Consider the following 72,089-nt stretch of genomic DNA (forward strand, 5'->3'; position numbering starts at 1 on the left):
CACACCCTCCCATGGGGACCAGGGGCCACGCCACTGACTTGTCATTACAAAGCATTTATCCCACAGCCCCAATGGTTCAGTCTGCTCCTGAGAGCAACCCCTCTGTGGCCCTGCATGGTTTCTTCCTCCCCTGAGCTGTGAGTTAGGTAACTAGCAAGCTGCTGCCCATTGTGTTAGTTTAGAGACGACTATGTGTTTGGCCATCTCCTACAATTTAGGACATAGGAACTCTCCTTCCTAACTGGGTGGAAAGGAGGTGGTCAAAACATTGCCCCTTACATGTTTCAATAGAATAATTCTGGATCCTGAAGAAATGAACCCTCTCTTTAAGAGCAAACTAAAAATAAAGTCATCTGTCCCACTAGGAAGCAAAATAAAGTAAATGTCTAAAAACTTAATGCTGAATTTAAAGAGAAAAACGTGTCTGTGTGGAAATTATAACCCACATGTACCCCCATGTTGATTTTAAGCATCAATGGTTTGAAACAGTTAACTTTAACCAACAAAAATTGGGTAAAAAAATTAACGCAATGTTTGAATAAATTTTAAAGGATCACAATGAAAAATGGCTTTTTCTTTCATTTGATGACATCTACTTGTTATACAATTTCATTGTAGATGGAATTATGCATGTATATATTTTTTAAGATAATTTTTTCAAGTAAAACATTCTTGGAATCTTACTGTATGGAAGATATCTGTTGGCTTTTTTTTTTTTTTTTTTTTTTTTTGGCATGGCAGACTCCAGGAATCGAACTAGGGTCTCCAGCATGGCAGGTGAGAATTCTGCCACTGAGCCACCGTTACAACGAAAGCCACCTGCTTTCTTTTATTAGAAACCATTTCCCTACTTCAAAGATTGAGATTTTCATTTACTACTACGATTTTGGTTTCCTTTTGCATTTATTTATTTATTTTTTTACACGGACAGGCACCAGGAAATGAATCCAGGTCTCCTGCATGGCAGGCGAGAACTCTGCCTGCTGAGCCACCATGGCCTGCTTATTGGTTATTATAAATGAATTTTAGGCTATGAAGCTCTCTTTGTATTTATTTGTTTTTAAATTTAATGATGGACTTTTGGCATATATCATTTTATGACTGCTCTCTTGTCACTTGCAAGAAAAAATAGAATTCTTTCCCTGTATAATTTTTCTATTTTTAATTATCCTTTCCCTGGGGATATTTGTGATGATACTTGCTTTTTTGTTGTTGTTCTGCGGAGTAGGGAGAAGGAGAGGTCTATATCATTGTTTATCATTTTAATTCTTTTTATATATACATGGTCATTTGCTTTACCTTACTGTGAGCATTTTGTAGATAGATTGTAGTTGTTTTCTTTAAATTCAATCTGTAGATCTTTGTCACTCAAATTTTAATCCACTGTTAATCTTATCGAATAAACTTCATTTTACATGGTAAGCTTGCTTCATGGCATTTCTCCTTTAAATATTTCATTGCCATTTCCTTTAGCTTTTATATCTCAAAATAAGCAAAAAATGTTACATATAAAAAATAAATAACTCTTTCCCCTTCTGGTCTGGCGGCACTCCATCCGCCATCTAATCCTTCCCTTTCTCCTCCTACTCCAGCGGCTCTCCAACCACCACCGTGCCCTCTTCCACCTTCACTGGCTCCTCCGCCACTGTCCTCGACAGCCTTGCCATCCTCACCTTTCCTGATACAGAACAGCTCCCGGAGCCACGAAAGAGATAAAAAAGACAGCGTACCCCATTCTGGAACGGCTGACTGGCTGGGAGAACCCGCTCTGGTGAGATCACTGTGGGGCGCGGGCATCCCCGGGCAGGTCAGCAAGCAGCTGGAGTCCCTCCCCTCCATCTTCCCGGGCAAGCTGGCAGAATTGGGAGGCGGTACCCTCAAGCCGCGGCGGCTGGTGCCCCCACCACGCGTGGCTGCCCGGACCAACCGAGAGTTGGATCAGAAATCCCCAGGCCACGGAGAACGGTGACCGGGGGGGTCCCTTCCAAACATGTGACTCCCCGGTCTGGCTGGGAACGGTGCAATCTCCCGGGCCGCGGCGGCTGGCACCCTCCACCACGCTTGGTGCCCCGGGACGACTAGGAAATTCAGACGGGCGCTCACCTGGGCTGCGGCGGCCTGCGACCCTCCCCGCGTTCGGACCCCCGGGCCAGCTGGCACTCTTCCAAGGTGCTTCGGCTGGCGAACCTCCCCCACGGTGAGAGTTTACCAAAGTTAAAGGACCCACAGCACCTTTTACTGGTGGGACCCGCAGACAAATGTGTGCCACGAGTGCCACCTACTTGGCAGGATAAGAAAAACAGAACCCAGAGATTTCACAGAAAAATCTCTCAACCTGTTTCGTCCAACACCCAGGGAAATCTGACTAAATGCCCAGACGCCAGCAGAAGATAACGGATCACACTCAGAAAATTGAAAATATGGCCCAGTCAAAGGAACAAACCAATAGTTCAAATGAGATACAGGAGCTGAGACAACTAATGCTGAATATACAAACAGAAATAGAAAACCTATTCAAAAACGAAATTGATAAATTGAGGGAGGACATGAAGAAGACATGGGCTGAACAAAAAGAAGAAATAGAAAAACTGAAAAAACAAATCACAGAACTTATGGAAGTGAAGGATAAAGTAGAAAAGATGGAAAAAACAATGGATACCTACAATGATAGATTTAAAGAGACAGAAGATAGAATTAATGATTTGGAGGATGGAACTTCTGAATTCCAAAAAGAAACAGAAACTATCAGGAAAAGAATGGAAAAATTTGAACAGGGTATCAGGGAACTCAAGGACGATATGAACCGCACAAATATATGTGTTGTGGGTGTCCCAGAAGGAGAAGAGAAGGGAAAAGGAGGAGAAAAACTAATGGAAGAAATTATCACTGAAAATTTCCCAACTCTTATGAAAGACCTAAAATTACAGATCCAAGAAGTGCAGCACACCCCAAAGAGATTAGACCCAAATAGGCGTTCTCCAAGACACTTACTAGATAGAATGTCAGAGGTCAAAGAGAAAGAGAGGATCTTGAAAGCAGCAAGAGAAAAACAATCCATCACATACAAGGGAAACCCAATAAGACTATGTGTAGATTTCTCAGCAGAAACCATGGAAGCTAGAAGACAGTGGGATGGTATATTTAAATTACTAAAAGAGAAAAACTGCCAACCAAGACTCCTATATCCAGCAAAATTGTCCTTCAAAAATGAGGGAGAAATTAAAACATTCTCAGACAAAAAGTCACTGAGAGAATTTGTGACCAAGAGACCAGCTCTGCAAGAAATACTAAAGGGAGCACTAGAGTCAGATATGAAAAGACAGAAGAGAGAGGTATGGAGAAGAGTGTAGACAGAAGGAAAGTCAGATATGATATATATAATACAAAAGGCAAAATGGTAGAGGAAAATATTATCTAAACATTAATAACACTAAATGTTAATGGACTGAATTCCCCAATCAAAAGACATAGACTGGCAGAATGGATTAAAAAACAGGATCCTTCCATATGCTGTCTACAGGAAACACATCTTAGACCCAAAGATAAACATAGGTTGAAAGTGAAAGGTTGGGAAAAGATATTTCATGCAAATAACAACCAGAAAAAAGCAGGAATGGCTATACTAATATCCAACAAATTAGACTTCAAATGTAAAACAGTTAAAAGAGACAAAGAAGGACACTATATACTAATAAAAGGAACAATTAAACAAGAAGACATAACAATCATAAATATTTATGCACTGAACCAGAATGCCCAAAATACGTGAGGAATACACTACAAACACTGAAAAGGGAAATAGACACATCTACCATAATAGTTGGAGACTTCAATTCCCCACTCTCATCAATGGACAGAACATCTAGACAGAGGATCAATAAAGAAATAGAGAATCTGAATATTACTATAAATGAGCTAGACTTAACAGACATTTATAGGACATTACATCCCACAACAGCAGGATACACCTTTTTCTCAAGTGCTTATGGATCATTCTCAAAGATAGACCATATGCTGGGTCACAAAGCAAGTCTTAACAAATTTAAAAAGACTGAAATCATACACAACACTTTCTCGGATCATAAAGGGATGAAGTTGGAAATCAATAATAGGCAGAGTGCCAGAAAATTCACAAATACGTGGAGGCTCAACAACACACTCTTAAACAACAAGTGGGTTGAAGAAGAAATTGCAAGAGAAATTAACAAATACTTTAAGGTGAATGAAAATGAAAACACAACATATCAAAACTTATGGGACGCAGTAAAGGCAGTGCTAAGAGGGAAATTTATTGCCCTAAATACCTATATCAGAAAAGAAGAAAAGGCAAAAATGCAGGAATTAACTATCCACTTGGAAGAACTGGAGTAAGAACAGCAAACTAATCCCAAAGCAAGCAAAAGGAAAGTAATAACAAAGATTAGAGCACAAATAAATGAAATTGAAAACATGAAAACAATAGAGAAAATCAATAAGACCAGAAGTTGGTTCTATGAGAAAATCAATAAGATTGATGGGCACTTATCAAGATTGACAAAAAGAAGAAGAGAGAGGATGCAAATAAATAAGATCAGAAATGGAAGAGGAGACATAACTATTGACCTCACAGAAATAAAGGAGGTAATAACAGGATATTATGAACAACTTTACGCTAATAAATACAACAATTTAGATGAAATGGACGGGTTCCTGGAAAGGCATGAACAACCAACTTTGACTCAAGAAGAAATAGATGACCTCAACAAACCAATCACAAGTAAAGAAATTGAATCAGTCATTCAAAAGCTTCCTAAAAAGAAAAGTCCAGGACCAGATGCCTTCACATGTGAATTCTATCAAACATTCCAGAAAGAATTAGTACCAACTCTCCTCAAACTCTTCAAAAAAATCGAAGCAGAGGGAAAACTACTTAATTCCTTCTATGAAACCAACATCACCCTCATACCAAAACCAGGCAAAGACATTACAAAAAAAGAAAACTACAGGCCAATCTCTCTAATGAATATAGATGCAAAAATCCTCAATAAAATTCTAGCAAATCGTATCCAACAACACATTAAAAGAATTATACATCATGACCAAGTAGGATTCATCCCAGGTATGCAAGGATGGTTTAACATAAGAAAATCAATTAATGTAATACACCATATCAACAAATCAAAGCAGAAAAATCACATGATCATCTCAATTGATGCAGAGAAGGCATTTGACAAGATTCAACATCCTTTCCTGTTGAAAACACTTCAAAAGATAGGAATACAAGGGAACTTCCTTAAAATGATAGAGGGAATATATGAAAAACCCACAGCTAATATCATCCTCAATGGGGAAAAATTGAAACCTTTCCCCCTAAGATCAGGAACAAGACAAGGGTGTCCACTATCACCGCTATTATTCAACATTGTGTTGGAGGTTCTAGCCAGAGCAATTAGACAAGAAAAAGAAATACAAGGCATCAAAATTGGAAAGGAAGAAGTAAAACTATCACTGTTTGCAGACAATATGATACTATACGTCAAAAACCCGGAAAAATCCACAACAAAACTACTAGAGCTAATAAATGAGTACAGCAAAGTAGTAGGTTACAAGATCAACATTCAATAATCTGTAGCATTTCTATACACTAGTAATGAACAAGCTGAGGGGGAAATCAAGAAATGAATCCCATTTACAATTGCAACTAAAAGAATAAAATACCTAGGAATAAATTTAACTAAAGAGACAAAAAACCTATATAAAGAAAACTACAAAAAACTGTTAAAAGAAATCACAGAAGACCTAAATAGATGGAAGGGCATACCGTGTTCATGGATTGGAAGACTAAATATAGTCAAGATGTCAATCCTACCTAAATTGATTTACAGATTCAATGCAATACCAATCAAAATCCCAACAACTTATTTTTCAGAAATAGAAAAACCAATAAGCAAATTTATCTGGAAGGGCAGGGTGCCCCGAATTGCTAAAAACATCTTGAGGAAAAAAAAATGAAGCTGGAGGTCTTGCGCTGCCTGACTTTAAGGCATATTATGAAGCCACAGTGGTCAAAACAGCATGGTATTGGCATAAAGATAGATATATCGACCAATGGAATCTAATAGAGTGCTCAGATATAGACCCTCTCATCTATGGACATTTGATCTTTGATAAGGCAGTCAAGCCAACTCACCTGGGACAGAACAGTCTCTTCAATAAATGGTGCCTAGAGAACTGGATATCCATATGCAAAAGAATGAAAGAAGACCCATATCTCACACCCTATACAAAAGTTAACTCAAAATGGATCAAAGATCTAAACATTAGGTCTAAGACCATAAAACAGTTAGAGGAAAATGTAGGGAAATATCTTATGAAACTTACAATTGGAGGCAGTTTTATGGACCTTAAACCTAAAGCAAGAGCACTGAAGAAGGAAATAAATAAATGGGAGCTCCTCAAAATTAAACACTTTTGTGCATCAAAGAACTTCATCAAGAAAGTAGTAAGACAGCCTACACAATGGCAGACAATATTTGGAAATGACATATCAGATAAAGGTCTAGTATCCAGAATTTATAAAGAGATTGTTCAACTCAACAACAAAAAGACAGTCAACCCAATTACAAAATGGGAAAAAAGACTTGAATAGACACCTACCAGAAGAGGAAATAAAAATGGCCAAAAGGCACATGAAGAAATGCTCAATGTCCCTGGCCATTAGAGAAATGCAAATCAAAACCACAATGAGATATCATCTCACACCCACCAGAATGGCCATTATCAACAAAACAGAAAATGACAAGTGCTGGAGAGGATGCGGAGAAAGAGGCACATTTATCCACTGTTGGTGGGAATGTCAAATGGTGCAACCACTGTGGAAGGCAGTCTGGCGGTTCCTCAAAAAGCTGAATATAGAATTGCCATACGACCCAGCAATACCATTTCTGGATATCTACTCAAAGGACTTAAGGGCAAAGACACAAACGGATATTTGCACACCAATGTTTATAGCAGCGTTATTTACAATTGCAAAGAGATGGAAACAGCCAAAATGTCCATCAACAGAGGAGTGGCTAAACAAGCTGTGGTATATACATACGATGGAATGTTATGCAGCTTTAAGACAGAATAAACTTATGAAGCATGTAATAACATGGATGGACCTAGAGAACATTATGCTGAGTGAGTCTAGCCAAAAACTAAAGGGCAAATACTGTATGGTCCCACTGATGTGAACCGACATTCGAGAATAAACTTGGAATATGTCATTGGTAACAGAGTCCAGCAGGAGTTAGAAACAGAGTAAGATAATGGGTAATTGGAGCTGAAGGGATACAGACTGTGCAACAGGACTAGATACAAAAACTCAAAAATGGACAGCACAATAATACCTAATTTTAAAGTAATCATGTTAAAACACTGAATGAAGCTGCATCTGAGCTACAGGTTTTTTATTTTTTATTTTTTTATTTTTCACTATTATTATTACTTTTATTTTTTTTCTCTATATTAACATTCTATATCTTTTTCTGTTGTGTTGCTAGTTCTTCTAAACCGATGCAAACATACTAAGAAACGATGATCATGCATCTATGTGATGATGTTAAGAATTACTTATTGCATATGTAGAATGGTATGATTTCTAAATGTTGGGTTAATTTCTTTTTTTCCATTAATTAATAAAAAAAAAATTAAGGAGGATATTCTGGAGCAGCAAGAAGGAAAAATATGAGAGGATTTTATAGTAGCCCATGACAAACTCTGGGATCTGCCCTGTAACTACTTGTTGAATAGTGCTTTGAAAACTATTGATTTTTTATTTCTTTGGTTTGTATATATGTTATACTACACAGTACAAAAGTTAAAAATTTAAAAAAAAAATAGGTAATCTAGTTCAGGATATAAGATCAAAGAGAATGTGACACGCAGGCACTTAAAGGAAATTGAGGCATAAATACCTTAAAATAAATGCCATAGTTACTTTTAGTAATTATTGTTCGAATATTGTAGTTTCCTTAGATACATTCTAAATTCTTCCATTTTAACAAATTTCAACTAGCTAATTTAATCAAAACATTAAATATCTCTGTTAATCATATTTATATGTAAAATGTTTCTTACTATTTTCTGGTAATCAATTACTGGCCGTTACTGGTCAGTAATAATACAAATACATGGCATTTGTATTTTTTCAATGGCTAGATGTGAATGTCAGTCAATTGAAGATTTGTTCAACACTCAAAAATTAGTTTTCATATTGTACACAGCACTAATCCTGATACAGAGGGATTTAAAACAAATAGATTATATTGTTAAATGCATTATAATAATACTGTAGGAAAAATCCTTAACTTGCATAAGACAATTAATGTTTAAAACTAAACTCTAAATAATTTGAAGGCTTTTTTAGGAGAGATGGGTACAGACTAGAAATGCCATTGCATCACAAGGAAGTAAGAACATAACCAAGCTCACAATATGAGGAAAGATTTAGCCAGGTCAGGTTCATGAAGTATTTCAATTCAGATGACTGGTTCCTGGTAGGTGCTTCTTTTATACCATCATTATATTTCCCTCTTAGTAGTCAGGGTTCTCTAGAGAAACAGAACCAACAGAAGATATCTGTAAATAGTATGAGATTTTATAAAAGTGTCTCTTGCAACTGAGGGGAGGCAAGTGTTGAAATTTTAGAGGGAAGGCTGCATGCTGGCAACTCCAATGAAGGTTTTCTGTGAATTTTCTAGGAGATACTGGCTGGCTGAAGTAGAGAAGTTCTCTTCTGACTGCTGAATTTATCATCTCTCCCTTAAAATATTCAAATGGGTAGTGCCCCTGTGGATCAGTGACAGAATTCTTGCCTGCTATGCCAGAGACCCCATGTTTGATTCCTGGATCCTGCCCATGCCAAAAAAAAAAGTATTCAACTGAGTAGATTAAATGTTACCCATTGTGGAAAACATTCCCCTTAGCCACCTGCAGCTGTAATTAGCCATCAACGTGCTGATGATTTAAGTCCACGAAATGTCCTCACATAGAAAGGCCAGTGCTTTCTTGACCAGACAACCAGGCACCATCACTTGGACAATTGACACATGAACCTAACTATCCTATCCTCCATCACAGTACTTAGCATCCATGTATAACCACCTTTTGCATGTTTCCCAGCTTGTTTGAGGGAGAAAGGACAACCCATTACCATGCTATAAAAACAACAATATTGTTGAAAAGATAATCACATCAGTATTAAGTATAAAATTTAGGAACAAAATGAAAAATCATATAAGAATTCTAATATACTTTAACATAATTATTTACCACCAACAATAATGCACTCTGAAACCTGTATCAAAATAGCTGTGAGTAACATAATTTGAATTTATTTATACTAATGTTTTTTTCCTTCAGAAAAACTGTACACATCTTGATAAAATGGTTTCTTGGCATTCTAATAAAATTTCATATGTAGCAAAGCCTAAAGCATCAACAGTAACACACTCTTTTTATTAAGAACAGCATGCCTAATTTATTCTAAAATGATTGGCATTGGTAATTGACACAAATGAAAATTGTTTTTTCTTTAAATATCTTTGGTCGGATGGTTGAAGGGAAGTTTAGAAGTGCAAGATCATCTGCTGCCTTTAAAAAATAGCAGAAGGGCAAGAGTACATCTGATGTTGAAGGAAAAAATTGCATTTTCAATCAGTGTCTTGTTAAAGTAATTAGAAGTTCTGTCAGTGAAAGCAAATCAATGAGTGCTATATGTAATATCCTGTTTACAGCACCTGCTTCTCTGAGAGTTCGCCTTTTTTTTACATTGGCAGGAAATTGAGAATAATAAATACTATATAAAGAGGAAAAGAACTGCCTTTTTTCTGTTTTAAATTACCTCAAAGTAAATTTTACATAGCACAAAAAACAAGAGGTATAATCTAGGTTCTATCTACGAAGTTTATCTTTGTATCTACAATGTCTTTCAAAATACCTGGTAGAAAGTTGTTGTTCAGTAGCTGTCTTTATATTGATAAAGAACTGAGAATAAAGGAAATTTAGGCATAATCTATTAAAATACAGACATTATCTGTCTTTGGTAGGCATGTGATCAGAATACTTTTAAAACTGCTATGATTAAATGATAAGAACATGGAGTTATTACAGAAACAGAAACTAGTGAAACCTGAGAATTTAACAGATTTATTTATTTACTGTTTTGTTCATAATCTGTCTAATCCATATGTCATTTGGGTAAATTACAGGATTACCCACAACAAAATAATATAGTGTATCACCTGCATATTGATACACTAGAATAGGGCTAAATGAAATATTATTACATCATGGAAGATATAAATAAGAATAAATATAGCTTTGAAGACATAAGCGCATCATTTCCAATATCGATCTTCTAATAATAGCAATGAAATTCACTTTTTAAAATATAACTGAAATTCTTTCACAATTAACTGACTGATGAAAAAATGTAGATGTTTTATCTGTATCTATTTTATGGACTCCCCTAATCAATAATTGTTTTCATATATGACTATGTTCAAATCCCTTTTTTTGTACTGTTCTACGCACACAAAAGATGAGAATTCACATTTAATTTGACCAATTCACTAGATACAGGAAAGCTTAATAGCCAATCTACTGTTCATTTTCTTTAAATTTTGTCAACCTCTCAAACAATGCAGAAAATAGGTGATACTTTAAAAAAGAAAAATGAAAACATGATCAGAAAAAGTTCAGATATAATAGCCAGATTGATTTCAACATGTGGAAAACCCCAGTTAGAGTTTAAAAGCCTATAATTTTACAATTACTAATTTGTTTCATAAGATTGTAAAGTCAGTATTTTCCTCCTGCAAATGATTTATATAAATTCCTCCTGCAAATTGTATGCCATTAAATTTATCATGTTTGTAAGGTTAAATTTTGGTGATATTAAAATACTTTTTAATAAGAGAGGAGGATCTGATACAATTTGAAACTCTGAATTCTATTTATATTTTCAAAACTGTGTTTTAACTCCTTGGTTCACCTATATGATTGTTTTCTGTGTGTGCACATGTGGGGGAGGATTGGGTATATATTTTTTAAAGATTATAGTGTATCACCTTCACGCTACTTCCTTTATGCATACTATTCAAAATTTATATATACATAAACTATGCACATATCTACTATTGAATAAGGAAAAAAATATAAGGATGAATCATACAATATGTGATCTGAAGAAATGAAAGTCTAGGGTAACCTCATATTAAGGATATTTAATGATTATGTATGAATCATATATAAAATGCATTTTGCTGTTTTGAAATATCTTCTGTATTTATATTTCAAATGAATATATAATACTATAAAACATAACATATGATAAATGATATGTAGAAAACATAAACAATATCCATAAAATATATGTTACATATTGTGATTGTAATAAATATAAGTAAAAAATAAATGATATCGCATGAATTCATATAAATGCATTGATATAAAATAAATATACAAATAAATATATCATATCAATATGATGAAACATAATGAGCATTATAAGTATTTTAATGTAATATAATAATTAGATACAATATTTAACAGTGATTCCAAGCAATTATAATGTAGACAGTTCTTATAGAGGGAATATCTTGAGGACATATTTGCTAGTCATCATTTAGTATCTGAAGCTTAGATTCTAGGCGATAAGGAAAGGGGAATAAGAGGATGCATTATATAAGAATAAAATATAGTCAAAAAATAAATATCTTTCTATAATGATGGTTGGATTCCAGACAGAATAAAATGAGAGGAACAGATTTTAAAGCATTTTGTCCCTTCAGGAAGTACACTTTGACTCCAACACATCTTCAATTATGTAGCAATAATTAAAATTATTTCCTTTCTGATGATCACAAAACATGTTCCATGTTCTTTATGGAAAAACTTATTTTTAGACATTCCAAAAACTGACTTCATTTTATTTATTATCACTTTTGGGGGACTGTTTTCCTTTTGCTCAATTTTTACTTTTAATTTCTGTAATTTAAAAACATTGCGTTGTCATATTACTTTTTATAGTTACTTTCAATTTATGACAAGTAACAATGACATTCCATTAAAAACATTGATAAAAGGAAGTAATAACATAGCTGATATTTAGCAAAGGCAATAGTAATAATAGTTAATTGCGCGAAGTAACTGACGGGTGGAAAACAGTGGGCCACAGAATTATTCCTAAATTCCAAATGAGGCATTCATGATTTTTCACAATCCATATTCATTCTTTTTAATCCCTAGTCAATAATGTAGGTTGGAATCTTTTAATTACATTATCTCTGTGGAGGTGTGGCGTACCCAACTGTGGGTATTAATAGCTGGAGATGTGACTCCACTCATTCCAGGTGGGTCTTGGTTAGTTTACTGGAATCCTTTAAAAGAGGAAATGTTTTGGAGAGAGTCCCCTTTTAGAGCTACCAGAGCCCATACAACCAGAAAGAGACCTTTGGAGATGAAGAAGTAAAACATCCCTGGAGGAGTTTCATGAAGCAAGAAACTTGGAGAGAAAGCTAGCAGACATCCCATGATTGTCATGTGCCATTCCAGTTGAGAGAGAGACCCTGAGTTTCATCAGCTTTTCTTGAGTGAAACTAACCTCCTGTTGGGGCCTTAATTTGGACATTTTTATAGACTTGCATTAATTGGGGCATTTTCATGGCCTTAGAACCATAAAGTTGCAACTTATTAAATTCTCCTGTTTAAAAGACATTTCATTTCTGGTAAATCACATTCTGGCAGCTACCAAACAAGAACACATGCCTATATCTCTACCTCTATCATTTTATTCAGTTTTATTGGCAGTAGATTCTTTAGTTTGTCCAAAGCTAATACCTCCGTATTTGCTCTGAACAACATCTCATTGTTTTTTCGTCAAATTCTTTTTCCTCTCAGTTTTTGCTTCTCTCTTCATTGTCTTCTACCTCCTGCTCTCTATTATCTTTTTGTTTTCAGTATAGTCTTTGTCTTTTCCAAATAATCCTTAGTAAGTAAAAACTTGTTCTTTCCCCGTTAGCTACAATACTTCCTCTTTATGAAAGATTAGTCCACATTCATGGCTTACACAACACCCAAACTGTTCACAGACATCTGCAACCTCGTTTCTATCCCAAATAATCTAATGAAGCTACTCTACCTGAGGTTTAAAAGAACCTAAGATTTGTCAAATTAAATAACGTTTTTTAGACCATACATTACATAGTTTCTCTTGCTTCTTGGAGCTCCTTTATCTTTGTCTCTTTTACTATGTCCACTATTTGTCTTTTTTATACTTCTAGTTGATTCTTCTCAGCTCCTCTCTTTCTCTACATGTCATTTAAAATTTTTGTTTTCCTCAATTTTCAACCTCAAGGTATTTCCTTTTTTACAGTGCTTTTATTCATTCCCATGGTTTCATTGGTTTTATTTATGCTAATTACATTTCAGTTTATAAATAAACTCTCTTAGTTTGTATTTCTCTCTAAAAGCAGAACTAGAGGCAAGGATCTAAGGGAAGTAGCTTATTTGGGACATTATCCTGGGATGCAGGTATGAAGAACTGGTAAGTTTCAGAGTTGAAAGTAGGAAGAGTCTGATAAGTGGCACGTCAGTGAACTGGTTATCACTCTGAGTAACTGGGACTCATTCATATTGGTAATCCTTTGAAAAACTGAAAAAGTCATCAAAGAATTGTCCCACTCTGAAGAATTTTTCCTGCATATTTCAGAGTTTCTCCAGTGATTGAAAACCATCAATTCCATGGACTGAGAGGGCTTCTGCCTCAAGCAGAAACAGACATGGGGCAGGTGGTTTGACTCAGCACCCCATGACAGTGTAACAAAATGTTCACAACAGCAGCGCTGAGATCAGAGGTCTCTGAGGGGATGTGACTTGATAAAAATGGGCCTGACAATAGCCCAAAACTTTCTGTTAAGTGCCAAAAGCATATACCATTGGGTAGATGGAAATACTAGTGGTCAATGAGAGCAAGAGGTGAGGGGTATGGTATGTATGAGTTTTGATTTTTTTTTTCTTTTTTCTTTTTGTTTCTTTTTCTGGAGTGAAGCAAATATTCTAAAAAATGATCATGGTGATGAACATATAACTGTATGTAGTGCTATTGTGAGCCATTGTACACCATGTATGGAATGTTTGTATGTTAAGAACGCATGTACTTATATGTTGTTTTATCAGTAAAAATTAAATATATATATATAATATATAAATATATATATATATATATATATATATATATATATATATACACACACAAAAGAGTCAGAATCTCAAAATGTAGAAATTTTATCTCACCATTTTCCAAGTGGCTCCTCCTTTCAGTATCCTTTCACTTAATTTATGACTCCACAATCTATGCAATGTTCCAAGATAAAACCTAAGCATTATTCTATAGTCCTCTCTCACCTTGTCACCCACATTTAGAATCCTCTAAATTTCTGTCCTGAATATTTTTTTCAACTTACATTTAATTATATTTGATTTTCATAACTTCTTAATTGATTATATCAGAGTACCCTCTTAATAGATCATCTACCACAATTCTTACCTCTTTTCAGTCAATCTTGAACACTGAAATTTAAAAAGTCTAAAACATTGGATTTGATCAAAATCTTCAATGACCGATTTTCATTGGTATTAAACCAAAGATACTAAATATTTTGTGAAATGCCTTGAAGATCTGGTCTCTGTGTGCCTGTACTGATGTACTGAACTGTTGCTGGCCAGTCCCATTAAAACTCTAAGTGCCAGTTTTCACAATTTTCTCTTTGTCCCTTAGACATAATAATTTCTTAGTGGATGATGCACTATTGTTTGGTACAGTACATTTGTTAATATTGATTTGGCATTTTAACACCATGATAAGCATGGCTTCTTTCATCAATATTGAAATATAATATTTTTAGCATTGGATTTATGGCATGTCTAAAGAAATATGTTTTTGCTTAATTATAAAGTAAATTTTCATCCATTTCATGACTCTAACACCTCAAAATTATACATAGGGATTAAAGGTTTAGTGTGACAATTTTGGCTTCCTAAGAAATAAACAACTCAAAAGTAATTACATACCTTGCTAATTTCTTACCTGAAAGAACCTCAACACAATTGCAACTATAAAAATATATTCCCTGCATCATTTTTACCTTTCAAACTGAACATATACTATTGCAATTGTTTAATATAGAATATCTTTTGCAATCATATTCTAATAGGATACATCAAAGAATGTATTAAAGGAGGAAAACTTGGAATGAAATCTGGAAGAATTCCTAAAGTCAGCTTTACATATTAGTAATGACTATCATCAATACTTGTTATATTTAATATTGTTATAAATGTTGATGAAGAATCAATAGTAAATTTGAATTCTTGCAATAGGGGACTTATAAGCACAGAATTTAATACTTCTCAATATTTTAAATGATCTAGCTATTAGAAATGGATTGCAAAAATTTTATGATTCAGAATTACATGGTGAACTGATTTTATTCAAAGTATGTAATTTTTCTTCTTTTTTGTGATGCATACTCTAATATTATCTCAGTTTTCCTTTGAGAAGTCGAATATAACAATTTTATATTCGTAGGGCATTCAAAACATTTATTGACATTTAAATATGTTAGGTATTCAAAAATATTGGCAGACTTGATTCCAAAAGCCTAGAACTTTATAAAGCTCTCAAGAAACTTATGACAGTTTCACTTAAAAAAAAAAAGTAGCCTTTTAAGAAAAAGAGGAAGAAATCTATATATAAGGAGTTACATTTGGATGTTGATTTACTTTTCCCAAACTGAAAACGTCTTACAGAGAAATGCTGCTGTTTTGCAAATGCTTAGGGTTAACAGAAATACATGAGAACGGTTTGAATTCATAAGCATTTTTTGATGTAGTACAAATCACTGTGATTCATTGTGCCACCTATAAACATTTTGATTTTCCAATCTCATAGAGAAGTAAAGGGATTTATAAAGGCCTATAACATTTCAAATGTTCTATAGGCACAGAAGTATTACTACTCAACTTCACCAAGAACTGTATGTAGTAGGCATTGAATTGAAACAGAAATTTTGAAGGCATAGTAATTCTTGGCTAATTCTTCTGTTTTAGGAAAACTGTTAAACATTTTTGTGCTTACCTTTCCTGATCAACAAAATAAGAATAAAATAGTGATATCTGGGACTTCTTGACGGTTTCATAAAAATGTTATGAAAAATAATAAAGCTAATTTGAGCTTTGGGACTACAAGGATTTGCATTCTGTCCTAGTGAAAAAATGTTTGAAAACATCATGAGAAAAAAAATCCACATTTTGATATTTTCAATGTACATGCAGCAATTTTTTTCTTTTAATATATCTTAAATTTCTCCCCTTTGTGGCATAGAAGGTTAAGTACTTTCTTTAGAAATTTTCAACCATAGATAGTAAAATGCTAATAGATCTGTGAAATTCATCAAACTGTGTAAAAGGAAGATTGTTTTCTTTCAATTAAAAGGTTGCATTTTTTTCCAAGTGATGAAGGATCTTAAGTAACAGAATGAGTATCATAAGTGCTTTCTTTGTATTTCAGATTGGCATAAAATAAAATTATTCTGAAATGAATCCTTGAATGAAAAACCAGAATGAGTGAGATAAAGGAAGAGAGAGAGTAAGCTAGCTATTAGTATTTAACAAATCACCCCAAAACTTGATGGCTTAAATTATCAATCATTTGTTTTCTTACACATCTGCAAATAAATGAGCATTGCAGATATAGGTTGGACTTGGCTAGCTCAAATGGTTTTGATTCCAAGGAGCAAGTGAGGTCCCAGTCTGTACCCTACTCATTTTTTCTTCATTTGTCTAGAAGTCTAGCTGGGCATATTGTTGTCATGACAATAAACAAAAGAGGCCTAGAGAGCAAGTGAAAACAAACAATGCTTTTAATGCTTAGGCTCAGAACTGGCACACTCTTACTTCTGCCCACATTCCTTTAGCAAAGTCAGTTTCATGGTTTAACAAAATCAAATGATATGAAACAACACTCCAAATTTGTGGCAAGACAGGAATTCAGTTAGGAGATGGATAGATGGAGTTGATAATTTGATCTTTCACAGGTCCCAAACATAAGATTGAGAGTAATAATTCTTTTAAAACGTATCCATTAGTGTCAGAGGGAAGCAATGGAGGAAGAGGAAAGAGACAGTATTAATGCTAGTAAGAAGCACATATATAATTGTGATGAAAGATGACTAAAACAAAAGACAGATATTAGATTTTCCTCCCTACTATGTCTATTCAAATAAAAATTCTCTCAAAAAGAACACATTTTATTGAACAAATCTTCAGAGGGCAGACATCAAGATAGACCATATCCTGGGTTTTAGATTACCTTATAGTTAGGGTTGAATGGAAATGCAATGAGTGGTTCTTTACTCTGGGCACCACTTGGTGTATATCCTCTCCAAAAACAAATGAAGGCTTTTGTGAAGACTCCCCAAACAAGAGTGGACTCTTGGTGAAAATGTCCAGACATTCCTGACATATAATGCTCCATGTGAATGGGGCTTGGTGGGATTCAGGGATAAGCATAAGTGCTGATGGAGGAGAGGTGACAGATTCCTCCTCTAAGTGCTAGATTGGTTATCCTCTAATGAACAGGCATCCTGTATACTTATGCAGAAGGCTTCCTATATAATGTACCTTTACATCTAAAGCCCTTGACACTGTCGTCTCTTAGGAAATGATCTAACTGAAGTGAAGAGCATGAAGTGAAACTGTAACTTTTCATGGTTAACACCTTTTGATACTCTAGTCTACACCTATATCTTGGTCCCATTGTTCATGTTGAACAGTTGCTGATAGAGCACACTTGTTCTTCAAATTCCCTGTCTACCAGATTAAAAACCAAATGGTATCTATTCTAGTTTGCTAGCTGCCAGAATGCAATGTACCAGAAATGGAATGGCTTTTAAAATGGGGAATTTAATAAGTTGCTAGTTCACAGTTCTAAGAAAATGTCCCAATTAAAGCAAGTCTGTAGAAATGTCCAATCAAAGGCATCAAGGGAAAGACACCTTGGTTCAAGAAGGCTGATGATGTTCAGAGTTTCTCTCTCATTCTGGAAAGGCATATGGAAAACACAGTCACAGTTCCTCTCTCATCTGAAAGGGCATGTGGTGAACACAGCATCATCTGCTAGCTTCTTTTCCTGGTTTCATGTTTCATGAAACTCCCCGGGAGGCATTTCCCTTCTTCATCTCCAAAGGTTGCTGGCTGGTGGACTCTCTGCTTTGTGATGCTGCAGCATTCTCTGCTCTCTCTGAATCTCCAAAATGTTTCCTCTGTTATAGGACTTCAGAAACTAATCAAGACCCACCCAAATGGGTAGAGACATGTCATCACCAAATCCAGCTTAACAACCACTCTCAATTACATCACATCTCCAGGGAGATGACCTAATTACAGTTTCAAACATACAATGTTGAATTAGGATTAGAAGAAATGGCTGCCTTTACAAAATGGGATTAAGATTAAAACATGACTTTTCTAGGGGAGATACATTCTTTCAAACCGGCACAGTATCTGATAAAAAATAAGTAGGCAGATGACACCGTATTCGCCATGTGCCTGTCCAGCCGAGAGAGGAGCCCTGACTGTGTTTGCCATGTGCCTTCTCACTTGAGAGAGAAACCCTGAACTTCATCGGCCTTCTTGAACCAAGAGCCGCTGCCAGTCTGGACTGAGGGGTTCAGAGAAGGGACACATTGGAGGAAAAATAACTTCAGAGGCAAAACCATGGAGGCTGAGGTCTGAAGTCAGGAAGCCTCGGACCAGGAGAGTGGACCCACCCAAGCCCGTGGAGAGGGTAGAATAATCCCTATTCAGTACTGTATATTTGAAACTGTAATGAGATCATCTCCCTGGTTGATGTGATTTAGTTAAGAATGGTTGTTAAACTGGATTAGGGGATGACATATCTCCACCCATTTGAGTGGGTCTTGGTTAGTTTCTGAAGTCCTATAAAAGAGGAAACATTTTAGAGATTCAGAGAGACTCAGAGAGAGAGCAGAGAATGCTGCAGCACCATGAAGCAGAGAGTCCACCAGCCAGCGACCTTTGGAGATGAAGAAGGAAAACGCCTCCTGGGGAGCTTCATGAAACAGGAAGCCAGGAGACCAAGCTAGCAGATGACACCGTATTCGCCATGTGCCTGTCCAGCCGAGAGAGAAGCCCTGTCTGTGTTCGCCATGTGCCTTCTCACTTGAGAGAGAAACCCTGAACTTCATCGGCCTTCTTGAACCAAGGTATCTTTCCCTGGATGCCTTTGATTAGACATTTCTATAGACGTGTTTTAATTGGGACATTTTCTCAGCCTTAGAACTGTAAACGAGCAACTTATTAAATTCCCCTTTTGAAAAGCCATTCCATTTCTGATATATTGCATTCTGGCAGCTAGCAAACTAGAACAGTCTCTAAGAGCCCTACTTAGACAGCAAGTGAAACTATCATTGTAAAGGAATATTCTGCTGGGGAATTCATTAAATTGGGAACAACTTCCTCTAATAGCCAAGAATTAAACATTTTGGTCTGCATGTGCCTAAAATTTCCACACCTGCTAAGGAAATTCCCTTATGATTCCATTAAAAGAATGAGCACAAAGGAGGGCAAAGGCATTAGGAATCCCTGTCAACTTCTCTACTTTGATAACTAGGATGCAAAATTGTGAGCTAGTCCTGGCTTGACTCTAACTCAGTGCCTTATACTGGTGGGAAGACACCCGTACACTGCAGGCTAACATGCCCCGGAAGGTTTTGACAAAAGCGTGAAAACAAACTACCATCATGCACTTCAAAATTCATCCCAAATTACATCTTTTATTTTGGGGGGCAAGGGGGCAGTATAAGATCTGGAGTGCAAGTGAGCCTGTCAAGGGGCAGGGACATGCCAGGCAGGAGGAAAGGCTCAGGGCTGGAACTTCCCTGGGGCTGGGAGGCTCCAGGTCACTGGTGGGAGGGAAGTGGCTGCCTGGACTGGCCTAGTCTCCCCGGGGACGGCTAAGCCACCTGACCAGCTGGAGACAGGCAGGGTGACCCTAAGGCCGACAGGCATCAGGGCCACTTAGAAGCAGCCCCTTGACCATTTGAGCCCCTTCTTCATTCCTGCAAAGAAGGGTGGAGTGGGCTCTCTTCTTCCTTTTCAACCCCCAAACATGGGCAGGTCTCTCTCCAACCAACACAACAAGCCATCTCACCACCCTCCCCCTGTCTATGTGGGACATGACACCCAGGGGTGTGGATCTTCCTGGCTACATGGGACAGAAGTCCTAGAAGGAGCTGAGACTTAGCACCAAGGGATTGAGAAAACCTTCTTGAACAAAAGGGGGAAGAGTGAAATGAGACAAAGTGTCAATGGCTGAGAGATTCCAAACAGAGTCGAGAGGTTATCCTGGAGGTTATTCTTATGCATTGAGTAGATATCACCTTGTTCTTCAAGATGTAATGGAGTGGCTGGAGGGAATTGCCTGAAAATGTAGAGCTGTGTTCCAGGAGCCATGTTTCTTGAGGATGATTGAATAATGATAGAGCTTTCACAATGTGACTGTGTGATTGTGAAAACCTTGTGTCTGATGCCCCGTTGATATACCTTGTCAACAAACAAGCAGAACGTGTGGAATAAAAATAAATAATAGGGGGAACAAATGTTAAAATAAATTTTGTTTGAAATGCTAGTGATCAGTGAAAGCCAGGGGTAAAGGGTACGGTAGGTATAATTGTGGGGTTTTTTCCTGTTTTTGTTTCATTTCCTTTTTTTTTTTTTTTTTTTTTAAAGGAAAGACAGAGAGAAGGAAGGAAGGATAGAAGGAAGGAAGAGAGGAAGAAAGGGAAACATCTTTTAAGCATTTTTTTTAAAGGAAAGACAGAGAGAAGGAAGGAAGGATAGAAGGAAGGAAAGGAGGAAGAAAGGGAAACATCTTTTAAACATTTTCTTGTTTTATTGTATTTTGTTTCTCCGTTTTTGTTACATGGGCTGGGGCCGGGAATCGAACCGAGGTCCTCCGGCATAGCAGGCAAGCACTTTGCCCGCTGAGCCACCGCGGCCCGCCCTTCATTTCCTTTTCTGTTGTCTTTTTATTTCTTTTTCTGAATGGATGCAAATGTTCTAAGAAATGATGAATATGCAACTAAATGATAATTTTGTGAATTACAGATTATGTTAACGTTTTATTTCGTGTGTTAAAATATTTTTAATAAAAAAATTGAAATAAAATAACAATAAAACAAAAATAAAATAAAACAAATAAAAATAAATTTGAAAAAAAAAATAGGCAGCTAGTCAGCTGTCAATGTTTGCCACAATTATGTTTAATCTTAGAGATCCTGGCATGAAATGAGAACACAGTCATCTTTATTGGAAACCTTAGGTTCTTTTTGTGACTTTCCTGGGACAAAGACCCTAATTTGTCTTAGATAAATTCAACACACAGTGGAAATACTTCATGTCATTTCTGTTTCAGAAAAAAAATGATTAGGAATATATTATAACAAAACAATAATATATTTAATTCTTTGAATCAGTGTAATAGCTTAAATGTAAAGGAAAATGGTAAAATGATTATAAATAATTAAATTATTATTATTTTGGTTTGAGTTTTAATTTCTTAAGAGGAAATATAGCATGCTATTTTCCTTCATTATATAAATTATATTTAACAAGTAATTCAACAAAGAAGAACAAGGTTTTATTTTGTTTTGTTTTTAATGAAAGCAAATTATGTAGAGTATAAAATGTGGCAAGTTTTCCTTTGTGGTGAACAGTCCTTAACTTGAAGTGATATTGCCCTATTTAAAAATCCAAGTTTTTGAAGAATTGAACTCTATTTTTAATAATAATGCCTCTATTAGTTGGTATCCAGGAGTATTTTGATTTTTTTTTTTTTTGCTATTCTTCACCAATTAGCCTATCTAGTAATCATTCAGTTGAAAACAGGCATAGAGGCAACAGGTTTTACTGGTGATTTAGTTTGGAAAAATGAGAGAATTTGAAAAATTAAGCCCAAACTTCACATCATAATAAGCTCACATATTAATCATCTTCATTAAAGATTCTAACCACAGCCTGTCCTATGGAATTTAGATGTGCCAAAGCCCATGTTCATATGAACCAATTCTTATAAGAAATTTCTTAGTATTAGTATCATATATATATATAGATAGATAGATAGATGATAGATAGATAGATAGATAGATAGATAGATAGATAGATAGATAGATAGATATAGATATATAGATAGATCGATAGATATTCAGATGTATTTCCTGTCAGTTTTATTTGGAGAACCCTGACTCATCCAAATCCCCTTGTGAAAAATAGGCAGAGCTATGTTACAAAGGATGGGAGGTAAGCATTGGGAATACTCTATTATAAAGTATCTGCACTGTATCTGAAGCAGTGCAGTATTATTTTAAAATGTACTTAAATTAGCTATAAATGTATATTGCCAACTCCAGGGCAACCACTCAAATTATTTTGTAAGAAGAGTTATAATTAATAATTCAGAGAGGAGAAAAAACAGAATAATATTATGTGTTCAAGTGAAACCAATGAAGGAAAGAAAGATTGGAAGTGAAAAAAAAAAAAAGAGAAACAACAAGAACAAGGAAGAGAAAAGAGTTACAAACTTGGTGAATATTAATCCAAATATAACAATAATCCCTTAAATGTGAATGATATAAATGTACTAATTAAAAGACAGAGATTATCAGGGTGCATGAAATAAGATCCAATTATGTACTGTCTACAAGAAACCCAAAAGACATAGACAGATCAAAAGTTAAAGAATGGAGAAAGATTTACCATTCTAAATAACCAAATGAAAACTGGATTAATAACTATATTAATTGCAGACAAAGCAAAATTCTGAGCAAGGAAAATTATCAGAGATCAAGTGGAGAATTACAAAATGAAAAAAGGGTCAATTCTCCAAGAAGACACAACAATCCTTAAAGTGTTTATGTCTATCAACAGGGCAAATAGATGGGGCAAATCTGATAGAACTGCAAGGAAAAAATAAACAAATCCACTATTGTAGTTGGAGAATTCCAACACCCCTCTGACAGTAATTGACATCTCCAGCAGGCAGAAAACTAGGATACAGTTTAACTGAGCAGCATTGAACTAAGCAGCACTATCAATCAACTGGATCTAATGTGCACTTACAGAATACTTCATCCAACATGACATGGCAAATCATATAGTAGACCATTCCCTGGGCCATAAAACACACCTTAGCACATTTAAAGGAATAGAATTTACATAATGTATATTTTAGACCACAACAAAATCATGCTAGGAATAAATAACAGAAAAACAGATGGAAAATCCAAAAGTATTTAAGCCACATGCTTCTAAACAGCACATTGCTCAAAAGAAGTCTCAAGAGAAATTTAAAAAATATTTTGAAGTAAATGAAAAAAAAAGTGCAACTTATCAAATTTGGGGATGTATCAAAAGCAGAGCCTACAGAGAAATGTTTAACATTGAATGCATATATCAAAAAAGAAGACATATCTAAAATCAATAATCTAAGCTTCCACCTTAGGAAACCAGAAAAAGAAGAGCAAAGTATACCCAAAAATAAGCAGAAGATAAGAAATAATAAAAATTAAAAATAAAATTGAAAACAGTCAAAAGCAGTGAAATCAAAAGCTGATTCTTAAAAAAATCAGTTAAATTTATAAACCTCTAGCCCAGCTAACCAAGAAAAATGGGATGGCATAAATTACTAGTATCAGAATTGAAAGAGGAACCTTGCTACTCTTTCCATGGACATTAAAAAGATGAATAAAAAATAACTATAAACAACTCTATGTCCATAAATTTAATAACCATAGATGAAATGGACAAATTCCTTGAAAGAAATAATCTACCAAAACTTACACAAGATGAAATATATCAACTGAATAGGCTTGTGTATAATAGTTTTAGGGCAGTAAAACTATTCTGTATGATTATACAATGATGGATACATGAAATTATGCATTTGTCAAAACCCATATAACTGTACAACACAAAGTGAACTGATGTATTATATGATAAAGCTTAGTTTCTACTAACGTGTCAATATTGATCCATCAATTTTAACAAATGTATGACATGAATGCAAGATGCTGATATTATGTGAAACTCTGTGTGCATGTGTGTGTGTGTGTGTGTGTGTGTGTGTGTCTTTGTAAATATATGGTAACTCAATACCTTCTGTGCAATTTTTCTTTAAACTTAAAACTGCTCTCAATATTAAAAAATTTCTTGGCTACTGAGCTTGTCAAAAAAATACTTCAAATATTGTGTTATGCTGAACCCTTTTTGTGCCACATCTTGATATTTACCACAGGGACAAAATAGTATGTAATTACTCTAAGGACTTCAATTATAACCTGAAAGACAAATGCCATAATGAATCACATATAATAATCATATAAGATGTTGAAAGTAGCAGGCATAAAGTGGGTTAAATATATCTAATTATTTGAAAATGATTATACCATTTGTAAATTCCATTTATAATCAGATTGTTAGTAGTGCTATAATAGTAATCATATAGATATAGTTAGAAATAGAGATAGAAATACTGATAGACCCAACCAAATATTGATAATATATAATTCAGTCTTTGCTATTTCCTCCCCAAGCATCTTCTTCTAAATTGCTGTTTCTAAGTCAATTTGTTCTTTAGACAATAGATAAGCAGATTGTAGTTAAAATTGCACTCTTACAAACATCAGTATCAGTGGCCCTTTCTTTGCAATCATATCTACCAAAATTAGTAGTTCGTCTCCTTATTGATCACTTCAAGGAGTACACAGAAACAATTCAGATATTTTTCTGGAGGTTTTTCTTACTTTAATACCAAACAGCTCCACTTTATTATTACTATTATTATTACCACTTGTAGGCATTGGGCTATCATCTGCAAGACTTTATTTCCCACCCTTTAGCATTTACTCATCAAAAGAATACTAGATTTGTCTCCGTATTGAACAAAGAGTATAGCTAACTTATCAATATTTGAAGTTTAAGATATTTCATTTAGGCAGCTTCATAATGACTTCCCAATCTCATTTTCAAATTTCCTGAAATGTACATATCTATTGTTTTCTAATTCTAACTCTTTAATATAAAATGGGCCTTAATCTCCAAATTTAGGGAATCTCAAAATTCTTTAAAACATCATTTCAAATTCATTTCTTTCATGACCACTTTTGGTAATTTGTATAAACAGTTTAAAGGTGCAGTTTGAAAATAACTAGAATGTATAGCTATAGTTGAAAAAATGTGTTTTTTATACTGCATTTGCTTCAGATAATTCTTAAACTATATATGTCTGGACAAATGATATGCATATCTAGCTCTCTTCTTCTTCAGTAATCATTGCATTGTGTCAGTAAGGATTGTATTTTAGCTCCCAATAGCAGAAAAACATTCTCAATGGCTAACACAGAGAGAGGCTCATGAATCTCCTGCAGTAAAAAATTCAAGGCTTCACAATCCGAGGTTGTTATCACACACACAAACACAAAGCTACTCATATGACACTTTCACTGTACCAGGCACTCTTTTGTGTTCTTTATATATTAGTCTTCACCACCAAGCAAATAGGGACTAATATCTGTTCTATTAATAAGAACATAGGCAGAAATTATACTAGTAACCTACTTAAGGTCACACAACTAGTCAATTCTGGGACTTGAGCTGAGCTCAGACATCCTGGTGCTAGAATCCGTGCTCTTAGCAACTTCAGTATAATGAATGGTCATTAGCAAAACCATCAAGTATCTCAGCCCCCGCCATCATTCCAGGACAGTATGCTTAGCATGTGTTTTTTTTCCTTAGTAGTGGTAAAGAAAATGTTGTGTCTCCACTTCCCTCAAGGGTCTTCTGTGTCTATGGCTGACACAGCTCTGCAATGGGTCTGCTTTTTCATTATGGCTCAAATCAGAATCTGTTCAACAGACCTAAAAGTATTTCAGTCTTACAAACCAAGTGTTACCTTAGTGGGCTGGCCATTGTTTTAGTTTTAGTGACTCCAAGACAAATTAGCCACCATCAGGAGAATTTTCTCTGGGTCATAATATTCAGAGTACTGCCCTAATCTTGCTTCCTATTAAGGCAGTCATACTCATTCTAACTTTTGATTCCATCACTTACACTGAAAGAGAAAATAATTTCTACTGCAGCAACAGCTGCACTGGGCCTCCTTAAGCCTTGGAGAAATGAATGTTTTCCAGGATATTTTTTGTTTTGTTTTTGCATGGGCAGGCACCAGGAATTGAACCCAGCTCTCTGGCATGGCAAACAAGAACTCTGACACTGAACCACCACTGCACTGCCCTTTTCTGGGATCTTTTGAGGTATGTTGCTTGAGGTGGATAAACAGGTACACATGATATATCTGCTCCAAAATTTCTTTCTTTATATTTAGGATTCCTTATTCTATATTTGCTGGTTTGAAAAGATTTGTGTCGCCTAGAAAAGCCATGTTTTAATCCAAATCCCATTTCATGAAGGCAGAATAATCCCTATTCAATGCTGTATGTTTGAATCTGTAATCAGATCATCTCACTGCAGATGTGATTTAATCAAGAGTGGTTGTTAAGCTGGTTTAGGTGATGACATGTCTCCACCTATTTGGTGGGTCTTGATAAGTTTCTGGAGTCCTATAAAAGTGGAAACATTTTGGAGAAAGAGAGATTTAGAGAGAGCAAAGCAGAACGACATAGCCACGAGAAACAGAGTCCACCAGCCAGTAAACTTTGAAGATGAAGGAAAATGCCTCCCGGGAAGCTTCATGAAACAAGAAGCCAGGAGAAGCTAGCAGATGACACTGTGTTCTCCATGTGTCCTTCCAGATGAGAAAAGAACCCTGATAGTGTTCACCATGTGCTTTTCCAGATGAGAGAGAAATCCTGACTGCATTCGCCTGTGCCTTCTCATATGAGAAAGATAGACCCTGAACTTCAACAGCCTTCCTGAACCAATGTATCTTTCCCTGGATGTCTTTGATGGGACATTTCTATAGACTTGCTTTAACTGGGACATTTTCCAAACCTTAGAACCGTAAACTAGCAACTTATTAAATTCCCCTTTTAAAAAGCCATTCCATTTCTGGTATATTGCATTCCAGGAGCTAGGAAACTAGAACACTATATCACACAAGAATGACAAATTTGGAGCCTCATAACACAATTTAAATAGTATTTCTGGAAGTAAGACTGAGCATCTGTATTTTTTAAAATAGTAAGGAGAGCTTCATGTGCATCTGATTTATTGAGGGTATGACAGCACTGTATCCATCTGACCTAACTCACAGGGTAAATGATTATTTTTATTTTACCTTTGTAGAACCAGTGTACTTATTTTTACAAATGTTTATTGCATGCAGATTAAGTATTAGTTGGTTGTAGATTCCTTGTCTATATCTCTGAACAAAAGAAGAAAAACTTGCATATGCATCCAGAATTACTTGTAAGTACCCTTTATTGATAAATTCCGTCCATCTAAGATGTGTTTCTATTTTCTTCGACATCCTCAATATCCTTCCCATGTCTTTCTAGGTTATATCTAATTCGAATGAGTAAGTTCCCATCATTTCTGTAAGAAAGACGGGGATGTGATGAAATTATACAGAGAGTCTCCTGATATAAAACCTTGTAAGGAAACTGAGTCAAGTAAGACCACCACCACCACCGCCAGCTCTTTAAGTGTTGTCAATTAACAAAATCAAGTTTTTTAGTTTGGAGCTCTTCTTTTCTATCACTGCAATTGCAAATGCTATGATATTCTTTAAAGATATTTGTAGATATTATTTGATCTTTCTTCTTTCATCTGAGAAATGAGGGTTTTAAGATTGATTTTTTTCTTGGTTTTCTTGATTTGGTAATTATCCCCATAGCTGTCAAGTGCAGTAAGAATCAATCAGTTTACTTCAAAATTCTTGACTCTTTTAGGCTAATCTCATTGTTCTATGTCAACAATGCCTTTGTTTCCTGAAGGCTTAGGCATTACTTTTTTGATTATCCCCCCCCCCCCCAAATTTTAACTTTTTCCCCACTACATGTCTTGGGTTAGCTGTTCTATCAATTAATAACATTGGCCATCATCTTCAACTAAGCCAAATAACCAACTTCATAATCTTTTGGTTTCTGTGAGTTTTTGTGGTCCATATCCTATTCTAGAACAAATTTCTGTAACAATTGAAGTTTTTTAGTTGAACAGAGAAGGAACTGGCCCTAGCTGATTAGACAGGAAAAAATTACCTAAAGGATATAGAGCAGTGCCTAAAGAACCAGACTCAAGTCTAAACTGTCAGGAAGATGGCTATAAATGTCATGGTATAGAATTAACCTGAGGAGATGAAAATGACACAGTTGGACTTTAATTTATTGTTACCACTGCTTCTGCTATCAAAAATGCCTCTTCTGTATTATTTGGTAAATTTTGCAAAGTTTACTGTCCTTAAATTAGGAATCCTTTGCACCACACCAGCCAAACAGAATTCACAGTGAGTTTCCTTCATCAGGTTGCATTCTTTGGAATTTAAGATTCTAACATATGACTGTTGATGAGGTTGCCTAGCTTACACAACTGTAAATTAGCTTCAGCTGTGGCTAGAACATATTCTCAGTACTCTGTGCTTCCCCTGTGGGAAAGAAAGACCTATGATCATGAGAATTTGTCAAATAAAGCAAGGATGTTCAAAGACCACTGGTGCATTATGCAATCCCTCTGAGATTTCACAGCCTTGGTTTGATGATAACCTGTTTGCAATCCTCTAGAAAAGAAAATTAGAATCTAGCATGCCTTGGATGCAGCTGCCTCCTTGAACTTCCCTGGAAAGCCTCCACTCTACATATTAATTTGAAGATCTCCTGCCCCTCTTGCACCTGGACTCTCCTGTACCCATATCCACATCACTACTTAATGATTGCCTGCTTGCCCTAGAAAAATCATAACTTGCACCTAAATAAATTAGGGAAGTTTTCTGCTATCCACTGGGTTGAACCAAACCTTCTCTGATAAGACTTGAGCTTCTTCCAACTTTGTCCTTCTCTGGGATCTCTCCCTCTGTCCTAGATTTCCATACAGTGTTTCACTATATCTCATAGCTACTGTGTGATCATAGTTAATAATTCTTTATATTTATTTTTAACTCACTGTGTAATCTCCTACTCCTAACTGGTCCAAACTGCTAAATTATGCATACAGGTGTGTCCTTTTCTTGTTCTTTCATTTTTTCCAAAAATTCATTTGAGTTAATTTAGTAAGAAATTGGAGAAAAGTCATAAACAAGCAATTCATACAGTCAAAAGTACAATTTGATTAATCAATTCATTAAAGATAATTGAAGTGATCAACCATTTAACTAAGTAGAAGCAGTTCTAGCTGTCGTCTACTGCTTCGTTTAGCCGATGAAGTGATGCTCTTCTTCTCTGACTGCAAAATCCAAAATGGCTTATCACACATTCGTTTCATATACAGACAAGGTAGACCAAAGAGTGAAGCATTTGTGAAACTTAAATCTGAAAATAAATTGACCTTGGCTTTGAAGTAGGACAGAGAATCCATGGGACACAGGAACACTGAAGTGTTCAAGACCAACAGTGTTGAAAAGTATTGGGTGCAGAAGCGTACAAGTGTGAATAGTCCCAGTACTGGCAATGATGGCTTTGTTGGCTTAGATGACTCCCATTTAACTGTAGAAGGAAGAAATTGTTCAGTTCTTTTCAGGGTTGGAAATTGTACGAAATGGTAATGGACTTTCAGGAGTGGAGCACAAGGGAGGACTTTGTGCAATTTGTTTCACAGGAGATAGCTAAAAAGGCACTAAAGAAACACAAGGAATGAATAGGGCACAGGTACGACGAAACTTGCAAGAGTAGCCAAGATGAAGTCTGGACCCACCCACTATTATCCTCCTCCAAAGCTCATGACTATGTACCAGCTGGGCCCCTATACCTAGCAGAGCAGGTTGGCTATTGTGGCTATAAGATGGATACAGCTTTGAGTCTGATAGAATTGGAAGGGACCTCAATGGAAGGAATGTCTAATCATAGATATGGAGATGGTGGTGCTGGTGCACAAGTGGGCTGCCATGCAGAGTCACTGAAAATTGTAATTACAATTTTATCACACCTTAACCCCATGAGAGTACACACTAAAATTGGACCCAACAGCAGGATTACTGGTGAGGCAGATGTTGAATTTCTTACTCATGAAGATGGTGTGGCAACTATGGTAAAAGTCAAAGCCAATATGCAACTCAGATATGTGGAGCTCTTCTTAAATTCTACTGCAGGAACAAGTTGGGGGGGGGCACTTATAATCACAGCTTTGTAGAACTCTTTTTAATTCTATAGCAGGGGCAAGTGGTAGTGCTTATGATAGTAGCTAAATGATGGGAAGGATGGGCTTATCTAAGATTAGTTATTGGGATTCTGCTAGCCAGCAGGTGAGTGGTAGGTATGGAGGCAGTTATGGTGGTCAGAGCAGTATGAGTAGACATGACCAAGTTCTGCAGGAAAAGTCCAGTGATTATCAATTGAACCTTGCTTAGGTAGAGAAGGTACACCAAGAGCTACTACAGAAATAAAAGCTGTACATTTATGGGAGTTTAATAGAAAAGGAGGGATATCTAGAATAGCTGGTATGGTTGGTAAAAAGGAAATGTAATTGACTCTGATCACTCTTGTTCAGCTTGCTTGCTTGCTTTCCTACTTTATCTTTTTTTTTTTAAGAAAATAAAACAAAAATTCAGTTTACATTTTGCATTGCAGGCTTGTGATTCATGCTTACTATGGAAGTCAGGATTGTTTTAAAACATCAAGCTCAGTGATTTCTAACACTGAAATACTCATCTAGGACGCAGTAACAAAGTTCTGTATTGACCACAACTGTTAAAACAATTTTAAACTTTCTTCAAGTTAGTTATGTCATAGGAGTAAACCTAAGCAGTAAGCATATTTAGGTTAAAGCAGTTTCACTTACATTAAATGTTGCTTTTATCCCACAATACATTGAGAACTCTGGATGCATGTTGAGAAATATGCTTTTCTGTAAAGCTCAAATATAGGAGCAATGTCTATAGTTCAGGTGAAAACACTTGACTTGTTTGTTAATTCCAGCCTTTTGGTTTAATACCCTGTAAAGGCACATGACTGAACACTTGCTTTTTTAATAAGATCTGGAAATTTTAAGATGTAAAACCAATAGTTTAGGAGTTTGGAGTTTGGTCATGTTGTTTCATGAAATTCTAAAGAGTTTGATTTAGATTTTTCCTCATATGGTTTCCATATATCAAGTGAAGCTTGCTAATATATTAAGTAAAGTTTCCTTTTAAAACCTGGAAAAAATAATTTAACCTCTACAGTATCCAAAAATGCAAATTGAAAAATTAATTACTATCTGCTTTATATCTGTGCTGTCCAATGCAGTCAACAATCATCACTTACGGCTATTTAAATTTATTTGCATAAAATAAAATTGAAAGTTTTGTTTCTCTGTCACCCTAGCAACATTTCAAATACTAAATAGCCACATACAGAACAGGGATGATCTAGCATAGTTTCATCTTTTTGTTTATAGTTGGCAGGCAAGAAAATTTAAAAAAACGTTATTTACACTGTTGGAGAGAGAACATTTTTGTATTTTACTCATAGCAAAAAATTATGTAAACAAAAATTATGTAGATATTTTGATTTAGTATTTCCACTTCCAGGAATTTCTGCTGAGAACATATTTTAAATTGGGAACAAAAATGTATGTTCTCAAGTATATACCATTTAATAATGTGCACATACATACGATTTAAAAAACAAGATGATTCCAAATTGAAAATTGAATTAATAAATTACAATCAAATAGAGTGGATGTATATGAAGCTATGAAATTAATTTAGAAGCATATCAAATAATGGCATGCAAATATATTTATAGCATATGCAAATGAAAAGTATGTTTTAAAACAATATGTAGTACCTGAAAATGCTTTCTTCAAGTATTTATGTATCCTTATATCCTTAGAGGAGAGGCTAGAAGAATCAGCATTAAAATACTTAAATGAATCATGAATCTGTGGGTTGGATTAAGCATGATTTGCTTTGTAATGCTTTGTTAATTGCACATTTAAAGATTTTTCCATTAAATATACACTACTCCCTGAATAAATGGGGTAAAATTGCAAAATCTGGTACTTTTTTATTATCATGAAATGAACTTCTGGAAGTATAACCTATACATGTTGCTTTCCATAAAATAGAAACACACATGATATTTTTTATTGCATTTTTTTGCAGACCTACCACAATGGTAGATGTCTCTTACAGACAGTTTGTCCCTTGAGTAAACTAAAAAACCTGATAAATGAAAATAAGATTCAGTGAAGAGAAGCTTGCTACAGTTTATTAACTCACAAATCACAAACAAAAGGCACTGCTTTATGGACTATCAGAATGTATATTAGGGAGTTGCACCACCTTGGACTAATTGTCACTCCACTTTCTCGAAAGACATCAGTTTTTCCTTCTGAGTAGAGTTTCTCCTTCATTAAATACTTTTGTAAATCTCTGTCTTTGCAGAAGACTTAGCATCTGACCTTTGTTTTCATTTCAGCACAGCTTTGTCTGTTCACCTATACTTCATTAAACGCCTCATCCCTTTGCTCCTTTACTTCACTGTCATCAATAACCCTAAAAACTCCCATCTTCATTTTCCCCAGGTAATTGAATTAGTGAATTATATTCACATTAATCTGGATTTTTCTTTAAATGAGCCATCCCTTCAAGGCAACTTCCAACCTTGGTGCTTTTTATCTTTTTCCCATAATTAAATTGGACGTGATTTCTTAGAATCTTGAAAGTGGAAGATTGCAAGTGCAACATTTCTTCCTGTAGGGTCGAGGAAACCTGCTACACTTTATTTTTTGCCAGTATATTCTTACTTGTCTTTTTTGATATCCTTTTAGGAATCTTGACAGGATATGTTTTGAAATCCTCATTTTTTGCACATTCACTTCTTCCAGAAACAATCTATGGTAGGAATAGCATACTACTGAGTGAAATTTAAAGGGACTATATTAGGCACATAATTTTGTATTTTAAAATAGTTTTAAATGTTTAAAACATATTTAGAAATGTTCTTTAAGAACTTTTGAGATATTATCATTTGATAAATATCCTTTCATCTATAGCTGGTCAGTTCACTTGATTGGGACATGATTTCCTGAATAATCACATTTTTCATTCTGCTCTGGTTATCCTTTCTCTGAAATCACAAAGGGTGTTTACCATGTTACAGTTAGGGGTGGGGTAGGGTGGTGCTGCCAGAATGTGATATACCAGGAATGGAATGGCTTTTAAAAAGGAGGAATTTATTAAGTTGCAAATTTACAGTTCTAACACTGGGAGAATGTCCAAATTAAAAGCCTATAAAATATCTAAATCAAGGCACCTCAAGAGGTTACCTTCACTCAAGAAAGACTGATGAAGTCCAGATTTCTCCTAACTGGAAAGGTGCATGGTGAACATGGTGACATCTGCTAGCTTTCTTTCCAGGCTTCTCATTTCATGAAACTCCCAGGAGGGCATTTTCCTTCTTCATCTCCAAAAGTCTCTGGTTGTGTGGACTCTCATGATTCTCATGTTCTAAAAAGGGACTCTCTCCACAATGTTTCCTCTTTTAAAGGATTCCAATAAACTAATGAAGACCCACCTGGAATGGGTGGAGTCACATCTCTCTCTAATTAATACCCGTAATTGGGTGAATCACATCTCTGTGGAGTAATCTAACAGAGTTTCCAACCTATAGTACTGAACAGGGATTAAAAGAAAAGGCTGCCTCCACATTATGGGATAAGGATTAAAATGTGGCTTTTCCAGGGTACATAACCCTATCAAACCAGCACAGGTGGTCAAGTAGCAATAAAGAAAAGTAAACAAGTAAAGTGAAAAATTCATTGTACAAATGCTTATGCCAGAGGAGTGGGTGGAAACAGAACTTAATTTGACTGGTAATGCTAAAGAAAGTCTTCATGAGAAAAATAGCTTTTAGGTAAGTCATAAAGGATAGATGGACTCACCAGATCCTCAAAGATAAATAGGTATTGGTTTTCTCTGGATAAAGGCTTTCATGGGCGCATTATCTGTAGATTTTTAAAAGTAATTTATAAAAAAATAATTTAAAAATCACCTTTTGATTACCAACATCTGTGGGCAGTTCTAACAATCTCAGGGCTAATGTTCCACCTTGAAAAAGTATTTCATTGGTTTAATTCCAAACAATTGCCACAGTTACTTTTGAAGTTTTCTAATAAATATATAAACTTCAAATCAACAAATTTCATTACTCAAGCAACACTTTTGTTTCTCATGGAAGTTAGTTAGGATAGTTCCCCAGTAAATATTTGGCCTCTGACTCACAACGGTTTACCTAAACTTGGCCATTTAGATTAAAAAAAATAAGTTAATAAAAAATCAGGATTGTTAAAGCCAATTTTGGGTGCCATTTGTTTCTCCCATCCCTGTGAACTACATAGACCTGCTTTTAAACAGTAGAGTCAAAATAAATAATGATAGCTCATTTTATCTCGGATTTCATAAATATTTATTACACTTAATTCTAAGACTTTGATGCTTACTCATCTGTACAATGCCAAGCCTCTGGCAGGAAAACCATTATTTCCTTCCTTCCTCCCTTCCTCCCTTCCTCCCTTCCTCCCTTCCTCCCTCCCTCCCTCCCTCCGACTTTGATGCTTACTCATGTACACAATGCCAAGCCCCTGGCAGGAAAACCGTTCCTTCCTTCCTTCCTTCCCGCCTTTCTTCCTTCCTCCCTCCCTCCTTCCCTTCTTTCTTTGGTAATTCATAATGCCTTTCCTCACCTGTCTTCACTAAGACATAAGAAGCCCTGCCATTAGGTTAGTGATTGTTTTTTTTTTTTAATATCTAAAAAAGAGAACTGCATATAAAATCACATTATGAGGTGATTCCAAGCAGTTTCAGAATAGTACTGCCTTACCCATAAGTATATAGTAAGCAATTTTTATCTCATGTCAGTCAATTGTTCGTCTACCTTTCAAAAACAGTATGAACTAAATTCTCTCTTTACTGAACCAGAATATAGGTCAAGTCTAAATATCTGGGTTTATTATGACAATTGCCTTTGTTAGTAATTTGGCTTTGAAGTTTCAACTGCCATATCACCAAAATTATCTACTTACATAATTTGACATTATCTATCTTTTGGTGCTTTCTCATAGATGTGATGCTGAAAAAGAGAGACCCATTTTGACACTAATTCTTTAAATTGATGTCATATTTAATTGTATGGCTCTGTAGCTTACAATTAATTGAAACCATGTTTAAAAATTAAAACATCATGAAAAATTTAATAATTTTCACCATAATTGAATTTTCATAACTATGTTTAAATATTTAATATTGCTTAAGATAAAGATTGGACAACTATGCCAGGTCAGCACGCCATTATAGTGACCTACTGAGAACAGCTTTTCCCAGTTTGCATTTAATTTGTTCTGTTTTCTATAGCTGATTGTGAGCACTTACACAACCTTCACAATTAAGCAATATTTTCTTTGACCATGTTGACATCACTATAGAATACAAGAGATAATTTTAATTATGCATGGTAAGAAATATAACAGAAGACAAAGTTAGCAAAATTGTACAATGATTTACAAGAGGGATTAATATTTTGCCAAATATGTTTATCTATGTAGCACAGATTTCCTAAGCTAAAATTGTTTTAACACTAGCTTTTTCAGACTCATGTTCCAAAATAAGACTGCCATGCTGTAACTTCATATAGAATCAGGTATTTCAAAGATGAAAACATTGCCTGTTCCGACAGCTTGTCTTACTCAAAAGTTTTGATCAAATTCATTAACTTCCAACCTGAAACTACACTGACAGGAACCTCCAAATTCTAAGAACCCTTGCCTTATTTTTCTTTTTTGAGGAAATACTAATGCTCAGTCAAATTAAAATTCTCCCCTGATCAACAAATTTAGCTTTGTTTGGTCAATAGATTTTACTGACTGTCTTTGTATCAGGGGATTCTCTTCAACAATAACTATGAACTTAAATTTACAAAAGATCACTCATTAACTCATTGCGTGTCAAGCATTGTGCTAAACCCAGAAATTAAGGAACTCCAATCCATTGATTTTATCTTTTTTTTTAATCCATCACCTTTGCTCCAATTTTCAACTCCACCTTTCACTGGTTTAGAATCAATTGTCCACTGTTACTAATAATTTTCTAGTGAATATCATCCACCACCTGGTTTCACTCTCCCTCCCTTATGTCTGCTTGAATAAACTCCAATTTTCTAGTTGAACTCAGCTATCCACCTTTGTCCCATATGTATCATATAATCTGAAATTACTAGAGAAAATAAGACAGCCAAACTGACAATTTGCCACTTAAAATTAAGTCCACAAATTTCACCTATACCCTCAAAACTGTCTGGAAAAACTCATCCAGCAAGCTGCTTTCTGATTCTATTATTTCATGACATATATTTTGTTCTCAGATTTTTCAGACCTTTCCCTCCTCTGACTTTAAATGAAGACTTAGGTTATCATCCAGAAATGAGAAGCATTTGAACTGGAACTCTATATTCTTTCCAAAAGAAAAATCTCCAGAATTGCATACATGCATATTCATGTCTATGTCCTATATACCTGTTTCTGTGTCACCATGTACAAAATGTCACCGCCCAGTGCCTCCATGAGCAAGTGATGACAGCTATGTCTATATCCAATTGTTATTTGAAAATGAGATTGTAAAATACATTTATATTTAAGAGATATCAAAATGTAAAAAAAAATACATCTGGAACATTTTAGGTTGATTTTTCCTTGTTTTTACCATATATTTTGATAAAAAGAAAAATTAATCTTAATACACTATCCATTCATTATATTGTCTTGGGCACATTTACTCTTACTATCCATGTAAGTTCCGTAAGAACAAGGATAGTCACTTGTAACTATCTGAAATACTGCTATCAGGTTCAAAAATTTAACCTCAATATAAAGTTCAATGTTATATTCCAACTTTTTCATATGTTCCAATAACATACCTTTGAATCTTTATTTCTCCCTTGCTAGATTCCATTGAGGATCAAGTATTTCATTAAATTACCATTATTTCTTTATGTGCTCTTTCTTTCTTTCTTTTAATTGTGGAAACATGCATGCAATATAAACTTTCTTGTCTCAACTGTTCCCAAGCATACCACTCAATGGGATTAATCGGATTCACATCAAAATATTGTGATCCTCAACACCTTCCATCACTAAAATTTTCCCATCTCTCCAAACAGAAACTCTACACTCATAAACATTACTCTCTATTCTCCCTGTCCCCTCGCCTGTCAAACTATTTTTGTCCCTTCCTCACTTCTTTTCTCCTTCTGGGAATCCCCCAATATATATCTTCCTTGATGATGTTCCACAAGTTCCTCAGGCTGTGTTCACTTATCATCATTCTCTCTTCTCTATGCTCCTCAGAAATTACAATTTCAATTGTCTTCAAAATTCTTCCTTCTGCCTGCTCTAATATGCTCTTAAATTCTACATGGTAATTTTTAATTTCTATTACTATGGTCTTCAGCTTGGTTTGATTTATTTTCATAATTTACAAATCACTCATGTATTTTCTTTGTGTTTATCTTGTTTTCTGATTTTCATTAGTTCCTTGTCCACGGTTTCCTTTAGCTCTAAGCATAATTAGGAACATTTTTTTTTAAACAGTGGGAATTTATTAACCCCACTTACTGGTTTGAGGCTGAGAAAAATATCCAGATCAACTAAAATTTGGTGCCTTTCAATTATACATTAATCAAAGGTAGAGACCTTAAAGTTTTCATCTTTGAAACTCTAGTTTCTATTAAATATCAATATCAAGTTCCTTAGTTTTAAGGGCACATGGGTAGTTCAGTGGTAGAATGCTTGCTTTTCATGTGGGAGACCTGGGTTCAATTCCTGGGCCATGCACAACCACCCCCCAAAAAATATCAAGTCACTCAAAGCCATTGACTCTAATTGAAAAAAAAAAAAAAAAAAAAAGGCTTGATGACCATTGGAAGACACCAGATTTGTTATCTTGATACTGTCTTTCATGAGAGAAGTCCATACTTATCTATATGATTACGTTTTATGCCTACTTGTAACTTAACAATTTGAGGTTAGGAGTTTTATTTTTAGAAATTTGTAAGAGAAAATTGGAATGATTTCAATATTTATTATAAAATGTGGTAAAACTCATCAAAACACTTAACCAAATGCAATGTACTACATTTATTTTTAAATAGACACCATAATGGTTAGTACCAAATGGGTAAATACTTGGTAGAATATAAATGAATATTTTTCATTAAGAATTATGCTTGACATTGTCTCATTGAGAAAACAGAATGCTTTTTTAAATGCAACTGAACAGAAAAAGCTAGATTGGGAGTTAAAAGTCAGCAATGCTATTAACTTAAATATTGGCTGGAAGCCTTCAATTAAACTAACTAGGCTATTGTTTTGATATTTCTCTTCACTGAAATACTATTAAATAAGTAAAAAAACAATATATCCATTAGTGACATTCTACGATGTGTTATCATAATAACCCAACAGAAATTCTCCCGATTGCCACCCTGGTTCCTCATCATAATGGGCATCTGAATCCTTTAGTGAAGTCTATGTAGCATAACAGTCTCAAGAGAATGCCTGATTTATAGCTGACTTGGTGTAATAATTAGATAAATAATCATTTCTGGTGGAAAAGTCAGGGAAGAAATCGGTATAATCATCCTATAACTCAACAATACTCTTAGGGCTGCCAGTGAGGAAGCCTTGGAAAAACTTATTTTTGTAATAAGTAAGGATGTTTTAGTTTGTAAACTTTAGTTTTTATCAGAAATGGGGAAAAAAATAAATGGAATGACTTTTTAAAAAAGGAATTTAACAAGTTGCAAGTTTATAGTTCTAAGCCTATAAAAATGTCTAAAATGAGCAGGCAACAGTGGCTCAGTGGAAGAGTTCTCACCTGCCATGCCGGAGACCCAGGTTCGTTTCTCAGTGCCTGCCCATGTAAAAACAATGTCCAAACTAAGGCATTCAGGGATGGTATCTTAATCCAAAAAAGGCTGATGGGTCTGGAGCACCTCTGTCAGCTGGGAAGGCACATGGCTGGCATCTGCTGGTTCCTTGCTCCTGAGCTCCTCTGCTCCTGTGACGGTTTCTCACTTTGCCTCTCCAGGGATGACGTTCTTCTGTTAGCTTCCCTTGGATCTCTCCAGGTTCTAGCTTGCTTAACATGTCATGTGATAACACACAGAAACATCTTCTGGGCTCCAAACATCTCCAAACACCCATTTCTCTGTTCTTTGAAGCAAATGTTTTCCAAGTGTCTATATCTGCTCTCTCTGTCAGCTGTGCTCTTAAGTGTCTGTTGGCAATTTCTATCAGCTTTCTCTCTTGGCTCTCTCTGTTGGTTCTCTCTCTGTCGGCTCTGAGTCTTCTGTCCTTTCTGACTCGCTCCAAAATGTTTCCTCTTTTAAAGGATTCCAGTAAACTAATCAAGAGCTACCTGGAATGGGTGGAGTCACATTGCCATCTAAAAAAAAGTCACCCTCATAACTGGGTGCTTCACATCTCTGTGGAGATAATTTGATCAAAAGTTTCCAGCCTACAGTATTGAATTAGGTTTAAAAAAGAATGGCTGCCCCTACAAGACTGGATCAGGATTAAAACATGACATTTCTGGGGTACATAATATTTTAATATTGGCACTAAGGGTAAAGATATACTGAGAGGAAAAAAAGAAAATTAAAGTAAAAAATGATGAACATGGCAAAACTTATCTAGTTTCATAGTTCAATTTTTAAATTAATGTAACATACAAAGCTGAAATAGGTCCCTAGTTTCCTTGACTAATTTCTTCAAAAGACACGTAATTGAATGAAAGAAATTTACCATATGGGGTAAAAAAAGATGGAAAGAAATATATATAGAATAATATAGGTATATACTATTGATAAAAGTATCATTTATTTATTCTTGTAAAATTCCACACTTATAGTATATATAATCAGAAAGAATCTCTTAGCTTTCTGGGACAGGATTCATTTTTCTTTAATATGAAAAACTTCCTGGCTACTAAAGCATTGTTAGTATTATACAAGTTTTAATTCAGCGTAGAGTAGCACTAAGTTGAGACAGTACAGTGTAAAAACACCAACATTGTGACAAGTATCCAGTCTCCCATAATAGCAAATTTATAGGGAGATAATTATGTTCAGCAATATAGACACATTTTAAATTTTATATAAAAATAATTATATGTTGGAGCTATAAAGAAGTTAAATCTTAAATTGAATTATGAACCATAACTTAAATATTTTAGTTATAAAGGAAGAATGTACCAAAGTACAATTCTCTTTTATTTCCAAATAGTTTGTTTCACTGAAATAATTAATATTATTATTAATATAAGTAATATTAGACTGAAATAGAAAAATAATGCTAAATATAAGAAAAACGATACTCTTTTTTCTTCAATGATTTTTTTAAATTGAGATATAATCATTCAAAGTGTACAATCAGTGGTTCACACTATTATCATAAGGCTATGCGTTCATCATTACAATGGATTTTTTTGAACATTTTCATTACTCCCAAAACAATAAGAGTAAAAATAAAAATAAAAGTAAAAAAAGAACACCTGAAACATCCCATACTGCCTATTCCCCCATTGTTTATTTTTTTTTTACTCATCTGTCCATTTGCTGGGTAAAGGGAGTGTCAGTCACAACATTTTCACACTTACACATCCACTCCTTAAAAGCTTTATAGTTATTCAATCATCTTTAAGAATAAAGGCTATTGGTTACAGTCCAACAGTTTTAGGTATTTGACTCTAGCTACTCCAATACACCAAAAACTGATAAGGAATAGATATCTACTGCATAAAATTACCTCCAGAAATACCTCTCAACTCTGTTTGAAATCTCTCAGTCACTGAAACTTTATTTACTTCATTCCTCTACCCCCTTTTGGTCAAGAAGGCTTTCTCAATCCCATGATGCCAGGACCAGGCTCATCACTGGGAATCATGCCCCATATTTCCAGACAGATTTACCTACCTGGGAATCATGTCCCATGTACTAGGGAAGGCAGTGAGTTCACCTGAAGCTTTGGCTTAAAGAGAGTAGCCACATCTAGCAACAAAAAAGAGGTTTTCTGGGGGTGACTCTTTAGGCATAATCATAAGTAAGCTTAGCTTTGCTTTCGTAGGAATAAGTTTCATAAGGGCAAGGTCAAGGGCCTGTCTTATCAAATTGGTGGTCCCTAATGCTTGTGAGAATATCAGATCTTTCCCAGACAGGTAAATGCAAATAATTTTTAATCTTCTGCCTGATTTGCTATGGGATGTATCAGAGCATCCCACCAACCTGTACAAACCAACAAGATCTCATGGTTCCAGGTAATTATAGTGTTCAAATAAGCTTAACATAAAAAATTAAATTAGATGGTGTGCTACTGAAAATATAAATTTAACACCAAAAAATATCCTTTCCTCTGGTCTCACACAGTAGTGGAAGTTTTAAAATACAGTCAATATCCTTTACCCATTAGTCTGATTTACCTTAGTCTTACTCAGATTGGCCTTATTTATATCTCTAATTGAAGTCTGATCACTTTTTTGCTATTTTAAACAGTGGCTATATGAAAGCCGGCATTACCCCACACAGCAGCCATAATCTTTTTAAGTAAAGAAATTGTAGTTATATGACTAGTACATTGTGTTTTGAAAGGTATAAAGATACATCCTAGAAATTATGTCAAATCAGCAAGCAATGATCCTATCACAAACAATGATTATTGTCAGTTTTCACATGGGACCCTGAGGCCAATTGACTGAAAGAGTGAGACCTGTCAACCCCAATTGAGTGAACAGGGACAGTCCTAATACAGGAGTTAAACTTCTACTACTTCCTCAAGAAGAACACACAGACAGGACTAGGTTGATAAATATTTCAAACAGCCTTTATCTAATAGCTCTGAGAGTTATTTATTGACAATATCGAGGGCTTTATGGAGGTGTTCTGCATAATAATTGCTCCAAAACAGTTATATAAAGGTCCTTGAAGGATGATGCTTTTTAATTTAATAGATGGCTTATAGGAACAGTTGTGAGCAGTTTGCCAGGGATTCTAATTCTAGCTAATGAAACAGTGCCAACTCTGTGACTCAGAATGTTAGATTGCAAGCTATTCAGGATATTCTGAGAAGTGATCCAAACATAGAAACACCTGAAACTTCAATATTGAATCCATTTACATAAATCATTTTCAAGGAGTCTTCTAATGTTAACACGTATGCCCAGTAATATTTAGGCTGAGGCTTTGTAGATGAGTTAGAACACTAGAAATTGATTAAAGCTGTCTAATTTTATACTATCAGATGATCATCTTAACAGAAATTTGTATATTGTCCCTGAAAGATGTCAGGTAAGACAGAAGCAGAGCAAAATAAATAAATACAAAATCTACTTTAGCTATATCACACAGGTCTTGTGGGCAAGATGTTTAGTACAACAATTTTATTTCCACTCATTATTTAATCTGCCAACTGTTCATTCAAACAAGCTCAGGTACATATCTGTGAAGAGGCCCAATCTTTGGAAATTAGTGATGACCTTAGTGATGGAAGTCCTGTAAAGATGACTTGGAATATTCCAGGCTGCCAGCTAAGTTTCATAAGTAAAAATGTTGCTTTACTGATAAAAACCACAGTCAGTGCTTTCCTTTGAGGTGATTTATTAGAAATATGTGCTTGAATGTGTTTTTAAACTCTATCTTTAGTTGTTTTTATTAGATGAATTTCTCTGAGAGATAAGAAATTTTCAGGCAATGCATTGAGATAATAGAAAAATTGAAGCATTTCAAAGAAGCTTGGTTCCACTTGATTTTCTTATTGTACATATTTTTTTTCAGTGTTAAGCGTTAGAAAGTTTTCTTGGTATGTGAGAGTAGTGTATTTATCAACTAATATGCGTTACTATTGTAGGTGTATTATTGCATGTTTATACATGATATTATTATATTTGAATTTCTAAGATTGGATGTAGTGAGGCAATTTCATCTAACACTATCCATTTTTCTATATCTACCACTTGCCTTTATCTAGCTAGCTAGCTACCATCTGATAGATGGTTTTATCTGAAGCACTGAGTATATCAAACTAATAAGACAAGAAGGGCTATATGAATAACTGAATCAGTTAATAGAGACCTCCTAATTAAATCTAGGAAAATTTTAACCTTAAGAGTAAAAATTGGAGCCGAATGTGAATATCTCGGTTTAACTTGAATAATTAGTTTTGATGATGCAAACTAATCAGGAACTAAGGTAAAATAGAAGACATATATGTAGTAGGAAATAGTGTTTTCCCATTAATAGAGAAAAGTTGTCAGTCATTTTTTTTTTAAGGAAATTTTTTTTCTAAATGCAATCTTAAGAAGAACTATATATATATATATATGTAAACATGCATGTAAAAACCTAAAAACAAATTATTTCTGCTTGAAGCCAGAGGGAAGGATTAGAAGCTGCACCCTTTAATCTTTCTCTGTCTCTCACCCTCCAATATCTCCTGTAATGGTCCCTATGGAGCCTACGCAGATTGCTAAGGCCATGTAGTTCTGTCAGAGTTCTATGGAAAATTTCCTTGAATGTAAGATTAGCATTTTCTGTCTACAGATAGACTAATATCATAAATAATGCATTGCTACACTCGATATCCACTAATTGGTCAATGCAATCTTAAACCTTAAAATGTATGTGCTGAGAAAATTATCAACTGACATTCATAGCTGCAACATTACTAGACATCCTTTGGCTGCAGGAAACTGTCTCGTCCAAGAGCAAACCCCTCCCAGCAAGGCCAATGAAAGATTGGTATGAGTATGAAAAGTCAGGCCCTTTTACCTCAAAGATTAACTGAGTGAAGAGTCTTCCTTTCCAAGACTCCTTCGGCTCAGCTGAGGCCTCAGTTGCAACCACGCTATGGATCAGCTATGCCTTCTAGTCTAACATATATGAAAATGAGGGGCTCATTCATGGACCATGTAAAGTATTAACCCCTGGCAGGTTCAGCTTAGTTCTTCCTGGAGTTATTCTGCTTAGGAATGCAGCCTCAAGCAAGTGGTCAGTGCCAAATTAATTAAGTGCCTGATGGTTGACAAGTAACATAAGGAAAAGCTGACAAGAATTTTGAAGAGAGTATTCAAGAGGCTAGATGGTAGTTGATGAAAAATATGTCTACAGTATTTTTCACATCCTCCTATGAAGATGTGGAATCAATGCCTTACCCTTTGAATCTGGACTGACCTTGTACTTTGAAATGATCAACAAAATTAATCGACCTGTACACATAGATAAATTTTATGGAATATAAATTATATCTCAATATAATAGTATTAGTATTACAATAATAATAGTTGCATTTACCAAAATCCTTGTATATTTGGGTTCTTTCTGTTCCTTCTGTTATAAAGTGTTTCCTTTCATTCCATCATACTAAGAAGTGCTTGAATGTTGGAGTTGGTCAAACAGCTGCAAATATAAACTCTGGCTATTTTGGATCTATGTGGAAAAGACATATTGTATGCTATATTAGGGCTTCTTTTACTTAAAAAAAGTTTAGCGATAATGTTAGAAAAGAATCTGGCATATACCAGCAATGATAATAATAATAATAGCAAAAATATATATAATGGTGAAAAAATCAACAGTTGTGGAGCATCTATCCTAAGTTATAACATACTGATTAAAAAAAAAAAGTGGACAATGGGAGCCTGGCTGCCTACATGAGCAGCCTGGCTCTTCACGGATCACTCAGGAGACATTCAACAGACTGCTTCATTCCTATGAGCTTCAGTTCTTCTCTACATAAAATGTGGCTAATCACCTAGAACACTGTCTAACCCAAGTATAAGTGATCTATAAAATGTGCTATTATCATTATTATTATTTTAGGTATAATTATAGTTAATATCTTATAGGTTTTTAATGAGAATTGAACTAATTTATATATAAGGTTCTTGAAACAGTGTCTTTCATGCTGTTAAGTGCTCCATAAATGTAAGCACGATTTACCTGCACTGTTCAATCCTCACAACAATGGTATAAGGTTGGTGTTATTATAATTCACAGTTTAAAGTAGGTATAAAAAATATTGTAGCTATTAATAGAATGACAAAACAAACTTTAACTTCCATCATTTTGTCTATTGGAACATTTTACAGATCCATAAATCTCTATATACTTGATGATTCTCTCTCCTCCAAGTTAGCAATGTTTAACTTCTCTGTATTTCTCATTTAAGGAATAGCCTATGTGCTGGTTTGAAAGGATGTATGTCCCCTAGAAAAGCCATGTTTTAATCTAAATCTCATTTCATAAGCGCAGAATAATCCCTATTCGATACTGTATGTTTGGATCTGCAATTACATCATCTCCCTGGAGATGTGATTTAATCGAATGGTTGTTAAACTCGATTAGGTAGAAGCATGTCTCCACCCATTTGGGTAGGTCTTGATTAGTTTCTGAAGTCCTATAAAAAAGGAAACATTTTGGAGAATAAAGGAGATTTGAAGAGAGCAGAGAATGCTGCAGCACTACGAAGCTGAGAGTCCACCAGCCAGCAACCTTTGGAGATGAAGAAGGAAAACACATTCTGGGATGTTTCATGAAACTGGAAGCCAGGAAAGAAAGCTAGCAGATGACGTAGTGTTTGCCATGTGCCCTTCCAGCTGAGAGAGAAGCCCTGACTGTGTTCGCCATGTGCCTTCTCACTTGAGAGAGAAACCCTGAACTTCATCGGCCTTCTTGAATCAAGGTATCGTTCCCTGGATCCCTTTGGTTGGACATTTCTATAGACTTGTCTTAATTGGGACATTTTCTCAGGCTTAGAACTGTAAACTAGCAACTTATTAAATTCCCCTTTTAAAAGCCATTCCATTTCTGATATATTGCATTCCAGCAGCTAGCAAAATAGAACAGCACATAAGTATTTCAGTGCAAGATCACATTTAATGATTGAGCTAAGGCTAGTAATTTTTTTTGTTTTTTTGCAGTCATAGAATAGATCAAATTATGTCTGCAACTGGCTACAATATTTTCCTTGAGGAAAAGTTTGCTGAAATCATTAAAAACAATTGAAAATGTCCTATGTGGTACAATACCTTCTGTCAAAAATTCCTAGTATTACTCAGGCTCCATTCCTTTATTCCACTAATTATTGCTTAGGGTAACTATGCTGAATTATTCTCATATATCTCAGGTCTCGCAAATCCACATGTTAACAATCTTAAGTGAAACCATATTAATATTAATCATTCATGTTTTGTTGGTCAATTCAGTTCCTTTAAATTCTTGTGATGTTCTCTTCCCAAACATTTCTAGTCCTTGGCAACACTTTGAAGATGCAGCAGCACTGTTTTTCTTCTCCAACTCCCAACAACTTCAGGCCTCAGATGCTATCAACCACATGTAAATGAAGTTCTTGATTTACTAAAATGGCTTTGTAGATTTGAGATCTTGGATGACAGATAGCCATGCAGTATCCATATAAAGGTGGGTAACAGGCTCATGTACTCCAATTCAGGTTCTACTTAGTTGCCGAGCAATGGTTGGTGTTTGTGGCCACCAAAGAGGCAGTGCTTTATTGGAAACAGAGTATTCACTAATCTTTATAATCACCTCTTTTTCTAGGACTCAGACACATAATTGGATTGCAGTAGGAATGGGTCAGGGACCCTGTATTAGATAGCATTCTCTAGATAAACAGAGTCAGCAGGAGATATATGTAAATAAACAATTTATAAAAGTGTCTCACGTAACCGTGGGGAGGTAGAATCCAAGATCTGTTGGGCAGGCTGTGAGGTGGCAGCTCCAGTGAAGATCCTCAACGTACTCTCAGGAGAGGCTGGCTGAAGCAGGAAGAGTGAATGTCTCTTCTGAATCCTCCTTAAAAGCCTTCAGGTGATTAAATTAAGTGTCACTCATTGCAGAAGACACTCCCTTTAGCTGATTGTAAATGCTGTGGATGCAGCCAACATGGTCATGATTTAAGTCCAGGAAATGTCCTCACAGCAGCAGACAGGCCAGCGCTTCCCTGACCAGAAAACTGGGCAACACTATCTGGCCAAGTTGAAACATGAACCTGACCATGACAGACCCCAACTTATAGACAAACTCCAGTACCCCTAGCTCACCTATCTTCAGAGGATGTACCCATTTGGCTGTCATATACAAAAAGGCTTGAAAATCTTTCATTTGATTTTGTATGAATAGCAAATATCTATATGTATATAAAGAATCTGGAGATATATGATATATATCTTATATATATTGCTTATAAGGCAATATAAATGTTGCCTTCTTAGAGAGGTTTCATGATTGTATATTTTTCTTTACCCTTTCATTCGGTCTGAATTCTTCATGTTAGCAGAAATCAGAAATTATAAGGCTATTTTAAGTTAAAAATAAAGATGTATATCTATACTTATGAAATGAAAAAGTTTCATATTAGCTCACTTATTTTAAATTTGTCTAAAAGCATATGAAGAAAGAAGTCATCTTGTCATAATTAAAATTTCAAATGGGAATAAATTTATTTAAATATAAATTTGCAATTTACATCAAATATGGTAATATAGGCTGCACCTGTGTGTATAAGAGACTTTAAAATATGAGACATTGAGCTTGTCTTAAAAGTATGAAATGAAAATATAAGAACTCATAAGCTTATTGTTAGCTTTATAACGTATTCACATTTTCAGCCACTTAACCCACTTTTATTTGTTTTATTTCATACATTATCAAACTGAGTGATTTTTGCATTTCTAAGCATATAAATATGGTAGTAATTTTCAATGTACAACTGTTTTCTTTGTTATTAAATATATTTACTGTTTTATAAATAATAATGTTTACCCCATACACTTTCAGGGAACTCTCAAAAAGTACGGACTCAGAATGTGCACAATAATTTAGGGCAATCTATTTTATCTTGAGGGATAAAGATAGTTGGCTGGATCTATTCTGATTCATAAAATACAGTGTATCACTTTCATGTAGAAATATTTAGCAGTCTCCATAGTCATCTTCTAAGAGAAATTTAAACACATATAAAAGGGTAAAAGATCATAAAATACAATAACCACTATATTCTGTTCTTAGCTATAGCATATGTAATAAAAGCATGGCTACAGAATTACTTTGAATAGATTTTATTGGAATTACCAAGAGAAATAACTTGTATCTCAGTTTAATACTGTCCATGGAAACTATTCACACATAAAAGGTTGCTTTATGTGTCAATCAATTCTAGAAATAGGTCTTAACTGCCATCATACTATTCCAAGTTACCATCAAGCCATGTCATCTCTCACCATCTGAAATAGTGTCCTTGTGTGCCTCTTTTGCTTCTATTTTTATTTGTTTAGAATTAATTTCCAGGATGATATTTTTAGGTGTGCACAAGATCATATAATTCTCTACTTAAAATCCTTCAATAATTCTCCATCCCATGTTGAATAAGAACTAAATTCTCCATTTGCTCATGAATCCCCATGGGTTTTGATAGCTTCCTAAACCTCTAACCCTGTTTGATTCTTTTCTCTCATTATCACTCTCTAACCTAGTCTTTTACCACTTGAGCCATAATAACCTTCTTTATGTATGACTAGCTAGCCATAACTTTCTCTGCCTATGGAACCTTGGATTTGATTGTTCCTATTGCATGAAACATTCTTTTACTTGGCATTCATATCATATCAATATAAAGATTGCCTTCTTAAAGAAGGTGGCCTGATCATCTTGTCTTAACTAGATATCTTCTGTCCTGTCCCTCTTCAGCACCAACTAGGTATTTGTCAGTGCGAAATTCTCTTGTATATATTTGTCACCCTCAAACAGAATTTAGCCCTTTGAAGGTGAAGACCTTTTGTATACCTTTTTTCACCATTGTGTGTGGTAAGTACTTAGAATGTAAACTCACACACAGCAGATGATGGGTTGAATGCATATCTGAACTATGGGCACAGTTTTGGAATTTGTAGGTAGGAAATATTTAGGGATAGTTATATAACTTCAAACAAGATCAATCTTCCTTTTGCCTGGACTCCTCTTTTCCGAAGTATTTGTATGGTTTATCTCTTCACCTTCTTTAGTCTTGGCTCAAAAGCTAATTTTTCCATATGTACTCCCTTGAACACCCTGATTTGTGTACAATCTGTGCTATGCAGTCTGGCTCTGCATTTTTTCCCTGGTTCTTGCCATCTTCTATGTTACCATATAAACCATTAGGTTTAGTGGATTTTTTTTTTTTAATGTTGTTGTGACTCTCTCCTTCCACAAGAATGCAAGCTTCATTAGGGTATTGATTCATATCTCTTCACTAGGTATTCCAGCACCTAGAACTGCCTAATGAGCAAATTGACAGCTTTGTGGCTGCAGTCACCAATCATTTGGGTGGTTTTTCTCCCAGAAATTTTGAGAACCCAATTACCATGAACTAGAGTGAGATCACTCTTTTCTAAATCATATCATCTATATGTGACTCAAAGGCTAGAAATTTGAATATGCATGAGGAGTAATTCCAAGAACTAGATACTGATAAGCTGAACAATGAATGAAAATAATGTGGCATTAAGGGAACTTTATAATGTTCTAAAATATCATTACCAGCACTATAATCGCTCAAGTGTTGCTGTAGCAATGCTTTATGTCAACAGATTCTTAGTTTATAAAAGGAAAATGATTGTCTCTCTTTAGAAACATCAGAAAAAGAAGGATAATGTGACTCATAAAACACATACTAAGCATATATGAGCATGCTTATATGATAAAAGCAGCATGCCTTATTCACACGATAAGAGCATACATCATTTATATAAGAGCAGGACTGATTCAAATGCAGCAAGTTACATTGGAAATTACCACTCATAGGCAAATTCTATGTATTTACACATCAAAAAAGCAAATTTGAGATCATATTTTTCATGGAGACTTCTTCATTTTTAACTTATTTTAGAAAGCACTTTAATTTAAAATATTTCCTTTGAGACCTAAAAGTAACACCTATACACTGAACACTCTGGCTTCAAGGAAAACAAACACGTTCTAAGATACATGCACAGAAATCCATATTTAATCACAAATGTTAGTGGACTTTATATTCTAAGTATTTCCAATTTATTTTTCATAAAATGCAACTTTCTTCGACCAAAGGTAGAAGGAAAAGATATCATCAGACTTCTAGATTGGCAGAGTTGCCACTGTAAGGAAGCTATAAATGCTATATTGAATGTTAACAGTTCAAGTATTATTTGAATTGCAACATTTTCAAACTGACATGAATCTAATGTCATTTTTATGAACTGGAGTAATTTTAGTAATTCTCACAAACATTTTCTAGAGGATAGATGATGTAGCATGGTTAAAAATTTTGGATCAAGGACATCATAATTCCTCCCTGGCATTCAGGTATTAAACATGAATTATAGGAGGTGATTATCCTTGTCACCTTGCCTGAAGTAATGATGTTCTGTTTTTTTTCAGAGCTATCAAAACCCTGCTGTGCTAGAAATGAGTATGATTTCACATTATTATCAAGCACACAGATGTAAGGTCTTGATTCAAGTCAAACTTTGAAGATCAGTGAAATTTAAAAAGCTAATTTAGAATTTTATATTTATATTTAAACGGGAAAAAATTTAGATTTATCTTTTAGGTATTTTACATTGTCTGGGGCCACTATAGACAACATGTAAGCAAATGAAATTCCTGGGGTGGGCCTAGAAAATAAAAATGTGTTAACTAAGTTAATTAAATCACTCAGACAATAGAAGGAAAATTCCTTGAATTACTTAATAATGCTTGTGCTGGTTTGAAAGGAAGTATGCCCCTAGAATAGCCATGTTTTAATCAAAATATCATTTTGTAAAGGTAGAATAATCTCTGTTCAATACTGTATGTTTGAAACTGTAATCAGATCCTCTCCCTGGATGATGGGATTTAGTCAAGAGTGGTTGTTAAGCTGGATCTTGATTGGTTTATTGGAGTCCTATAAAAGAGGAAATATTTTGGAGAATGAGATTCCGAGAGAGCAGAGAATGCTGCAGCACTACAAAGCAGAGTCCACAAGCCAGCGGCCTTTGGAGATGAAAGGAAAATGCCTCTCAGGGAGCTTCATGAAACTGGAAGCCAGGAAAGAAAGCTAGCAGATGATGCCGTATTCACCATGTGCCTTTCCGGCTGAGAGGGAAGCCCTGACTGTGTTCACCATGTGCCCTTCCACTTGAGAGAGAAACCCTGAACTTCATTGGCCTTCTTGAATCAAGGTATCTTTCCCTGGATGCCTTTGACTGGACATTCTATACACTTGTTTTAATTGGACATTTTCTCGGCCTTAGAACTGCAAACTAGCAACTCATTAAATTTCCCCTTTTTAAAAGCCATTCCGTTTCTGGTATATTGTATTCCAGCAGCTAGCAAACTAGAACAATGCTCAAGAGAAAGGTGAGTAAGAAATGAAACAAAATTAGATGTCCTTGATTGCACAGTATATATTTTCCCATATATGAGCAGTAGTTTGAAAAGAGTAATGTTTACATACAATTGCATTTAATAATTTCAAAGCAAGCTTTGTAATGACTTGTGACTTCTAAGTAAATCATTTAGTATATTTCTTGACACTTAATTCATATGGCATTTCAATCCTTGTCTAAATCATTTAGTATATTTCTTGACACTTAATTTGTATGGCATTTCAATCCTTGTCTCACTTTCAACATCCCACTTAAGAATTGTACAATACTTTATGGAGATATTACTGTATTATTCTACTAAAATGGCCGTGATATTCAAATGCATGTCAAAATATTCACAGGAAGAAGAGGGGGAAATAGTCCTTAAAACAAAAACAATAAATAGCTGCTCATTCCTCCTGTGAATAATTAATTTTGCCGCCATCCAAAATGAAAACAAACTCCCACCCAAAAAAACAAACCAAAACATTGCTTATTAAATATTAGATTTAGACTACACGTACCTGGTTGAACAAGAATTAAATGATCTATAAGCAATCCCTGAGTCCTGAGATGATGAAACACAACCCTGAGAAAATTGAAATGAATACAAAATGCCTTCAGAATAATTATGTTTTTTACTCTTCCAAATGGAAATTGGATTTGAGACTTGAAAATTTAGAGAACCACTTACAAGTTGTTGTTGTTTTTTTTCCTGTGATATAGGATTTTTTTCCTTGTGAGAAAGGATGATCCAGGAGAAACAGCAGGAGCAGAAACATTCCTTTTGAACCAGCAAAATTAATTAAGAACTGCATCATTCTGATAAATTAATAACTAATTGGTCTAAAATGAAACAAACTGAGCAAGAATAAGCACAGAGTCAGAATACTATAGATGGATGAAGGTACAGAGTTTGGGATGCTGGAAATAGAAATGAAAATGTTTCTTCCTAGAACTCGAAGGGAAAGGATAGGCATAATCTGTAATAAGTAACAAATTAAGCATAATATAAAATAGGTGCCTAAAAGGTATTTTGATTTTTTAAAATTCTTTTTCATTTCTAGCTTTGTTGTCCCATACAAAGAAGTAGAATGTTAGTACTCTTTCAGCTATAAATAATTACATTTTAAGGTACTTTTTATTGAGACGACCAAGCTAGGTCAACAATCTTTAGAGAGCACTGACCTTTATTGGAAATAAAGTTACCAGGAGGGAGGAGTAGAATGTAAAGAACATTTATTGAAATCTGACCATATGTTAGGTATCATATGTGTGTGTGAGCACAGGTTTATGTATGCATTTGCACACGTTTTGTATATTACAGCTGTATATATATATTTCTAATATAAATGTATATAACATGGAATATGACTTATAGAAAATCATAAATAACTTTTTAGTGCAACATATTATTTCTTTGTGACATTTATAATCAAGTTAATTGGATGTTCTGTTTCCTACAGTAATTTGAGAAGCTTTGCATTTTAAGCAACCGCAAACATTGCAGCCCAAAAATGAGGGACAATAAATTAGGAAAGTGAACATAGAAGAATCATGTTTGATAATCCAAATTTATTCTATTTTAGTGTATTCACTTCATTGATTTACCACAAAAAATTCATTTTTGCCACTATAAAAATAAAATACATCTGTGTGAAAATAAAAAAGAACACAGCTTTACTTAAAAGAGAATTACAATTAGTTCCTTTGAAATTTTAAATATGCTCTTAAAGCAGTGCCTATATTATCTAGGGATATTAATTAATAATACTAATCATTTAAGGACAAGAATGGTGTATTATTCTCTTTCTGTATATGTATTTTGAAGTCTAAATTTCTCGCTACAAGCACATGGAAAATAAATGTGCAACATGACTGCCTAGGGTAATAGTGGATAAAATTTGATGCATACAAACTTTATCTTTTAAAACTTCCACCCATGCTTTCATACTTGTATCAGTTGAGATTGGGTTCCAACATAATTTTAATTGAATGTTTTTTTAGGCTTCCTGAACAAAAGGCCTGTCATCTTAATCTTTTCTTTTTCAAGGTATCAGCTTTAATTTCATCTAGCTACAATCCAGTCTTCACAAATATGTTCATCAAAAAATCTTTCCCAGTGTATTGGTACTCTATTTCCTGGCATTCTGAGAACTGAGGAAGGCTAGTATTACATGCACACCCCCCCGATAGGGACCGTGAGATGACAGCCTCCCAATGGACAGTGAGGAAAGGCCCGGGAATGTCTCTCCCCAGTGCTCACTGGGCAGGGTTAGAGACCAAAACCTGAACCATATCCAAGAGAATGGTCTTAGGTGAAATAGGTATCCGGACTCTAGAAAAATATACATTAAGGCGGAACAAAATGAGCCAAGAATAGTTTCATTCAGCAAAAATAATGGGCCTAGGCCAAATACAACTATGGAAATATAGTATCCAATAATCTTTTTTTAAAGTTTCTTGAAAGTAATTTTCATAAGAATATAAATAAATTTTCAAGATTTTTTTTTAACTTGAAAATATAATTTGGCCTCTAGATGTTGATTGAAAATTTTCAGTTCCTTCACTTGGAAATCAGGAAAATATGTAAATGACACTCTGACTGAGACACCGGCAAATGAATGCCTACCCCAGGTTCTTAGCTTAGAGCATGGTAAAAATGAAGAGAGGATATGCTCATTAACAGAGGAGCAATATTTCTCAGACTGCTTTTGAAAATCACCAAATATTCTAATTCTAACATAGAGAAGGTACTGAGGCTGCCATCTTCTTCAATATTTATTTCCAGCATTGTAGGCATTGCGGCACAGGACTCTCCCTTACAAGTGTTGTACTTTGATAATAGTTGAAAGTTAGAAGAGAAAAGTTTGGCTTCGATCCTGCTGAATCCCTTTACAATATATGTGAGTTCCAAAATTCCTGACATAAGTAAAACTAGGCAGTTTTTAATATCCTATATTACATTTAACATAAAAATGTGTAAAACACGGAAAGACAGGGAGCACTGTAACAGGCCTACTTTTTTATTGATGAAGATTCACCAACAGTATAGTTCTATTTCAAATTTTCCCCATTTTTTAGCCCTGAGATATTAATGACCCAAAGCGATATACCTTAGTAAGATTTAGCATGATATTACACTTTAGTTCCCTGGTGCTCACAAAATAATCTGCCACAAATCTAGTGGTTTAAAATAACAAAAATATTTTGTTTCATAGTATGGAATTATTTACAGCTTTGTTCCAAACAATAGGAACTTAAATACTATAGGTGGTAAGCATAAAAATCTGAGAGTACGTAAGCACCGTGGGAAAGCACCATTGAGAAAAAAAAACGAGTAGCATTGAGGATGAAATTATTTCTGGAAAATTTTTATGAAACACAATTGTGGAGTGTAGAGTAGGAAAGAAAACTGAATTTATGTAACATTGTTACCTTCCAAAGTTTGATGAAACCAAACATAAATGCTGCTATGTGAAATTATAAATATATTTTAAAAGAACTGGAGATTTTCTTTAAAATTCTGAGTAGATGTTTACTCTAGTGATATAAAACCTTTGAGAGCAGATTTACCCAAGTAGTTGTTTACTCCTTTAAGCAGGAAAAAAAAAAAACATTTCAAATATATTTGATCTTTGCCAAATGCCTGAATAGTCATATATTAAGAAATGCTGTAACTAATGCCTTTGGGTCCTCTCTGTTTATTAGGCCATATCCAATTTTCTTGGTCCAGTGTTTTTAGAGATTTGTATTGCTTCTAAGTTCAGTATAGAAATTACCCCAACCATATACCTTTGAGAACACATAGTTTTGTTCTCTGGAGGACAGAAACATGGTCTAATTATTTTTTTTCTCCAACATTTCAAAGAAGTAAGGAAGGGACATTTACTTCTTCTCTACTTAACATTTCAAAAGTTAGGAGATTTTCCTTTTCTTAACCCTTCAACTGTTTGTACATTCAAATTGAGATGAATAATTAAATAATTATCTAGATAATGATAACACTAAATTTATATTCTAATTTCTTGCTCATACAAATGAAAGCAAGTTTTAATATCTATTATCCCAATTATAGGGTGCTCAAATTATGCAAATTTTCATAATCTCTAGGTAACTCTGGTTATATTTTGCCTGGTATCAGTTTAATTAATAGCCTCATGACTGTTTTGTTACTCAGTTATAAAGATAAGGTTTTTTGAAAAACTTAGAAACACTGGTTGAGAAAAATCATAGCTTGTTAATGATCAGAAATATCTGTACATGTGTATGCTCATGATTCAGAAAGATAGGAATACAGCTTCCAGAGACATGCTGGTGATATTAGAAAATTTGTAGTTACAGAAGCATTAATGATTATATAGGTTTTAATTTATTGTGAAGTGTGAAAGGCATAGGATTGAAATGGCAATGAATACTGATGGTGAATAAAAGACAATCGTGTACTTTACATAGAAATTATTACTATTTGGCCAAAAATTGTATATTCTCTACTGCCTAATTTAACTTCCAATAACAATCTAGTTTGCCATTCAAATGTATGAAACAAACATAAACAAAGGATATTTACATAGTATTTTTCAACATCAATCCCATTGAAAAAAGACTAATTTAGCTGACAATTTTTTTAAAGAAACTAGATCTTTGATGCCCAATTATAATTTTAAAACATTCTTAGCAATATACCATTTGACTATAATATTTCATAATTTAATTGTTACCCAAAATGTGCTTCCTCAAATATTAACAATATGTGAGGATATAAAGCCTAGAATAAACACTAGAAACAACTCAGCTATTTCTCTCATTTAGAAAAGTTAATCATTAAGAAAAGAGAGAAATGAACAAATACAAGAATAATTCATATTTTGTTTCACCAATCAAGGAAGGCCATGAATTTTTTTATATCATTGTGATTTCATATTCTTTTTCACAATATTATATCTTATAATCATTAAATTCAAACAAACAATGATGTTCTAGAAAAACTGATGTACCAACCTCTTATGAGTTTTTTTTTCCTTCTTTTCTCTGTTCCTCATACTTATGAATCTTAAATACATTCTGTCATGGTAAAATCATAGACCTAAAAATGCCTGAGTTATAATTTTTTTCCAAAGTTGCCTTGATTTTGTTTAAGGTTTTCTCTCTATATAGTATTTAAATATTTAATTTTGTCTTTAGAAAATAATATTCCTTTTATCTAAAAATTAAATTTAAGTCTGTACTAAGGCTAAAATTTTGTACCTTAATAAGACTTTGGGTTACAAACAGTAGATATATTTTTTTTAATCTATTCAATATTATAATTTTTACATTAAAGGAATTTAAATATTACCTTGCAAAACTATTGGACTCTGATGATGTGCATGCTCTTTAGTGTTGAAATAAACTGATTTTTCAACATACTTGAAATGTATACAAATGATAAGATGGAGCAATGGACAGATATGTGAAAAAGCAAAAATACCAAAATGTTAGTTGTAGAATCTGGATGTATTTTGATGTTCACAATACAATTCCTTCAAATTTTCTGCATGCTTGGAAATGCTCAGGGTAGTATGTCAGATAAAGAATGAAGGGTTGAATATTAAGGATTTTTCCATCATGGTGGTTATTCTCCATTACCCACCACCACAGGTGACTTCTCTGTCATCATCTCCTACTCTGCTTTGTGCTCCAGGAGCCTGGCAAATATGGACTGTTCTCTCAGCACTCTGACTTCCTCGCAGCTACGGTGTAGGCAGAGGGAGACTTAGGAAGGAATTTGAGGGCATCAGGAAGAAGAGGATAGGATGCACTCCCTGTGCTGGCTTGAAGGTGTTATGTTTTCTGAAAAGCCATGTTCTTTTAATATTCATCCAATCTTGTGAGGCCAAACTATTGTTTAGTTGAGAACTTTTGATTAGGTTATTTCCATGGAGGTGCAACCCATCCTATTATCAAAGGTACCTTTTGATAGATGGAGATGTGACCCTGCCCATCCAAGGTGTGTCTTAGTTAGTTTACTAGAGTCCTTAAAAGAGCAGATACAGAGAGCTCAGAGCTGGACATGCTTGGAGAGGTGACACAAAGAGCAGAGAGATGAAACCAGACACAGTCTTTCGGAGATGCTAAGCTAAGAAATGAAGTCGAGAGTTTGCCCTGGAGAAGCTAAGAAGGACCTGCAAATGCTTAGAGAGAGAGAGTCACTGGAATCAGAAGCTGAAGGCAATAAACTGGGAGCAAGGACTAGCAGATGCCTGCCATGTGCCTTCCCAACTGACAGAGGTATGCCAGATGCTGGCTGCCTTTCCTCCGTGAAGGTATCCTCATGTTGGTGCCTTAATTTGGACATTCCTAGGGACTTAGAACTATAAACTCATAACTTAATAAATTTCCTTCATAAAAGCCAATTTCTGGTATGTTGCATTCGGGTTGCTTTAGTAAACCAAAACACTCCCAAACCCCCAAATTACCCTGCTAAACCTTCAGTCTGTGACCCATATTTTCATAACACCAATTTTTCATTCTCTTTGGCCCTTCATGTCTTGGGATAGTAAAAGTTTTCAAATTTTGCAAGACCTTGATGGCTGGATTTTACTCCTAAATTTGCCTACACCTTTATAAATGGCCTTTTATTAGAATAACACTCAAATATTGGTTGTATGTTTCATGTTTCCTGCTAGAAACTGACTGAGAATGTCATTGGTAGCAGGGAGTGCTCCAGGATGGTGTCCTGTAAATGGGATTTTGAGACTGGTTTGTTGTATATTTCATAACACATAAATGACCTCCTAGCTGATGGGAAGTGGAATACTGGCAGTCCAAGCATTTGTTACCCGCTATATTGTGTGTGGTGGGCCAGTGTATATGGCAAGGTAAAAGGAGATCCCAATCATAAGCACAGCTCCCAATCACTGTGGCAGCCATGGTAATCACACAAGTTGTGAGTGGCCTGTTTCCTCAGACTGAGCTTGAAATTTTGTAAAAAAAATAAAAGGAATAAAAGATATGTTGTCTTAATTTCTGAGGGATAAAGGCCTCTAAGGTAGTCTTAATGAAATCACTTATTTTATGTACCTCACAGCAGGTGTGAACTGGTCCAAATGTTTTAGAACAGCTGTACCGGTTAAATGCATGACCACATTCGTCCTGTGATAAGTAACAGAGACCTGGCTGGGAATGGTGGAGACCCTGAGAATTGCAATAGAGACAATGGGGCAGACAGATGAAATCAGTGCTCATGAACCCCTTATTACTACTGAAATATTCTTACTAGCTGAAGGTGAATGTTCAGTTGAGAAAAATCAGCATCAGTACCTGGATTTGTCTCAGATGGTTTGTCTATCCTCCTCAACACCCACTCACATCACCTTGTACTATCTTTAGACACATTATGCTGTGTCAATCCTAGCAAAGACCTGAGGAATACTGTAAAATCTACTACAAGGTAAAAAAATATACTCACAAGAAGTTGGATGATCTTAGAAAACTGTTGATGGATTACAGGGGTTTTTACCAAAGATTATAAAGCATATGATTGAATCAGGTCAAATTATTACTATTTGTGTCCACAGCAAAATTTGAGATTAAATGTCACCTTGAGTATGAGAAGGGTATCAGCAGTCTGTTAGGCAGTTAACTGAAACCTATGGAGGCTGATATATTAGAAATTTCAGTATATCCTACAGAATGTGGTCTGATATCAGCCACATTAACATTATCTTTGAACTTGTTAAAATTGCAGAATCTTGCTCAATCTCTAGATTTCCTGAATCAGAATATGCATTTTAACAAGATCACCAGGTGATTCATATGCTCTATAATTTTTTATGCAACCTGACCTAGTGGATGGTGTCCAAAGACCCAGGATGAGGGATGACTAAAGTCGCAGAAAATGGATCTACTTTCTACAACTTCAGTTTTGCCCAACTATATAGCAAGGCATATCTAGAAGAAATCCTGCATTATCAAGGTATTAGGAAATGCCTTGGTGAAGATTGAACCAGTATCCTTTAAACTTTCGTGCTGCCTCTCCTTTGTAGGACAGCAATAATCATGTGGAATCTCAACAGTAACCCTAAAGTATGGAGAAGCCTATGGTGACTGCTTTTCTTGCTCCATCTTAGACATGGAGGAGAACTGTTAACTTCACAAATTTGAACAGGTTTCAGGTGAGTTCACATAGTAGGATAAAAGCTTCTTACACCAGAAATGCAAGACGCATTACACATGCAACTCCTTAAAAATACTTTAGAACTCCGAATAATTTATGCACTAATTTTATTAATGGGAGAAAATATAGAGCATGTAAAAGGTAAAGAACATAAAGGCCACATGGACATAGAAGAAATAATGAAAGACATAATTCTAAGACATTAAGAAATACTAAAATTTCTTCCTGTATCTCATTTAATGAAATCTCTTTAAAAAGTTATTTAAAAAAACATCTGACATGACATCAGATATGCAAAAAATCAGATCATTTAATAAAAAAAACATCAATCTTGATAATTTAAAGTATGTTCTAGTTTGAAAGCTGCTGGAATGCAACACGGCAGAAACAGAACAGCTTTGAAAAAGGGGAATTTATTAAGTTGCAAGTTTATAGTTCTAAGGCCATGAAAATGTCCAAATCAAGGCACCAACAAGAGGTTACCTTCACTCAAGAAATGTTGTTGAAGTTCAGGGTTTCTCTCAGCTGGAAGGGCACATGGCAAAGTCTTCTAACTTTCTCTCCTGGCTACTTGTTTCATGAAGCTCCCCTTAGGGCATTTTCTTTCTTCATCTCCAAAGGTCTCTGGCTGTGTGGGCTCTCATGACTCTTAAGCTTTTTCCAAAATGGTTCCCTCTTAAAGGGCTCTATTAAACAACCGCATCTTGAATGGGTGGAGACACACCTCCATGGAAACCATGCAATCAAAAGTTACCATCCACAATTAAGTGGGTCATATCTCTATGCGAACAATCAAAAAGCTCCCACCCAGCAACATTGAATGAGGATTAAAGGACATGGCTTTTCTGGGGTCCACAAGAGAGTCAAACTGGCACAAAGTATGAAAAATGTTGAGTTAAAATTAAGAAAAATGCTTTTCTTTGGTCTTTCCATATTTAAAGTGTTACTATCTCATGGAGGAGATTTTAGTTTCTGATATTTTTAGTTTTAACTTTTAAATTCTCTAGCTTATTATTGTTATAATTATATACTTTCAATATTTTATTGCTGTTGAAGTCATCTCTACTATGTTTAGGGGATTTTATTTTAAGAATCAATTTCCAGTTTTATGGTGAAAATTTATAAACATAGGTGATTCCACATAAAGCATTCATATTCCAAGAAAAATGATTAGTATGCAGCTTTTGGTGTTTTGTGAGAAGCTGCACTACTTCAACCCATTGATATCCTGTCATGTTTTCATACAGGAAATACATTTTTTCAAAATTTCTCTTTATTATGTACCAAGCATATAGTACAAAAAGAGAACTAACTTCTCTGGAGAGTAACTAAGCCAAGGACATTACTTTCATCAACTTTATGACAAAGTACAGATATCACATTAAGAAGCAAATCCTTCATTTCAAAACATTAACCCATATAGTACTTAATAATTGAAGCTTATATGAGTTAGAGTTCAGAAATGAAGTGCAAAAATAGACTCTTTCCCCACTTTTTGGTTGTGCCCTAGATAGATTGTTATTCATTATAGAATTATTGACTTTATAGGACTCTGTTCCAAGAAAATCATAGAATTATCACTAACTGCTGGATTCAGTAGCATTTCTTCTTCACTTAAAATTTTATTTTTTAATTATAATGTTATTAATTAAATTGGATTTTATTTGTAATTTTTTAGGTTATTTGAAGGGTTATTTGTATTCCTATTCTGTATACAAAGACATTTAAAATATGTTAAGAAATCTATGCATAAAAAGTTTATATTTTCACCAAAGTCACATAGTGATAATAGTGCCTAGATTTGAATTCAGGTAAGGTGAGCACAATTCATGCACCTATATATCAAACTCTCCTATTAGAGCAAGGCAAAAGAGGATCAGTAAAAATACATACATACATATATGTATGGAAATGTCAACATCAAACATGATCTCTATGTAAAAAAAAAAAAAAGTAATTACTCTGCTCTACACCAGAGTAATCGAAGCAGCTTATCTCCCTGGTGCCTCTGCCCATCTGTAGTTGTCAAATGGAACAAAATAATGTGCAACTGTCACCATCTGTTCTAGTTTGCTAGCTGCTGGAATGCAATATACCAGAAACAGAATGGCTTTTAAAAAGAGGAATTTAATAAGTTGTTAGTTTACAGTTCTAAGGCCGAGAAAATGTCCCAATTAAAGCAAGTCTATAGAAATGTCCAATCAAAGTGATCCACTAGGGAGAGATACCTTGGTTCAAGAAGGCCGATGAAGTTCACGGTTTCTCTCTCAAGTGAGAAGGCACATGGTGAACAGAGTCAGAGTTTCTCTCTCATCTGGAAAGGCACATGGTGAACACCGTCAGTGTCCTCTCTCATCCAGAAGGGCACATGGCGAACACAGCGTCATCTGCTAGCTTCTTCTCCTGGCTTCCTGTTTCATGAAGCTCTCTGGGAGGCATTTTTCTTCTTCGTCTCCAAAGGTCATGGGCTGGTGGACTCTAGTCTCATGACTAAGTCGTTCTGCTCTGCTCTCTCTGAATCTCTCATTCTCCAAAATATTTCTTCTTTTATGGGACTCCAGAACTTATCAAGACCCACCCAAATAGGTGGAGACATGTCATCACCTAATCCAATTTGACAACCACTTTTGATTAAATCAAATCTCCAGGGAGATTATCTAATTACAGATTCAAACATACAGTATTGCTTAGCGATTATTCTGCCATTATGAAATGGGATTTTGATTAAAACATGGCTTTTGTTTTGTTTGTATTATGCAGCTGTAAGACAGAATAAAGTTATGAAGTATGTAACAACATGGATGGACCTAAAGGACATTATGCTGAGTGAGATTAGCCAGAAATAAATGGACAAATACTGTATGGTCTCACTGATATGAACTGAAATCAGTGAATAAACTTGGAGAATTTCGTTGGTAACAGAGACCATCAGGAGACAGAAATAGGGTAAGATATTGGGTAACTGAAGCTGAAGGGATATAGATCGCGCAACAGCACCGAATGTAAAAACTCAGAAATGGACAGCACAAGACTGCCTAATTGTAATACAATTGTGTTAAAACACTGAATGAAGCTGAATGGGAGAATGATAGAGGGAGGAGGGCTGGGGGCACAAATGAAACCAGAAGAAAGATAAATGATAAAGATTGAGATCGTATAATATAAGAATGCCTAGGGTGTATAATGATAGTGACTAAATGTACAAATTTTAAAAAAGTTTTTGCATGAGGAAGAACAAAGGAATGTCATTACTGCAGGGTGTTGAAAATAGATGGTAATTAGTAATAAAAAAAAGCAAAAGAACATGGCTTTTCTAGGGTCCATACATCCTTTCAAACCAGCACACCATCCAATTTTGTCCTTTTACATTATTCTATCCTAAAAGGGATCCTTTTTAGGGCTTCTGATTTCATTCCCTAGGTCAGATAAAAATGAAGACAAGTTTGAGACAACTTGTTAAAGAAAATAAGAGTGGTCCAAAGGTATTTAGGGGTAAAGATAGAAAGAATATGCTATGAGCCAGCAATTTACTTTGTAAGTTTATCCCGGGAAAATCTTGATGTATACCACGAGATGTACAAAGAGCATCATTATTCTTAATAGCCCCAAACATCCATCAAAAATAAACTGTATAGATTATTAATGGTATACAATATGAAAATCAGTGGACTACAGCTACAAACCACAACATAGAATCAAAGAAATAAGACAAGAGATAAAATAACTAATCGTTACAATGTGCTTTGAAATTTATTGGTTTTTTGTATATATTTTATTTTTTACAAAAAAGAAAAAAATATATTTCTTCTAGACTCCAATATTTTGAAGCAGCCAGAAGGAAAAATCTGAAACAGTGGAATGGTAACCCATAACAAACTCTGAAATCTGTTCTGTAACTATTTGTTGAAGGGTATTTTGAAAATTAAAAAAAAAAGTATATATGATAATAAATACTTGAGCAGTCTCTGTTAAAAGGCCATTTTGTCAACTGACCTTCCCTATCTACCCTATATAAAATTATATCCTCAATTCCCCCCAAATTATTTAAAAATAAAAAGACAACATTTAATGATATTGCTTAGAAATGCATAAATGAGGGCATAATAATAAAGAAGAAGAAAGAAGATGTTGCTGAAAATTGGGAAAATGAGGGAGGAGTGGGAGCTATACTAAGGACATAACTAGGTAGGCTAGAACGTGGCAACTTTCTTTGTCATAAATTGGGTTGTTATGTCATTGTTTGCTTTAAAATTGATCATTAAACTTCACTTTTACATTTTTTCAACTTTTCTGGGTGTGTGTTATTTGACACAATAAGGAAAGAAAAAGTGTAAATTCAAAATGAGCCCATTTTATTGACTGGATTAAAACTTCAGAAACTAAAAATTGACCATAAATACATTAATAGAGACAAAGAAAAAAGAATATTCAGAAGTAGCCAGACTTTACCATCAGGGCAAGGAGAAAGGCTTGCCTCTCATTGTAATGTAAACAAGATTATCAAGGGAATTAATGAAACAATGAAAGTAAGATAGTTTAACATTATCTAAGGAAAACTGCTAAATGGAAGAATACAACCTTACTAAAGTGACATCATACCTATTTACTTTCAGATTTTAAAAGCTTTGAATTATTCCTAAGGCTTATTCATTAATTATTTTTGGGCCCGTGTCTACCTTGCTGTACTGTATACACATTTCTTTTTTATCTGTTACACTTTTTGTCCTGAAACCATTTTCTCCTTCGGTCCCAACAACCATGTTCAGTGGGTCTAGTTCATTATTTCATCCTCAATACTTGTTGGCCTAATGTTCTTGAGTGAAAACTTGTTCATGCTGAATTGAAATTATTGGCAGAATTTTTTGCCATCCATTAAATCTCCTTTTTGGCATTTACTTCTACACACAAACTCGAAATTTTGAAAAGACTTCTCAAATTTCTTAAAGATAAATTCATGGTAAAACAAACAAACAAAAAAACAGAAAAAGATCTGCATAAGAACTTTGTAACTTATAGTATCTGTGATGGTTTGGGACTGAATGTACTCCAGAAAAACATGCTCTTAAAGTTAATACATTCTTGTGGATGTGAACTCATTGCAAGTTTGATGAAGGGCTACTTCAGTAAACCCACCACAATCAGCATGCGTATTAATACCATTACTGGAGTCCTTTATCAGAGAAGGAAATTCAGACATAAAGAGAGAGAACCACACAAAGCATGAAGCTGAAATCAACAAAACCCGGAAGAGAAGGGAGACAACAGCAGATGCTGCCAAGTGCCGTGCCATGTGGCACAGGATCCAAGGATTGCCAGCACCCAGTCTTCAGGAAGAAAGCGTTGCTTGATGATGCCTTGATTTGGACATTCTCTCAGGCTCAAAACTGTAAGTTAATAAATTCCCATTGTTTGAGCTAATCGTTCTATGTTATTTGTTGGAGCAGCCTGGAAAACCGAGAGAATCTAAAGCAGATTCCCTTGTTTTTCATTCTTCTCTCATTCTCATTATGCTCTCATCTACTTTGTTTTATGCTTATATGTGTATTTTCTACCTAAAATGTGTTTCCTCATATAATTCTTAGTGCTTTGAATTTAACTAATTATTATCTATTCATTTGTAAGTTTTTTGCTTATGATTATAAAAGTAACAATCCACTTCCTACTTTTCTGTCGGCAGCATGATTGCATTAGGGCAACATGTTTATTAACAGAGGAGATGCATCTATTAGCTATCTTCATATGAGGTATGCTGATGGAGAATTAAGGAACTGTTTGTTTTATTACATTTTACTTTTGTAAGAATGCTCATGTGACCTATAAGTTATTTTTAAAACATCACTACTGAAAAGGTAACTGCAGTTACAACGATCAATTTATTGTTATCAGAAACTGTTCTTAGCAAACACTACTTGACATGTTTCTGTGTTCAAATTAAGTGATACTATCAGGCTTCCACCATTCTGCACAATACTTTGATGCACTGCCAGATACACTTAGGATTCCTTCTATAACCTTTATCAGAAAAATAAGTGAATGGATTTCAATCATAAATTTAAAAATTTTTAAATATAACTATTATATCTCTCTACACTAGACACTAATGATCTCCACAGGCTTGATATGACTGATTTCCAGTGGTTCTGGTTATATCCAGTTAGTTGCTCTTTTTGATTAGAGAAGCCATAAAATACAGGATTCCCATATCCTACCTTTGATGGTTTAAAACTGTATGTACTCCATAAAATCCTGTTCTTAACGCTAATCCAGTCCTATGGGTGTAGACCTACTGCAGGTGGGACCTTCTGATTAGGTTATTTCAGTTGAGCCATGCCCCCACTTGGGTCTGAATCCTCTTACTGGAGTCATTTACAAGAGGATGAAAGGCAAAATTCCCCAGGAGCTGAGTGAGAAGAACACACACTTCTACAGCAGCTGCACCATTTTACATTACTGCTAGCAATGAATGAGTGTTTCTATTTCTTCACATGCCCTTCAACAATTTTCTGTTGTTGTTTTAATAAGTAGGCATTGTAATAGATATGAAATGGTATCTTATTGTTGTATCGCTTTGCATTTCCCCAATAATAAATCAATGATGCTGAGCATATTTTCATGTGCTACTGTCCATTTGTTTATCTTCTTTGGGGAAAAGTCTATTAAGGTCTTTTGCCCACATTTAAATTGAGTTGAATGCATTTTTTTCTTGTTGAGTTAAAGGATTTCTCTATACATTCTGTTTATTAAACCTTTATCAGATATGTGGTTTACAATTTTTTCTCCCATTGTCTAGATTTTCTTTTCATTTTCATGATGAACTGCTTTGATGCATCAAAGCATTTAATTGTGATGAGATCTCATTTATCCATTTGTTTTTCTTTTGAGTGTGTAGTCTAAGAAACCATTACCTAAAACAAAATACTGAAGAAGATTCCCTATGTTTTCTTCTAGCTTTTTATAGTTCTGGCTCTTATATTTAGATCTTTGATCCATTTTGAGTTGATTTTTGCACATATTGTGAGGTAAGGGTCCACCTTCATTCATTTGCATATGCATAGCCTATTTTCCAAAAAGCATTCATTAAAAAGAATTTTCTTTCCAAATTGAGTGGTTTATGCCCTCTTGTAAAAAGGCAGTTAACCTTAAATGTGAGCATTAATTCCTGCATTCTCCATTCAATTCCAGTGTTCTACAGGTCTGCTCTTGTGCCAGGACCATGCTGTTTAGATTAAATTGGGTTTGTAATAAGTTTAAGTTCAGGACATGTAAGTCCTCCAATGCCATTCTTTTTGTTCCCAAGATGTTTTTCCCTGGCTATTTGGGTCCTTTACCCTTCCATATAAATTTTATGATTTGCTTTTCCATTTCTGCAAAATTCTGTTGGAATTTTGATGAGGATTGTGTTGAATCTATAAATCACTTTGGGTAGAATTGGCATCTTAACACTAGCTTTCACATCTACAAACATAGAATATCCTTCCATTTATTTAGGTTTTCTTTCATTCTTTTAGCAATATTTTGCAGTTTTTTGTGTACAAATGCTTAACAATGAAACCTGGGAGAGGAGGACCAGCACATACGGCTATGGGCCTCGCCATGTGACAGAGCAGTCCAGGATCACCTGATCCCCTTTTGACACCTTGATTTAGAGATTTTCACAGCCTCAGAACTCTAGACTTGTAAGCTAATAAATCCTCCTGTGTCCTTGCTTTTTTTTTTTCTTTTTTATCTTAGTTTAGCTAAAAGTTTATCAATTTTATTGGTCTTTTCAAAGAAACAAATTTTGGTTTTGTTTATTTTCTCTGTTAATTCTATTCTCTGTTTCATTTATCTTTGCTTTACTCTTTATTTTATTTCTTCTGCCCACTTATGGCTTAGTTTATTCTTGTTTGTCTAGTTCCTCCAATTTTGAGGTTAGATCTCTGATTTGAAATCTTTCTTCTTTTTAATTGTAAGCATTTACAGCTATAAATTTTTCTTTCAGCACTATCTTTGCTGCACCCCATAAGTTTTGGTGTATTGTATTTTCATTTTCCTCAAAATATTTCCTAATTTCCCTTATGATTTCCTCTTTAATCCAGGTCTACTATTTAGAGGCAGCTAATTGCCCTTTTTGGTACTGAAAAATCCCATTAGCATTAAAGTCCTTATCAAATATATGGTTTAATAAAAACTAATGTGTTTTAATTTGATCAATGTTAATAATTTGCAATCTTTTAAGTTCCATAAAATGTCCCAATTTCTTAAGATGCATTTGTATAATACTTCCAAAACTATGCTTATGTTGCAGTTCAAAATCATATTTAAATGTCTGAAACTACATTTTCTTTGGTGAAAAACTTTATGTAAAAGAGATTTATTGTTGTAGGTCACCTTATTGAACAGAAATGTTGCAAACAGAGTATATGTAAGTAAAAAATGTTGTGTTTTGAATTCTATAGACAGAGGCACTCTGTACATAATTGAAATACAAGTGTTCTGTTTTTTCAGTGTGATCCAAATATCTTTTGCATTATTTGGTCAAAGATTTGGAGAAAAAAGGATAAGTTAAGAAACATTGGAAAAATGTTGTGCCTTCTGAGTCACATTTATTAACTATCTGACAGGATATATTTCTTTCTTCATTTATATTGCCAAATAATGATATTATAAAGTTTTTGTTAGCACAGACATTTTATTATTTAAGTCCTTAAGGCATTATGCTATTTTATAATGTATTACCAGTTCTAAAAAATGTCATTAATATAATTTAAATTTGAAATTGCTATTAAAGTATACTTCTGGATGCTTCAAGTCTTTGCTCAGCACTTTTTTTTTGTTGCCATTTATACTAAGAGTTATATTAAGCTTAATAACAGTCTAAACCATGATATGATGATGACAGTAGTGATTATAAGGCCTATTTGTAAAGTTTACCTCATTTCATTATGAGTCTATACGTTACTTCATGATATATTCATGATTACAAATTTAAAAAGGTGGAAGAGCATGATTTGCTTACTTTATTACACCATACTATCTTATCCTTCTTAATCTGAAAATATGAGCATTATAATATACAGTCTAGTCTACCTTTTGCTAATTATTGCTGGATGACACTGAGAAATCCTTCCAATCCACCTCAGTGGCAATGTTCTTCTCTGAAAAAATGTGAAGATAATACCTACTTTAAAGTGTTAGTGTGTAAGTAATATCATACATGCATTTGTAAAAGATTGTATGTAAATAGATGGTATGAAAATATAAAATAGGATGTTTCATTCCTTGAATAAGTGGGTTGTTTATTCGTTCTTTCCTGTAACACATATCTATCAAGTTCTAGCTACATATCAAGAACTTTTATAGACACCAGGTACAATAGTATTAGAATCGGACATGACCACACCTATATTTAAAGGGAGGGATCAAACGGAAGAAATAAGAGGGTTTGAGTCGATTTCATGGATTAAGTGTCTAAAACGTCTCACTGGTGAAATGATTTTAAATATATTAAGTATATCTACATTTGAAATTTCAAAGCAACACAAAGATAATTTACAGAAGAGGTGGAGTGTAGAACAAGAAAATAAGGATATATAACCTTCCTTTCTTCTTTTTCTCTTTTTAATTCTAATGCTTAGTTAGATGCTGGAATTAGAGAGAACAATCTTTGTAAAAGAATTGGGAAGGCAAATCTTTAAGGTCAGTTGTTGGAACATATTGATTATAAAGTCAATTTAATCAATTAAACAGTAGTCACAGATATTAGAGTTTAGCAACCAAAAAAGTATATTAACTCTTCATGGCTTTGGGGGATTGGTTTAATTTATCCATGATACAAATGTATCAAATTTACCTGAAAGAATTACTGTCCTCTAAAATTTTTAGTAATTAGTTAGTGAACATAAAATATTTTATTTTAGTGGGCAGTACAATGGTGGCTTAATGGCAGAATTCTCGCCTGCCATGCTGGAGACCAGGGTTCAATACCCGGTGCCTGCCCATTAGGAAAAAAAAAAAAAATTAGTAAACATAGTGTAATAACCATGTGACTTCGGTCTTAGTAAACATGGTTTAAACATGTGAGTTTGTGGTTATTTATCCTCTGTTTGCCTTGGCTTCCGCAACATTTCCTCATTGTAGTAAGGCACAAACATGATTTTTAAAACACATTTCATAAATTCTAAGTGTAAGAGATGCAAAGCTATTATTATATTTATTTGATGAAGTTAGTGACTGATGTCAGGTTAAAACTATAATACAACCCATCATGATTTTGTGAAATTTATTATATAGCTAGATAAAACAGGTATCCTAATCCATTTTTTGTACTTCTTATCCAAGCTGTGAGATCCTGGACAATTAAGTTTATGAACTTCATTATGAAGAAAATGACAACTATCAAATATCAAATGTTATTTTATGGACCAAGTGAGTACTAATATATGCCTGGAATAGAGTGGGAGTTTAATAAACACTAAATCTCTTCTCTCTTTCCCTGTTTGGGATCTCCAATATTGAGACCAAAGCGATGTTTAACATATCGTGCTTATTCAACACAATATAGCTTTGCTGTGCTCTGATGGCATCTCTTCCATATTTTTCTTTTACACCTATATAAATTAAATTAATATCATCTTTCTTATTGTGATGTTTGCTCATGCTCATTTTAGTTTCTTCCTAAAATTACTGTTTAAGTTCTGGCTTTTCACCCCAATTATGCTTCTGAGCGATATTGTCTTAGACCTATGAGATCCTATTTTGATTCTGCTCATGCTTCACAAATGAATATCACAGGCCTTTCTTTGTTATTTCAGTTGTTATGAAATTAAGATGTTTACTGGCATATATCTAGCATTGTATCCTTTGGTTATGCTTGACAGGAATTGTTTTGCTATCTTTGGTGCTATTTTCATTTCTCTTCGTTTCATTTCTCTACATTATACCTTTGTGAAAGCAAGTCCAAAGAAATTTCACTGAAATAACCGATTATAACTTTTCAAGGAGCAAGCCAAAACACTTCAAGGAAATAAAGTGCCACTCTCCTGCTCCAAAATATTCAATTGTTCTAAAATATTTATCAAATTCTTCATCATGGTTTTCTGATACAAGCTTCAATTTTTGACCTTTATCTCAACATGTCTTACCTAGATTTGCAGTTATTGTGCATATTTTGTGATTCTGCTACATTCAAACATTCTGGAAATGAATGCTTTATGTAATTTTGCATTGTTAAGTTGGTAAAGAATGAAGTATTTGTAAATGCTAATAATAAAGAAACAGTTAATATTTTGAGTGTTTCAACAAATAGCAGTGGTCTACACTTTCTTTGGATACAACAAGTTTCAAACAAAAAGCAGAGAAAATGTAATAAAAAGAATTATGCTTAGGTTTATAAGTTGTTAAAATATCTGAATTCCAAACAATTAAGTAAATACTGACATTTTCAATGTTTTTCGCCAATATTGGAGAAATCATTCCACCTTCCTTTTTGAAATATTACAATGTAAAATGTGCCAATTCAAAACAAAATTGTAAAACCATGAGAGTACAATTAATCTATCTAAAATTCAACTGAAATTCATAGCTGGAATTGTGAATAGGTGCACAGGCAACACAATGAAAATTAAAAGCATATAACTCTCCTTTCTCAAGAATCAAAAGTCTGTGTTAATTCAGTCTGCCCTTAATTTGCATGTCAATACAGATGTTTGGTATATATTAGCAAGCTTATTAGCCTATTACATTAATATAATTTGTCTAAATGATATGCTATTTAAATCCCCTTTCTTTTATTATTGCCTCTAAAATATCTATAGATTGATTAATTTCTAAATGGCTGCCCAAAGTCTCTCTTCAAGGACAATTTCTCATTTAAAAAACATTTACATTTGCTTTTTAAGTAATTTTTAAATAGTTGCTTAGATATTGACTGAATTGACTGTTTTCATGTGACTAGACCTTAGGACTGGAATTAACCATCAGACTCAAGGTCTGAAGTAGACAGTGCCCTCACCTAACAATAAAATGATCCTTTTCTCTATAATGAAAGTCTGATATGGGTAATCTAGTGTTCAGATATAAAATAATTTTATTTATACTGCTTAAAAACTAAGCAACTTTAGATTCCTCTACGGGATTTTGGAAGGTGCCGGAAATGTTTGTTATATGTTAGTTCTTCTAATTCCTGATCTTAAAAATCATTACACTACTCTATTGAGAAAGCAGTTATATAACATGAATAGTAAATCAGTTATATGAAACATATATTGAAAGGAATCAGAC

At 34.5% G+C, this 72,089-nt stretch overlaps 1 pseudogene; it reads left to right on the top strand.

Moving 5' to 3' along the window:
- Nucleotides 1-29,473: 29,473 nt before the first annotated feature.
- Nucleotides 29,474-30,616, top strand: LOC143682717 (heterogeneous nuclear ribonucleoprotein H2-like; annotated as a pseudogene).
- Nucleotides 30,617-72,089: the final 41,473 nt, after the last annotated feature.

The sequence above is a fragment of the Tamandua tetradactyla genome, chromosome 5, assembly GCF_023851605.1.
Source record: "Tamandua tetradactyla isolate mTamTet1 chromosome 5, mTamTet1.pri, whole genome shotgun sequence".
Classification (NCBI taxonomy): Eukaryota; Metazoa; Chordata; class Mammalia; order Pilosa; family Myrmecophagidae; genus Tamandua; species Tamandua tetradactyla.